The following is a 72,089-nucleotide window of genomic DNA, read 5'->3' as shown; positions in this document are numbered from 1 at the left end:
GTACCTTTTCTTCACAGATTGGCTGAAGTTTGCAGGAACATTAGTGCAGTGTGTGGGGAACAGGGCAGCCATCAGAAATTTTTAGGCCTGGGCCCCCCGGGCCTGACCCCCTTACATCAGAGTTTACCCTCTTCATTAGGGTCCCCAAAGTTCCCCCCCTTACATCAGGGTCCCCACAGTTCCCCCTCCTTTCATCAGTGTCCCCAGAGTCATTCCCTACTTACATCAGGGTCCCAAGAGTCCCCTCTCTATAAATCAGGGTCCCCAGAGTTCTTCCCTTACATCAGGGTCCACAGAGTTTGCCCAAACATCAGAGATCACATTTTCATTAGGCTCCCCAAAGTCCCCTCTTACATTAGGATCACAAAGTCTCCCCTTACATTAGGGTTCACATAACCCAACTTACATCTGGATCCCCCAGAGCCCCTCTCCTATAATCATGGTCCCCAGAATCCCCCCTCCTTAAATCAGGGACCCCAGAGTTCCACCTTACACCAGAGTCCCCCTTTCATTAGGATCCCCAAAGTCAACCCCTGACATCAGGGTCCCCAGAGCCCCTCTTACATCAGGATTCCCAGAGCACCCTTACATCAGGGACCCTAAAGTGACCTTACATCAGGGTCCCTAAAGCAACCTTACATCAGGGTCCATAAAGCCCCCTTTATATCAGAGTCCCCTTTTCATTAGGATCCCTAAAGTCAACCCATGACATCAGGGTCCCCAGAGCCCCCCTTACATCAGGATTCCCAGAGCACCCTTACATCAGGGACCCTAAAGTGACCTTACATCAGGGTCTCCAAAACCCTTTACATCATGGTCCCTAATGTCCATTCCCTTTCATTAGGGTACCAAAGTTAGAAGGGAAGATCAGAGTGGGGTGAAGGAGAGTGGAGAGGTTTATGAGAACAGTTGGGGCAGTGGAAGGGGAGGAGGGAGTATTGTGAAGACCCCAGCTTACATCAGGATCAGTTCCTTCTCATTGCAGCAGTCGGCTACAGGACAGGTGTAAGATGGAAGGCTGGGCACTGGGACCGGATAAGTTTAGTGGAGGAACTTCCTTCTCCTCTGAATGCTGGAGCATGGGGGAGGGGCAAGTATATGATTGGTGGCTAGGACATAGCCGGTCCTAGCAACCAAACCCTAGCGCTGAGAACAGCAGGTGGCAGCAGCGGTGGATGCTGTCAGCCGCCGTACATTCAAGGACAGCAACAACTGGCCGTGGCTTTGCCCTAGGTAGCAGTGCACCCTAGACGGCTGCCTAGTTTGCCTAGTGGTAGTGCTGGCCCTGCCAACGCATGCCAAATTACATAAGTGTGAATCAAGACTAAGCCCCTGTTTACATTCACAAGTAATTGTAAAATTAATTTTCATTTAATTAAAATAACAAACGTGCTATACTTACCTGATCTGTGCAGAAGTATTGCACTAGGTGGCTCAAACTTTCTTTTCTGGGGTCCTCCGCCGGGACACACACAGCACGGCTCGGCCCCACCCCATGCTCGCTCTTACTAGATTTGATTGCCAACAGCAGGAGCCAATGGCTCCAATTGCTCTCAGCCAAGCCCGTAAATCCAGGAAGAGAGGGTAAAGCGCGGCTGGTGGCAGGGACAGCGCTGGATCGAGAGTGGTGTCAGGTAAGTGTTTGGGGGGGTGAGCACAAATAGTGGAAGGTTTTTTACCTTAATGCATGGAACTAATTAAAGTAATTGTAAAGTCAGGAGGTTTTTTATCTTAATGCATTCTATGCATTAAGATAAAAAGCCTTCTGTGTGCCTCAGCCCCCCTAATACTTACCTGAGGTCCATCTAGATCCAGCGATGTTGCAGGAGTGTCTCGGCTGCCCTTGACTCCCCTCCTCATTGGCTGAGAGAGCAGCACGGTGCCATTGTCTTCCGCTGCTGTCAATCAAAGTCAGTCATCCAATGAGGATAGAAAGGGGGAGGGGCCAGGCTGCAGCTCCGTGTCTGAATGGACACAGGTAGCTGTGGCTCAGGTGCCCCTATAGCAAGCTGCTTGCTGTGGGGGCACTCAACAGGAGGGAGGGACCTGAAAAGAGGAGGATCTGGGCTGCTCTGTGCAAAACCATTACACATAGGAGGTAAGTATAACATGTTTATTATTTTTAACTAAAGAAAATGAGACTTTAGTATCACTTTAAGGTAAAAAACCTTCTGCCTTTAGAACCACATTAAAAGAGAAGTATGGGAACCGGGGTTACTGCAGATTCATACTTACCTAGGTGGATGCAGCCTCGGTCCGATGCTGCATCTGTCCCCTGGCTCCTCTTCACTGAGAATTGAGCGATTGAACATTGCCAATGGCTCGGTTCTCTCAGCTCCCCGAATGGAGAGCTGCTGCCTGTCAATCAGCAGCTCTCCTGCTCTGCTCCTCCACACTCACTGGAGCGCTGAGCTGTGAAGGGGCGGGGAGCAGCCGTCTCAGCGGCTCACTGGGAGGCTGAGACGGCTATCAGTCCAGGCACCTGGCGGATCCAGACTCCCAGAGTTGGGATGACGCAGTGCCTGGACGCATTCCAGTGACGTCAGCAGAGAGCGGACTTCAGACCTCTCTCTGTTGAAAACGGGTCACAGGAGTGCAAAGCAAATTGCACTCCTGTGACTCATAGGAGAAGCACAGCCTAACAAACTTCCACTGGACTTCTTCTTTAAGTATGAAAATGTAGGAGATTTTGAAGTGGGTATTGTACACTTTTTTTGGGGCGTGTTCAGGTGTTTTTATGCTGGAGCGTTGTTGTTTTAGGCAATGGAAAGCTAGTTACTATAAAGGGGAAAAGCAAGAAATTTGACAAAAAACATGTGTTACATGTATTGTCAGACATTTTTAAGGGGCTCCTATTGAAGTCTATAGGGGCCAAAACACGATAATCTGTCCCAAGGAAGCTCATACTTTTTTGAGCTTGGAGTGACAAGCTTCAAGCGACATAATGCTCAGATGTAAATATAATGGAAATATCGTGGGGAGCACTGAAGCGCTTTAGGAAACACACTTAGTTGTACTATCCTATCCAAGGTATTATGTTTAAAGTAGTCCGTTCATTCAAATCCAGGGGGATAAGTCCTATAACATCATCACTTTTGATACCAGTAACAGGAAACCCGGATTTTCCACTGGGGTTGACTGACCCCAAAGTTCTTAGTGATAGGTAAGTTTCAATTGCGGGATTTTCAAGACTCAAGTGGTTGGAAATCCATAAGGGGTATACAATCTATGCTTACACCATCTTTACCGACACATACCTCCCAACATTTTTGAGATGGGAATGAGGGACACCTACTAAATGTATAAAGGCATAGGACACGCCCCCTGCCACACCCCTTTAAAGGAGAATTAACCAAAAAAAAGGTTAATTAAATCCACAAAGGCTTTTTTTACCACTACTATTCCTTTATATTGGCTTTTAAAATTTACAAATGCAGCAATTTAGAAATTGGATGAAAAGTTTAGCGCTGGGAAAAACTTTTTGAAAGAAAAAAAAGTGCATTTTATATAGATCTATATAGATCAGACCAACATGAGGGACAAATGAGGAGGAAAGAGGGACAGAGGGACATTGCTCCAAATCAGGGACAGTCCCTCGAAATCAGGGACAGTTGGGAGCTATGTCGACATGGCAGGCAATACAACTACGGCACTATCTTTATTTCACTACATCAGGGTTCAGAAATTTTATATTCGTCCATTAGTGCTCTGCTCCCTGAGCCCACCCTTTTTTGAAGCCAATTAGAGCCTCAGGCTCTAATCATATGCACTGCATGTAGAATAGGGGCTGGACACATGGATTAGGGGGGCCCCTGCGCCTCTAATGGAGAGGCCACCACTGGTGTAACTCATACTTTAAATGAGGATAGTGATTTTGTCAAAACTGATTTCTCAGATTTATCAGATTATAAATTTCACCTTCAAATTTAATTGGAGCATAAAATCTCAATTTCACTAAATAAGCTGTTTAGGAACAATTTGAGTAAGGAGTAAAGGGTTTTCAGGAAGTATGTATATTTAAGGTAGTTTAGTTTATTTCATTTGTTTTTTTTATGTTTTATCATTTTGTCATTATTTGTGTGATTTTTTTTTTACTTTACCTTTTTTTCACTGTCCAATTTTTTTCATTCTTTGGGAAAAAAATGGTAAAATAATGGAGCCTAGCTAAGAAAATGTCCATGATAGTTTAAAAGAACCATTTAAACCACATTGGGGTGGAAAGCTCTACTGACTTCCAACATCCATCATTTTTTTTCCTTGCATTTGATTTGGGTATTCTTTGCAAAGTGAGGCTTCATCTCATTTACTAAGCTCTGGAGCAACTGCACTTTCAAGGTAAGCAGTCTATTTGCTTTTACTAAATCCAACCCATTGCACCCTTTTTGTTGCCATCTTTAACCCATTTGTTTTTTTACATTTTTCCAAAATGGCTGTCAAAGTCACATGACCAACTCTCCGCCAGTAAAGCTGCATTAAAGTGATATTAAAGTCTTATTTTTTTTTGTTTAAAGAGAAGAAACAGGTCATACTTACCTGCTCTGTGCAGTGGTTTTGCCGAGTGCCTCCACAGCAAGGAGCCATTCAGACACAGGGCCACGGCTTGGCCCCGCCCCCTCTCTCTCTTCTTATTGGCTCACTGACTTTCATTGACAGCAGCGGGAGCCAATCAGGAGAAAGTGTCAGGGCACAGACGAGTCTCTCATCGCTGGATCGAGATGGGGCTCGGGTAAATATTAGGGGGGCTGAGGGGGGCTGCTGCACACAGAAGGTTTTTATCTTAATGCATAGAATGCATTAAGATAAAAAAAAACATTTGCTTTTACATCCACTTTAAGCAGAGAGAACTCCATTGGATACTGCAGACATACCCAGGAATGGATTTTATGAAAAGATAGGAGGTGGTATGCAGTAGTACTAAGGTTTATAACAGAGAGGGGTGATATAAATGAGCCCCTAATGTACATCAGCACAGTCACAAACATTTATTTATTGTGGAGGCCCACCCAAACAATTTACTGAATTTTAATTCAGTCTTTAGATCTTTGCACTACAGAGTGGTTGGTGAATCAAAAGGAAACTGTACTATCAGATTGTAACGTGTGGCAGTTTTAGCAATCAAAGGATGGATATGGTTATTGAAGAGGATCCACCTGTAAATAAACTAGCAATTCCTTACAAGAAACCTTTTCATCACTGAAAACAAATAAATTAAAAGAGATGTATGGTTTTTTTTTTTTCTAGGACTCATCTGTCCCCCGACGCCTCTAACACTGAGAATCGAGCAATCAAACACTGTCGATCGCTTGGTTCTCACAGCTCCGTGGATCACTGGGCTGAGGAGGAGGCAGGAGTGGCAGGCTCTCAGCAGCTGAGCCGGGTGCCGATCCAGGCATGTGGGCGGATCCTGACTCCATTGTCGCGATCTTGCCCGAGCCTTGACCGGCTCTGCGACGTCAGCAGACAGTAGAATTCAATCCGCTGTCTGCTGACAACGGGTCACAGGAGTGCAGAATGAACTGCATTCCTGTCATCCACAGGAGACGTACAGCCAAACGAGTTTTGGCTGTACTTCTCCTTTAAATCTTTTAAACTAGTGTTTTGAAATGGAAATACTGTAGCTTGATTGATCTGCAGATACTAAATGACCTGTGCAAATGAGAATAAAAAACTGGAAACATGACCCGTTGAAGATACTTGAAGCTATCGCGCATCACTAACTTACTAACAGACATATCTGTTAGACACACCACTTCCTCAAACTCAACTTATCCAAAACCGAGCTTATAATATTTCTTCCCCCATGGGCTTCTTCCCCTGACTTCTCTGTCAAGAGCAATGGCAAAACCATCCACCCGTCCCCACATACCAGGGTGCTAGGTGTTATCCTGGACTCTGAACTCCCCTTTTGGCCCCACACCCAAACCCTTTCCAAAGCTTGCCGCCTTAACCTCCACAACATCTCCAAACTACGTCCCTTCCTAACCAATGAAACCACAAAGCTCCTGATTCACTCCCTGGTTATCTCTCGCCTTGACTACTGCAACTCCCTCCTCATTGGGTTACCTTTAAATAGACTATCCCCCCCTTCAGTCCATCATGAATGTTGCTGCCAGACTCATCCACCTTACAAACCGCTCAGTGTCTGCTACCCCTCTCTGCCAATCCCTCTATTGGCTGCCACTCGCCCAACGAATTAAATTCAAAATGCTAACAATAAGTTACAAAGCCATCCACAACGCTTCCCCCAGCTACATCACTAGCCTAGTCTCAAAATACCAACCTAATCGCCCTCTTCGTTTCTCCCAAGACCTCCTGCTCTCTAGCTTCCTCATCACCTCCTCCCATATGCTCCTCCAGGACTTCTCCCAAAGCCTCGCCCATCCTCTGGAATTCGCTACCCCAATCTGTCAGACTGTCTCCACATTTATCCACTTTTAGGCGATCCCTGAAAACCTTCCTCTTCAGAAAAGCCTATCCTGCCTCCATCTAACAACTGCACTATTTTCTCAATAAGCTCATCCCCCGCAGGTATTACCCTTTTGTATAACTGATTCCCCCCTGTATTGAATTGTATTGTAATTGTACTGTCTGCCCTAATGTTGTAAAGCACTGCATAAACTGTCGGCGCTATATAAATCCTGTATAATAATAATAATAACACGGTATTTAACGTGCAAGGGCATATGTGGAATGCACTAGAAGAGCTTGGTGCCTTGGTTACTTTTCCCGTTTAGTAAAGAAGCTGTGTCTTCTGTTATCTAAAGGCACTCAGTAGATGTTAAGGTCTATTGATCTCCAGGCAGTTCTAGAAATAGTTCTGGTAATGAGCATTGGTTAGCAGAATGAGCACTGTGGCTCTGAAATAAGTTGGGTGTGGTAAAGTTGTGGTTAAAAACTGGGAACGAGAGGAAGATGTTGATGTGACGTCTACAGAAGAAGTGAATGAAAGAAATCTTAACAGGCAAGAATGGGCAATTTTTGAAAATTGAGTATCTGTTATTTGAGGAGCAATCTGAGCTTATTCAGTAACACGATTCAAAGAGCTATGCACACTATAGAACACCAAAGGAACAAGAGTTCGCCATCAGTTTAGAACAAGCCTAACTATGAAATATTAATGTGGATGGGTTGCTCATTGTTCATACTCTTTACCTTGTATAAGCCTAACGGGTGTCCATGGGGTGTCCTTGGGTCTAGACTGCCTCTTTGCCTAAATAGTGGAGTTCAGTGTAGAGGAGCAAGGGTGGTCAACTTAACTGGAATAGGGGCCTCAAATGCGACCTCTAATGTGACCCAAGTAGCACACATAACGTTCATTGTTTGTAATGCTGTAGAAAAAGGTCAGGGACCGGAGACATAGATGGTCAGTGACTGGGGAGATGCTACGGAAGTCTGTCAGAGACACGGGACGCTGTACAAGAGAGTGCAAAAGATTACTGCCGTTGCCACAGTCTGAGCCCACTAATGCCTCTTAAAAAATGAGTGGTGCCACATTTGATATTGCTCTCACAAAATCCAGTACAAAGCTCAGAGAAAAATATATACAAAATGAGAAAAAAAATGAACACAGAAAAATTAAGCAAGTGTGAAAGAAAAAAAAATAGCTAGTAGACCCCGGTTTAATGAATATGTTCCTTACTGTTCTTGTGTAAAAGCGGAGCTAGGAAAATTATGACTGCTGGCTGCTGAGGTTTGAGGACCACATGTGAAGACCCACATAGGGCTGCAGGTTGGGTGCTAGGGCTGTAGAAGATTCCTATGGAAAGAAAGTTATGCCTCTCTTTATTACCCATTTTTCCTACACCTTATCCATGCCATCTTAAAAAAAAGGGGGGGGGGATTGTGGAATTTGGGACTTTAAATGAAGCCATGGCCAGGTATGGTCATGTGTCTCCATCCCTACCATTGTGAGGAAAAGGAGCAAAAATCCAGCAGAAAAATCAGCAAAGACGCAACAGAAAGTGTGGGACTTTATATGAAGCTCATGGTAACACAATGAATAGAGTGGTGGATAGTAAAATATTTAATAATACATAGATACATGTTTACATACATGGTATTTCATATACAAGAAATGCACACTTCCATGGTGCCAATTTCTAAGATGGTAATATCTGGTAGTAACATATTTACAAATATTAATCATATGATAAGATTAAGGAGTCCAACAATCTTCATGATTGGGTATACATAATTGAAAAATAGCATCTGCATGGTGTATGGTCTTTCTGATCCCTGTCACAATAAAAATTGTATACATGGGCACACATCTTAGAGGGTGTGTAATTGAGGTACACGACATCTGGTAGCTCGACGCGTTTCGCGGCTTTAAACCGCTCTTCAGGAGCAGACTTGCTGCATCTTTGTGCTTTTTCTGCTGCATTTTTGCTCCTTTTCCTTATCCATGCCATCTTGTCGTAGTGCCATCTGACTGCAACAGCAAGTACCACCAGCTCTACCTTCATGCTACAGAATGTCTACAGAGAAGAATATCTGTGTTTGGATTCTTTTAAGAGGGATAATAATGATTTTCAGTGAAAATAAATATATTCCTGTTATATCTGGTGAGGCTCCGCTTGAAAGCCAACAGTTTCCTTGTTCATAGTGAACCCTTCTTTCATAGTATTCACAGTGATATATTCATATACAATTTACCTTCCTATCTATTTACTAATGCTAGGACCATAAGGATTAAAAATAGTCAATGTTGATTGAGGGAATTTAGTTCTACTTTAAGTAATAGAGTGAAACTGCAATCAGAGAGGCACACAGAGAAGGTTTTGAAGACTAAAAGAAGTTAAAGCAGACCCAGAAATAAAAATGTAAAATGGCTGACAGATTTGCTCCCAAATAAATAATTGGAAACGCTGAGTTAATTAATTTTCAGCTGCATCATAAAGCCCTCAGACATGGATAATTAGCACTGTGTGAATAGATTATCTCAATGGGGGAGATCTGAACATCTGGATATTATGAGTAAGCTAGGGCTGAAATATTCAAGACTAAGGATAAAATATAGGGACTGGTATTGACCCACCATTGGTTTACATGTGGAAAGTATGAGGTCATCTGAAAACATTTCCACCTTCTGCTAGAACACTGGAGATGTCTGGACCAACAGATATGGGCAAGCCTTTGGTAGCTGTTGTCGAAAAAACAAAGATTTATACAATAAACTATATCTGGGAAGTAAAACAGCTATATTTATTATATTAAAAAAAGCTGAAGGTATTTTTACAAAAAGCCAACATAATTACCAGATTCTATCCTGATATTAGTTTCCCATAACCCTCCACATTTAGAATTTGCGCATCCTGAGCTAATCAGAGTTTTATTGCTTTGCACAGTGTTGTGAGTCAGCAGTATGAGCATGTTTACAGAAGGAGACAGCAGTAACATCACCTAATCTGTCTGTTACTACTTCTTTATAAGTCCAATCAGCAGGCCGGGGTTGGTTGGTGACCCAGCAATGCTGCCTTACCACTTAAGGACTGAGCCTCTTTCTGAGATTTGTTTTTTACAAGGTAAAAACATTTTTTTTTGCTAGAAAATTACTTAGAACCCCCAAACATTATACTTTTTTTTTTTTAACACCCTAGAGAATAAAATAGCGGTCGTTGCATTACTTTCTGTCACACCGTGCGCAGCAGTCTTACAAGCGCACTTTTTTGGGAAAAAATACACTTTTTTGAATTAAAAAATAAGACAACAGTAAAGTTAGCCCACTTTTTTTTTATATTGTGAAAGATAATGTTACGCCGAGTAAATTGATACCCAACATGTCACGCTTCAAAATTGCCCCTGCTCGTGGAATGGCGACAAACTTTTACCCTTAAAAATCTCTATAGGTGACATTTAAAAAATTCTACAGGTTGCATGTTTTGAGATACAGAGGAGGTCTAGAGTGAGAATTATTGCTCTCGCTCTACCGATCGCGGCGATACCTCACATGTGTGGTTTGACCACCGTTTTCATATGCGGGCGCTACTCACGTATGCGTTCGCTTCTGCACGCGAGCTCGGGGTTTTTTTTTCTTATTTATTTTACCTTTTATTTTTTATTTTTACACTGTTCTTTTAAAAAAAAAATTGTGTCACTTTTATTCCTATTACAAGGAATGTAAACATCCCTTGTAATAGAAAAAAAGCATGACGGGACCTCTTAAATATGAGATCTGGGGTCAAAAAGACCTCAGATCTCATATTTACACTAAAATGCAATAAAAATAAATAACAAAAATTGTCATTTAAAAAAAATACAAAATAAATAAATAAAAATGGCCCTTTAAGAGCTATGGGCGGAAGTGGCGTTTTGACGTCGCTTCCGCCCTGCAATGATATGGAGACGGGTGGAGGCCATCTTCACCTCGCTCGTCTCCATGTCACACAAGGGACAACATCCAATTGCCTCTGCCGCTGCCGAAGGCTCCGGTAAGTGGCGGAGGGCACCGAAGCGTGGCGGGGGGGCCACTCCCGCCGCCGATAAAAGTGATCTCGCGGCCACCTGGTAGACCCTAGATCACGCAAACTACTATCGTTTACCAAGCTTCAGAGAAAACATGACTTACCCCGCCAGGTGTTTTATGGCTATTTGCAAATACAGCACTATGCTCAGTCTTTTGCCCCCAATCTCCAATTCTCAGCGCCATCCCCCTTTGAGAGCATTATAATGGAGGGATCTGCACGCAGAGGCCTGAACTCTGACATTTACCAGATGCTCAATGCCTACTCCATTTCGAACCAGGGCAAGCATGCCTACATGCTTCGCTGTTAAAAAGCACTTGGAGAAAATATTCCGGAGGCAACGTGGTGGACAATCTGGTCTCAGGCAGCTAAAAGTTACTTCTGCATGCTCTACAAGGAGAACACATATAAAATTCTCTACTTCTGGTACCTGACGCCAGATAGCCTCCACGCTATCTATCCCTCCTGCTCAGATAGGTGCTGGCGCTGTCAGGGTAACAAAGTCACCCTTTACCACATTTACTGGAACGTCCCCAAGATTGTGCCTTTCTGGACAGAGACTCAGCCCCTGCTGTCTCGCCTTCTGGGGGTACAAGTTCCCATGTCCCCAAAACTATTCCTCCTAGGTGTTTCAACCCTACAATTTTCCAAATCGTCCAAAACATTCTAACAGCCGCAAGATGCTTGGTGGACCTTCACTGGAAATGGCCCTCCTCACCCTCCCAGGTAGACCTGTATGCTAGAATTAAAGATGTAGATGTGAACAAGCGGTAGGCAGAAGCATAGTCACAAAACAGGCCAGGGTCAGTTCACGTGGAAGCAGTCCAAACGGTAGGCAGAGGCATAGTCACAAAACAGGCCAGGGTCAGTTCATGTGGAAGGCAGTGGCATGGTTATTTGGGGAAGCATGGAAAATGGTCAGCACAGATGATGAAAATGGGGAAAAAAATGACAGCCAGGCTTCAAGACAGACTGGACATGCACGACAAGGTCTGGGCGGAATGGCATCGACGGGAAGATCCGCCTTGAGCCGATGGTTGAGCCCCCCACCCCTGACTTTCACCTCCTCCCTCTTGTCCTATCTCCCTAACCCTCTCCTCCCCCTCTCTGTACTTCTTCTCCCCCTTCTCCTCTTTCTATCTTTCTCCGTCTAGTAATGGCCTATGGCAGATGCTACTTACTGGTTGACAGCACACGTAATGTGTCTGCTGCATAGACCTACAACATAATATACTGTTTATTGCCCTTATACATGCACTGGCTCTTTTACTCCTCCAGTGCTACGTGTACACTACTGTGTTTGACTCATGTTAATTTATTTGTTGCTATGATAAAAAATTTTATTTGAAAAAAAAAAAGTGATCTCGCAGGGAATCCACCGCAGAGATCACTTTTATCTTGAAGCGGACTGCCCACTGAAGAAGAGGATACCGGGATTATGGCAGCTAGCTGCTGCCATAACAACGATACTCCTCCTCAAAGTACCGACGTATAACGATGGGTGGTCCGGAAGTGGTTAAACTGGGGTCGGCAAGCCGTTGATAGCATTCTACCCTTCGTCTGTCTACGTGACCACAAACACGGCCTTGCTTTGCTGGTCCTCCTCTTCACTGCAGACTGGAGATCGGGAGGTGCACCAGTACTGGATGGAGGGTGGAAGCAGGAGCTGCCTTAGTTCTCCTTTTGAGTTAACCAGCAGGTGATTGGTTGCTAGGATGCTGGGCAGAACTAGCAACCAATTAATAGCTTGTTAATGTGAAAAGTTAACTCCTGCAGTTCCCGCTTCCGCCCTTCATCCAGTAGGTGCTGACTTCCACTCTCTACTCTGCAGTACACCTGTGTAAGGTAGGAGGCCCAAGACACTGCTATAGAGGGAAGGGGGGGTACTGAAGGGCAGAGGACATTACAGTGGTGGGTGTGATGTGATGAGGACAGAGGACACTGTGACACTGCTATGGTGGGGGAGGTCAGAGGGGCAGAGGACACTACATTGGGAGGTGATGTTAAGGAAGCAGGAATACACTGTTATGGGGGGGGGGGCAAAGGACACTATAGTGTGGAGGGTGACGTGAAGGGGGGCAGAGGACACTACTATTGGGGCAGAGAATACTGCTATGGGGAGGCAGAGGACACTACTGTATGGGGGGGCAGAGGGGCAGAAGACACTACTGTATGGGGGGACACTGCTGTATGGGGGGGCAGAGGGGCAGAGGACACTACTGTATGGGGGGGCAGAGGGGCAGAGGACACTACTGTATGGGGGGGGCAGAGGGGCAGAGGACACTACTGTATGGGGGCAGAGGGGCAGAGGACACTACTGTATGGGGGGGCAGAGGGGCAGAAGACACTACTGTATGGGGGGGCAGAGGGGCAGAGGACACTGCTGTATGGGGGGGTCAGAGGGGCAGAGGACACTACTGTATGGGGGGCAAGGGGCAGAGGACACTACTGTATGGGGGGGTCAGAGGGGCAGAGGACACTACTGTATGGGGGGCAAGGGGCAGAGGACACTACTGTATGGGGGGGCAGAGGGGCAGAGGACACTACTGTATGGGGGGGGCAGAGGGGCAGAGGACACTACTGTATGGGGGCAGAGGGGCAGAGGACACTACTGTATGGGGGGGCAGAGGGGCAGAAGACACTACTGTATGGGGGGGCAGAGGGGCAGAGGACACTGCTGTATGGGGGGGTCAGAGGGGCAGAGGACACTACTGTATGGGGGGCAAGGGGCAGAGGACACTACTGTATGGGGAGGGGGCAGAGGGGCAGAGGACACTACTGTATGGGGGGCAGAGGGGGAGAGGATACCACTGTGGGAAGGAAGGGGGCAAATTACACTACTAGTTGGAGGGGGGTACAGAGAGGCAGAGTGCACTACTGTGGGTGGGAGGGGTATTTGTGAAGGGGAGCAGAGGACATTTCTGGGGAGGGTGATGTGAAGTGATATGACATTATTGTGACACACTATGTGTTGGGGGCTTGATTTCTTTTTTTTTTTAAGGGCAACCCCCCCCCCCCCCGGGGATCTTTGATTTCGTCCATGTTGCCCAGGTAGATCTCAACCTCCAAAAGGTTTCCTACCATTGGCTTAAAGTATCATTGCCATTTTGCTCAAAAGACTTTGTTTATTATACCTTAAAGCATAAGTAAATTACCAGCGAAAAACAAAAAATGGGTCCCCCAGGAGGCTTTCGCCATAATGTGTAAGTATGGACAGCATACACTTACCAGCCACTTTATTAGGTACACCTTGCTAGCACCGGGTTGGACCCCCTTTTGCCTTCAGAACTGCCCTAATTCTTCGTGGAATAGATTCAACAAGATGTTGGAAACATTCCTCAGAGATTTTGGTCCATATTGACATGATAGCATCACGCAGTTGCTGCAGATTTGTCGGCTGCACATCCATGATGCGAATCACCCATCCCACCGCATCCCAAAGGTGCTCTATTGGATGAGATCTGGTGACTGTGGAGGCCATTGGAGTACAGTGACCTCATTGTCATGTTCAAGAAACCAGTGGTGAGATGATTTGAGCTTTGTGACATGGTGCATTATCCTGCTGGAAGGCGCCATCAGAAGATGAGTACATTGTAGTCATAAAGGGATGGACATGGTCAGCAACAATACTCAGGTAGACCGTGGGGTTTAAATGATGCTCAATTAGTACTAAGGGGCCCAAAGTGTGCCAAAAAAATATCCCCCCACACCATTACACCACCACCAGCCTGAAGCATTGATACAAGGCAGGATAGGTCCATGATTTCATGTTGTTTATGCCAAATTCTAACCCTACCATCTGAATGTCGCAGCTGAAATCCAGACTCATCAGACTAGGCAACGTTTTTCCAATCTTCTGTTGTCCAATTTTGGTGAGCCTGTGTGAATTGTAGCCTCAGTTTCCCGTTCTTAGCTGACAGGAGTGGCACCCAGTGTGGTCTTTTGCTGCTGTAGCCCATCTGCTTCAAGGTTCGATGTTTTGTGCATTCAGAGATGGTATTCTGCATAACTTGATTGTAACGAGTGGTTATTTCAGTTCAGAACCTGTCTGCCCATTCTCCTCTGACCTCTGACATCAACGAGGCATTTTCATCCACACAACTCCCGCTCACTGGATATTTTCTCTTTTTCAGACCATTCTCTGTAAGCCCTAGAGATGCTTGTGTGCGAAAATCCCAGTAGATCAGCAGTTTTTGAAATACTCACAATAGCCCGTCTGCCATCAACAATCATGCCACGTTCAAAGTCACTTAAATGCCCTTTCTTCCCCATTCTGATGCTCAGTATGAACTTCAGCAATTCGTCCACACCACGTCTAGATACCTGAATGCATTGAGTTGCTGCCATGTAATTGGCTGATTAGCAATTTGTGTTACCAAGCAATTGAACAGGTGTACCTAATAAAGTGTCTGGTTAGTGTATGTGCACATTATGGCACAGTTGCCCAACAAGCACCATTCAAAAAATAAATTTTGCTACTTAAAATCACAAATAGTATTAAACTATGAAAGCTGCATCTTGAGCATAATAAGATTTACTTAGTTTGCACTTGCAGTTGGGGGTAGAAAAAAAACAACAACACTCGACTGAGCTGTGTTTTTAGTGCCCTTCTCCCCCTCAATGCCCCCCCAAGTGACAAAGGCAGTTTTATGGAGGTATACACATGCCGCAGCTGCCTTGCATTGAATTGCATCATGGCAATATCTATATCTACACTTCATGGATTAAAGGAAACCTGCACTGACCTGCTTATGAAAATACTTCGAGCCACAGGCCAAGAACTAGCATGGAACCAGTGGAGTAAGCATACCTCCCAACTTTTTGAGATGGGAATGAGGGACACCTATCAGCAAAAGTATGCAGGCATAGGACACACCCCCTGCCACGCCCCCTTAAAGGAGAAGTGTACAAAAAAACAAGATTGGTTAAACCCACAAGTGCTTTTTTTTTTACCACTACTATTCCTTTATATTGGCTTTTGGAATTTACAAAACCAGCAATTTAGAAATCAGATGAAAGGTTTAGCGCTGGAAACACTTTTTGATGGATAAAAAGTACATTTTATATACAACTTTATAGATCAGACCAAAATGAGGGACAAATGAGGAGGAATCAGGGACAGAGGGACATTGCTCCAAATCAGGGACAGTCCCTCGAAATCAGGGACAGTTGGGAGCTATGGAGTAAGTGGAAATTCCTAATCCACATACCTGTTTCTGGTCAATACTTTAGAAAGCACTGAAGTCATAGGATCAAAATGACAGCCAATCAACTAGCATATTTATAAGAGAGATCGGCAATGGCAGCCTACATACAGGATGGGGTTTCTTTAAAATGGAGACTGTGGGGTTGATTTACTAAAACTGGAGAGAGCAAAATCCGGTGCAGCTCTGCATAGAAACCAATCAGCTTCCAGTTTTCTCTGTCAAGATGGCTTCTGTTAGAACATTCCTCCCAACATTTTGAAATGGGAATGAGGGACACCTACTAGCAAATGTATGTAGGCATAAGACACACCACCTGCCACACCCTCTTTAAGGAGAATTAACCAAAAAAAAAAGGTTAAACAAATCCACAAGTGCTTTTTTTTACCACTACTATTCCTTTATATTGGCTTTTATATTTTACAAATGCAGCAATTTATAATTTGGATGAAAGGTTTAGCACTGGGAAACACTTTTTGAAAGATAAAAAGTGCATTTTATATGCAACTATATGGATCAGACCAAATTAGGGACAAATGAGGGGGAAAGAGGGACAGAGGGGACATTGCTCCAAATCAGGGACAGTCCCTCGAAATCAGGGACAGTTGGGAGCTATGTGTTAGAAGCTTATTGACTACCGTGCACACCTGCACCAGATTTTGCCCTCTCTAGTTTTAGTAAATCAACCCCAGTGTTTTTCACCTAGTTCTCAAAGACCACTGCATAAAAAGAAGGGATGGAATGAAAGCTGCAACATGCTGCAGCTTTGAAAACAGGAAAAATAACAAAATTTGTATGTGATAAATGGCCCAATAATGTTTCCTTTCTGCTTTCATAAAAAAAAAAAAAAAAAACAATAAAGGGATGTAATGAATTATAAAATGTGGCTACAGCATTTTGCTTGCAAGAAACTATGCAGGACTAGCCATGGTAGTCAAGGGTTAAGTTTCACAGAGCAGGTGGGTGTCTGTATACATTGCCTAAAGCCTCACTGCTGCTCCTGTTTAATAAGATTCCCACATGGCAAGCGGAACGCATTAGCCAGGAGTGTATGGGTTAAACTTGCTCCTGGGAGAATTCCTTCGTGATGTGAATTCCTCCTGTGCTTCTGCTCTCCTCCTTCAATAATGACATGACGTCAACAGGTCTGCTTAACCATTTCCACCCTGACCCCACCGTATGGCTCATTAGCCAACCTGGACCAAAGACATCTTCAGCAATAGTTAACCAGTTTTCCAACTGAACGTGGATCTGCACATGAAACTGATTGCTTCTGAACACCATACTGAATGATAAAATGGCCCTGTTGAGGTGGATCCCTTTGGATCCAACATTACTTCTCCCCAAATTTTAAAAACTGCCTCTAGGACCTTTAAACTCTATTGAAAGTTGTCCGAGATGGACCAGAGGACTAAGAAGAAGAATACAAGTAAAGTAAAAAAAATAGGGAGATAAGGGGTTGGTATGGGTAGAGGTTTGTGGGGGTCTACAGTCTGGTCCCTTGACGGTAGACTTCCCTGCAAACCCCTACCATCACCGTCCGAATTTTCCTAACTTCTCTACTCTTCTACTACCCAATGAGACATTGGTGTTCTACCTCTCACTGTGTTATGCCATAGCTCGTTAAACTAATTTATTACACCTAACTATGCTATGAATTCCTTGTATTTATCTTTGGTAAAACCTCCATAAACATTATTGAACAGAAACTGATTGGTTTTGTTTCAGTAAAACGCCCCAACGGGAGTTGGTTTCTGAAACCCGAAGCATGTGGAGGAGGCAGTAGGGTTGTTGTCCTTATCTACCAACGTTCTTTCATTTAAAATAATACCTTTGATTTCTTCTTGCAGGAAAAATGTCCCATTTCCTTCATGTTTTTTACATTAGTTTAAATATAATCCCAGTGTGACTGATTGTTGGAAACTAAGCCAAGAATGGAAATGTTGTCTATAATAGCCTCCAAGTTTGGTTTAAAAAGGGGAACTGTGACAGCTTCAGGTTTGCTCTGATTTCCTTAGTTCTATCACGTATGGGATGATTTATGGAAGAGGGATTTTCTACAGCAGCCAAAGATATCTTACAATCCATCTACTGCACCGAAGACTATAGAATGAGAGCAAAAACCTGATTGGCTGTTTGGATCCACCCTTTTACATTTCCTCGCTCTCGTCTTCCTAAATAACCAATTCATCCCCATAACAACACTCACATCTGATATGCATATATCTCTTTAATATCCATGGGTGGCACAATGGCTAGCACTCATGCCTTGAAGTACTGGGGCCTCAATTGAAATCTTGACCTGGACACAATTTGCATGGCGTTTTTGAGCTCTCCCTGTGTTTTTGTGGGTTCTCTCTCATGTTCCAAAAACAAGCTGGTAGGTTATTGGCTTGTGTTTAAATTGACCCCAGTATATGTATACAAATTGGCTTTGTATACATACATCACATTCTACATGCTAGTCCCAAGTTGAGCATTTGGGGAGGTTTGAGGAAAGACTAGATGACTAAGGCTGGCCATACATCAAATTTCGAAAATAATTTTCTTTCAAAAATCTTATCTAAGAATTTTTGTTCGAATTTGGTTCGAATTTTGCACCATTAGTGGGCCGCAGCAATCGCCCAATTTTTTGTGTGGCCCTTTGAATTTGAATGATCGGGCATGTTGGAAATTTTTTTCGAAAAACAAACGATTTTCTAATCAATGATTGGAGAATTGTGTGAGAAAACTGATCAAAAAAGAAATGCACATGAGTGCAGGAAAGGACAATTCCAGGAAAGAAAAGAAGAGTCCTGGCCACGAAAATTCTTTTCTTTAGCAAGATGAGGTAAAATTTAAGGCTTGGTTAGTCCAATTTCTAAATCAATGGTGGCACCATCAAGTCACAAAATGCATGAAATTTCAGATTTTTGAAAGAAAATTTGTTCAGCATTTGACCCATGTATGGCCTACATCAGGATGACGTTAAGTTCGGACTGAACCAAGAAAGAAGCTGTCAGTGCCAGGGCAATCAGGGGCAGCTGATGCATTCCCCTTGCCACAAGCATCCGTGTACATTCAGCTGCAGGGTGGTGGATGCCTTGGCAGCACCTGGTTGGCCCGGCACTGACACCTTTCTTCTGGGTTCGGGTAAAAATGGGTGCGGCCCCAACCGAAGCTGAACCTAAGCTCATCTCTAACAGTGACCTACCTCATAAGAAATTTGGCAAAAAAATTAATTGGAAAAGACATAGTGTCCAGAGAGCTTACCTATAGAATTGTCAGATACTACTGAACAGATGCAAATAATATCCTGCTAACCAAAGACTTGAAACTATAGTTGAGCAATAAATATCCTTTAACAAATAAAATGGTATCACTTATTTAATTGTGCTCCTTTAAGTCGCATTAACAGCCATCATCTCCACTAAAAAAAAAAACTGATGACATGGCTCTATAATATCAGAGTTGTTACATTGTGCATGAATTCCCCGCAGCATTTGAACATAAAAAGATTGAACGGAGGTTTAACAAAGGCTCGAGGCTTGCCTGTATTGGTGGGTTTTCCTTTGCGAGCTCTATATCAATAGATGCACTCGTGGCTTATTTCCATGTCTTGATGCATTCCTTTACCATGAGCTTTTGTAGATCTCTTTCCAGCCTGGTAACTGTAATGAAAAGTTGCCAGGTCACAATGTTTAATATCTTTGTTTGGTTATCCTTTTCCTCTTTAATGTTAATAAAGAAGAAGATTCTACAACATAAGCGCAATTCCAATATTCTTTAAAAATATAACAAGGATGCTAGTGATTCCTTAATTTTTACAATATTAAAAAACAGATAAAACTAAAGGCGCAAAAACAAATAAAATGCAATAGTAGGGTTCATAAAAATAATAATATATATTGTTGTTTTCATAAGGGGTTTTTGTTACACTTCAAGATCCAAATTCTCACCATTTTTCTGGAACAGCAAAGGGTACAAAATGTACAGTTTAATAGACTTTATGGGAATGGAAGAAAAATAACATTGTTATACTGTTTATTTTCAACTGTTTTTTTTTCTCTTTATCACTTAGAAGCCTTATTAATATTGTTAAAATTATTTTTTATTATTTCTAACAAAAATGGACACAGGAAATTAATCATTTTTATTATTATTAATAATAATAATAATAATAATAATAGGTATTATTATTATTTTATTGTTACTATTGACATTTATTTTTTAAATCTACTGAATGTTATACTTAATTAAATTTAAAAAGATATTTAATTAGATAGTAAATATAAACCCTTAGATACTAAAGATACACCAAAGAAATGTAATATATACCACTATGGTTTTGTTACTCTTATGTCGCGTACACACGAGCGGACTTTCCGGCATAGAGTCCGCCGGACAATCCGATCGTGTGTAGGCTTCGGCTGACTTTTTTTCCCCAAAAGTCCGCCGGACCTAGATTTGAAACATGTTTTAAATCTTTGCGTCGGACTCAGTTCCTGACGGAAAGTCCGCTCGTCTGTATGCTGGTCTGACGGACCAGATGCGACGCAAGGGCAGGGTATTGAATCTCGCGCTCGCTGCAATAGGAAAAACACATTTTCCTATTGCGGCGAGCGCGGGGCATACCAGGCCCTTAGGTCTGGTATGGATTTCAAAGGGAACCCGCTACGCCGAAAAAACGGAGTGGGGTCCCCCCTAAAATTCATACCAGACCCCGATCCGAGCACGCAGCTCGGCCGGTCAGGAAAGGGGGTGGGGACGAGCGAGCGCCCCCCCCCCCCCCTGAACCGTACTAGGCCGCATGCCCTCAACATGGGGGGGTGGGTGCTTTGGGGGAGGGGGGTGCCCTGCGGGGCCCCCCCAAAGCACCCTGTCCCCATGTTGATGAGGACAAGGGCCTCTTCCCGACAACCCTGGCCGTTGGTTGTCGGGGTCTGCGGGCAGGGGGCTTATCGGAATCCGGGAGCCCCCTATAATAAGAGGGCCCCCAGATCCCGGCCCCCCACCCTATGTGAATGAGTATGGGGTACATGGTACCCCTACCCATTAACCTAGGGAAAAAGTGTCAATAATAAAACACACTACACAGGTAGCACCCACCCCCCATGTTGAGGGCATGCGGCCTGGTACGGTTCAGGGGGGGGGGGGGGCGCTCGCTTGTCCCCACCCCCTTTCCTGACTGGCCGGGCTGCGTGCTCGTATCGGGGTCTGGTATGGATTTTAGGGGGGACCCCACACCGTTTTTTCAGCGTAGGGGGTTCCCTTTATAATCCATACCAGACTTAAGGGCCTGGTATGCCCCGCGACGGGGCTCGCAAGGTGTCAATCTCGCCGATAAAAGCGGCGAGATTGGCTTCCTTTTCTAGTCCCATCGTACCCGAGTCACGTTCAATATGAACGGACTTGTCCGTGTGTGGGTAAGTCCGTTCATTCTGAAAGTCCGCCGTAACTCCGGCGAAAGCCTGCCGGAAAGTCCGGTCGTGTGTAGGCAAGTCCGTCCGTTCAGGTAGTCCGCCGGAATATCCAGCGGAAAGACCGTCGGACCAAGTCTGCTGGAAAGTCCGCTCGTGTGTGCGAGGCAATACTCAGTGAAATAAATAGTTTTTACTTAATTGGTCTCTGTCCAATGTAGTATGTGTCAGTCCTTTCTTCAATAAAGAGCCGTTTGCACAACTGTTGTGCATCATATACAGCAAAACAAATATCTGAGAGTATTTTCAGTTTCAGTTTACTCAATAAGCACACTGCAAGTACAGAAAATACTTTTGAACCTGCCAGAAATTCAGTGAATTCCTAACTTCCTGTAGTGAGTCAACAACGCCTCTTCTGCACTGAAATCTCAAATAGTGCAGCCCTGTCCAGTTCTCCTCTGCTGGCCTACAGAACACCTAATTTTTTATTCTAAACATATATTGGATATAAAATCCAATGCATTTTGAGGGGCTGTTAGGAGAATACCTGTAAAGTGTGGAGACCAAAGGCCGAAAATGACACGCTAAGCCCCATACTCAGTCCTTAAGAGGTAGAATCTTTTGAACCGCTAGACAGATGATCAGTGTCGGAGTCACAAGCCAGGGTCAATGCAGGGCTAGAGTTTTGAAGTCAAGGGCCAAAAGTCAGGGTCAATGCAGGAGAAGGGTTTCATAGTTGGGGGTCACAACCCAGGGTCGATGCAGGAGAAGGGTTTCATAGTTGGGGGTCACAACCCAGGGTCGATGCAGGAGAAGGGTTTCATAGTTGGGGGTCACAAGCCAGGGTCGATCCAGGAGAAGGGTTTTGTAGTCGGGGGTCACAAGCCAGGGTCAATCCAGGAGAAGGGTTTTGTAGTCGGGGGTCACAAGCCAGGGTCAATCCAGGAGAAGGGTTTTGTAGTAGGGGGTCACAAGCCAGGGTCAATGCAGGAGAAGGATTTCATAGTCAGGGGTCACAAGCCAGGGTCGATGCAGGAGAAGGAATTCATAGTCAGGGGTCACAAGCCAGGGTCGATGCAGGAGAAGGGTTTCATAGTCAGGGCTCACAAGCCAGGGTTGATGCAGAAGAAGGGTTTCACAGTTGGGGGTCACAAGCCAAGGTCGATCCCAAGTAGCAATAGTGGTAACAAAAATAGAAAGAAATCCTGCAAGCCACCACTGTCTAGATGCTTACAGTGGTTTAAATAACTCAAAGACTAATGGTATTAAACCTGTCACATGTATCGTGAAAGATGAGTAAATTATCTAAAAGCTGCTAGCGTTGAACATGTCACTTATATCGTGCAAAGATAAATACATTAATTGAATACGCTGCGCTAAAAATGATATAGATTGTAGTGCATACTAAAACTATGTAAAATTAATCAAATTAATACAACTAATAAATGGATATGATATACACACAAAACCAATTTTAAGTGCCTCGTGCATAACTGTGTTTAAAACCATAACATACACAAATAACATGTAGAAAAAGTGCTCCTGTGCAATAAATAGTGTCCAAATATGTCGTAAATGACCGTGCTGAAAATAAACAACACTCCAGGGGATTTGTGATTCAGATCATAAGGCAAAGTGCTCATGTGCATATAAATCGCATCCAAATCGCATCCAACTGCGTCTCTAGTAACGTGATAAAAGTTCATGTAATATATATATATAGTGTCCAAATATGTCGTAAATGACCATGCTGAAAATAAACAACACTGCAGGGGATATGTGATTCAGATCATAAGACAAAGTGCTCATGTGCATATAAATCGTATCCAAATCGCATCCAACTGCGTCTCTAGTAACGTGATAAAAGTTTGTGTAATTCAGGAACAATAAAAAGTGTGATCCAAGACGTGCTGGGGTGTCTTCACTCTGGTGCCCCCCTTAGGTAGTAAACGCTCACCTTGGGGCGTGCGACTTTGCAATTAAGCTAAGTCAAAGAACACATGTGAACCACCTCTGGGCTCTATAGAATGTCAGGCTCCTGGGTTCCTCAGCATAGTTATCCGGGATATGTGAAAGGAAAAACCCGATAGTGCAATGACGTTTTAAACAATTTATTTCATTAAAGCAAAGAACCCCATCTGGGGTACTCACATATATCAGGTGCGTCAGTGCACCATTCTATGATGAACATGTAGCAGATTATACCAGGGTGGAATCGGGATGATACGAGCGTCCTCCTTAGCTTACAAGATGTCTTGTCGTGCCGTTCTGACCCCTCCCCAACTAGTAGAAGGGAACAAGAAGACCTGGACAGCCGCACACCGGAATGGATAAATCCATCTTTTTATTCAAAATACAGGATCATGGGGTACACAAAACACGACTGAGAGGTGGTACTAGAATAGCTGACGCGTTTTGCACTTACACCAAGTGCTTACTCATAGCTGAAGCTATGAGTAAGCACTTGGTGTAAGTGCGAAACGCGTCAGGTATTCTAGTACCACCCCACAGTCGTGTTTTGTGTACCCCATGATCCTGTATTTTGAATAAAAAGACGGATTTATTCATTCCGGTGTGCGGCTGTCCAGGTCTTCTTGTTCTCTTCTACTTGCATCAGCATTTAGCCAGCACCTGGGGCTCTCCCCCCTACTGGAGATAATGAGACACAAGCACTCTGGTTTAAGCCCCTCTTTGAGCGGAGGATCCCACACCCTCCCCAACTAGTTTCGATACAGATATTTTGTATCAGCTTAAGGGGGAAATATCGAAGGCAGTGGACAGAATAATGTGTGGAGCACAATATTCTGGCAAACAGGAAGTGAAGAGGCATGGCTTGAATCAGGAAGTTCATAGGAGGAGCAAAAAGTTCAAGGTTCAAACAAGGTTCAAGACTGGATAATCCAAGGAATTGTTCAGGGAAATGTCCAGCATTCCAGGTAGCTCAACAAGCAGAGACATCGCCCGACACAGCAGAGGTCCCCTTTGCCCCCTTTGTCAGGGTTTATAGAAATGTGAGGACTTAGGCGGCGATTGTAATCTGAAAATATGTCCTTATAATTGTCAACTTTGACAAAGAAACGTTCAGCAGATGCTTAGAAGCAACACACTTAGAAGCACATATTTTCAGATTACATATCTTTGCATTGTGACCCCACATCTCTATAAGCCCTAATGAAGGTAGTGATGCCTGGCCCCCGGAACACATTGGCTTTTGTATCTACTTTATATTTGGCAATGTGAACCCATCTCAACTTTGTAAATTTGAAGGTGGGTGGTCGAGGGTGGTAAAAATGCAGATCAACCGCCTAATTTTTACTGTCCCTCTGCTGTCAGTGTGAACTAAGCCCAAGGAGACTTATGTATGGGATCTTACATTCACAACCAAAGATAAACTCTACACAAAATCATTGTTCAATTTGAATCCAATTTTTACTTTTAGTACAAGTTATTACCAGATGACAGCAGGCGGAATAGCAGTATGAATATAACATTCAGTTCTTCTTCTCCATACGTTTCTACTGTACAGAGAATACATGTGTTTCCAATGTTCTCTCGTCAACTCCATGAATGCACATTTTTATAACATGCATAAATACATAAAACTGTCGCCTATTTTTTTTTGTTAAGGTTCCCATGGAGCATTAAACGCAGGATGATGACACAGGAGCAAGTTAATGGAAACCAGTGTGTTTAAAGCAAATCTATAACTTTTTGGATAAGTCATTATAAATAGCAACAATTATCATTTTAAAAGTTTATTTTAAAAATAACATAGGTTTCTGTTAGTCTAAGATGATGTCATCAGTCTGCTGCAGGTGGGACAAATAATTTCCTCAGTCTCCTCTATCTAAGTACTATTCGACTGTTCATTGTAACCAGTACCAGCTAATGAAGTTTTAGGATGGGGGGGCGCCAGACCCGCCCTTCCTTTTTTAACCCTTCCCAGTTCTCATAAGCCCCACCCCTTATAGTATCCACCCGCTCCGCCCCCTGTATTCCACTTGCTTCCACCCATAGTGTCAGGAGTATACAGCTCAGCATCACAGGACAGAGTATATGACTCAGCCTTACAGATCAGGGTGTACAGATAAAGGTATACAGATCAGGGTATACAGATCAGGGTATACATATCAGGGTGTGCAGATAAAAGGTATACAGATCAGGGTGTACAGATAAAGGTATACAGAGCAGGGTATACAGAGCAGAGTATACAGATCAGGGTATACAGATCAGGGTGTGCAGATAAAAGGTATACAGATCAGGGTATACAGAGCAGGGTATACAGATCAGGGTATATAGAGCAGGGTATACAGAGCAGAGTATACAGATCAGCATATACAGAGCAGGGTATACAGATCAGAGTGTACAGATAAAGGTATACAGATCAGGGTATACAGATCAGGGTATACAAAGCAGGGTATACAGAGCAGGGTGTACATATCAGGGTATACAGATCAGGGTTTTCAGATCAGGGTATACAGATAAAGGTATACAGATCAGAGTGTACAGAAAAAGGTATACAGATCAGTGTATAAAGATAAAGGTATACAGATAAGGGCATACAGATCAGGGTGTACAGATAAAGGTATACAGATCAGGATATACAGATCAGTGTATACAGATCAGGGTATACAGATAAAGGTATACAGATCAGAGTATACAGATCAGGGTATATAGAACAGGGTGTACAGATAAAGGTATACAGATCAGGGTATACTACAGATCGGGGAATACAGATCAGGGTACAGCAACCCTCCCCCCGCTGCTCTGCACACACCCCCTTCTCAGCTCGGACAGCCCCCCCGCTCGTGGCTCTGATATTCTCCCTCCGTTTGCGGCTCTGGTATTCACCCTCACTTGCAGATCTGACAGCACTCCCCCCGCAGGTGGTCCGGCACTTACCGCCAGTCCTGAGTCCACCAGAGCAGCCGTGGCGACGAGGATGTCCATCCTCGTCTGACGACCTGCCTACCTGATTGGCAGGGAAGATCATTAGTGTGAAAATCGCGAAAATTAATTTGCTATCGTCACACAATTGGATGGGATCAGGGCGCACTCTCTGTGCCCTGAGCCCACCCTATTTTGAAGCCTACTAGAGCCTCTGGCTCTAATCAGTTGCTTTAAAAAAAAAGTACCACCCGCCCCCCGCCATAGGAATCCATGCATCCTAAAAGGGGCAGGGCGCATGGATGGGAGGGTGGCGCCCGTGCGCAGGCCGCCCCTGATAGTAACACCTTTCAGTGGGGCTTATTATGGGAGATTGCTTTTACTGACGAACATTGTGGGTTGGGTTAAAAAAGTGGCACTTCTCTAGAGGTTATAGAAGACAGGTAGACTTGCCCCCCTGATATAGGATTGGTCTCCTAATATTGTACTTTAGCAACACTCATGGGCATTTTGTGACCCCCTGTACATCATTAGATGCTTAGGGAGACATATAAGAACTCTTCTGTAAGAAAAGTATATGGTTGTGCTCATGATGTAGCAGACAACCTGAAAGGGAAGGAAGGAAGGAAGGAAGGAAGGAAGGAAGGAAGGAAGGAAGGAAGGAAGGAAGGAAGGCTATAGACACTTTTCCAGCCTCTGTGCAGGCAGGCTTAGAAAGAAAGAGAGAAATAAAGAAAGAAAGAAAGAAAGAAAGAAAGAAAGAAAGAAAGAAAGAAAGAAAGAAAGAAAGAAAGAAAGAAAGAAAGAAAGAAAGAAAGAGAGAAAGAAAGAAAAACCTAACTATAAAATCATAGAGAATAGCAATAAATATGTATAAGATAGATAGATAGATAGATAGATAGATAGATAGATAGATAGATAGATAGATAGATAGATAGATAGATAGATAGATAAGATAGAGAAAAGAAAAAAGAAAAAAAGGGAGAGGGAGAAAGGAAGATTACATTATAGAATTAAGGAGAATAGAGATAAAAATGTATAAGATAGATAGAGAAAGAAAGAAAGAAAGAAAGAAAGAAAGAAAGAAAGAAAGAGAAAGAAAGAAAGAAAGAAAGAAAGAAAGAAAGAAAGAAAGAAAGAAAGAAAGAAAGAAAGAAAGAAAGAAAGAAAGAAAGAAAGAAAGAAAGAAAGAAAGAAAGAAAGAAAAAAGAGAGAGAGAGAGAGAATGAAAGAAAGTCAGGAAAGATAGATGCAATTCTAGAATTAAGGAGAATATATATATATATATAAATATATATATATATATATATATATATATATTAGATAGATAGATAGGTAGATAGGTAGATAGATAGATAGATAGATAGATAGATAGATAGATAGATAGATAGATAGATAGATAGATAGATAGATAGATAGATAGATAGATAGATAGATAGATAGATAGATAGATAGATAGATAGATAAGAAAGAATGGAAAAAAGAAAAAAAGATAGAAAGAAAGAAAGATAAAGCAATAGATAGATGGATAGACAGGCAGCTATAGACATTTCCCCAGCCTCTGTGCAGGCCGGCTTCTAGTGGTGAGGTGGCAATGTCTGTTTTCTGCTTCTACATATAGAAAAAAAATGCATTCTTTTCTTTGCTGTCATGCTTAAAAATTGAAGACACAACTCTGCCCTGGACGGCTTCCAGCCATGAAAAAATCCCAGGGAGGGCCAGGGAAATGATCATGCAACGTGTCTGTGTGGATGTGTGGGGCTGGACGGAGCGGTATTTGGATTGGATTTCTGGGCTGTACTGTGCTTCTAATTACACTTTATACTATCACACAATAGTCATAAAAGAACACCATCCCCCCAATACAACGTGTCAGAGAGAGGGGGAGAAATATCTCTCATCTGTCTGCCTGTCTAGAGAGAATGTCCTGTCATCTATCTATCTATCTATCAATCTATCTATCTATCTATCTATCTATCTATCTATCTATCTATCTATCTATCTATCTATCTATCTATCTATCTATCTATCTATCTATCTATCTATCTATCTATCTATCTATCTATCTATCTATCTATCTATCTAATTCTATAATTTAATCTTTTCTTTCTTTCTTTCTTTCTTTCTTTCTTTCTTTCTTTCTTTCTTTCTTTCTTTCTTTCTTTCTTTCTTTCTTTCTTTCTTTCTTTCTTTCTTTCTTTCTTTCTTTCTTTCTTATCACCATAGCGCACCTATAGGGTTGTCTGCCATGATTCCATCACATAAGAATAACCACAAGCTTTACCTAAAGTAGGGTTTCTAAATCTATATCCAGGGTAGGGACAAGGGGTGGGCAGGAGGGATGGCTGCCCTTGAGTGCTGTGGGAATTTGGGAGATTTTGCTAGAAGGGAGGATTTTGAGGGAGGGGGGGACTTGTACTAGGAGGGTGGACTTGTGTTATGAATGGGGAGTGGAGGGGGTAGATATGTGCTAGTAGGGTTGATTAGGGGATTTGTGCTAGTAGGGGAAATTTTTTTTTTGGGGGGGAGATTTGTGCAGGGAGAGGGGGATTTGGAAGGGGGGGTTCATGCTTGAAGGGAAAGGTAGAAGATATGTGCTAGGAGGAGGGATTTGGGGAGGGAAAGTAATTAGATTAGTGCTTGAATGTGGAGGGGGGGCGCCATTTGGCATCTTCGCCCTGGGCACGAGATGACCTTGCCCCAACAATGTCCATACCTATATCTCTATCTATATAGCTTTCCTACTATCAATCTGTGTGTTGCGGTGGTGAGAACTCTGACCTCGGTTTACCTCCTGCACTGCTGAGGTGGCAGCTTACTTTTGTAATAGCAATGTATGATTTACATGAACATTATCATGTCTGTATAAGGTTCTTTAAAGATGAACTAAGCTGCATCTGAGCACCACAACCCAAAAACATTATTTAATTATATATATTATAATAATATTCAAAACAAAACAACGTTCCAGTTTACTGTCCTTCGGGCTTTAGGAGGGCCGGACTGTGGCCATTGGAAGTGGAAAAGGTGCCGACGTCTATGGGAAAAAACAATGCCCCATCTTTAGTGTCAGTAGTAGTGCAGTGTAGTGTAGTGTCAGTGTTATTGGACGCCATTGTTGGTGTCATTGGGAGAAATGTTGCCTCATCATTGGTATCTTTGGTATCTTTGGGAAAAATTGTGTCCCATTGTTGGTGTCATTGGGAGAAATTGTGCCCAATTGATGGTGTCAGTGGGGGAATTTGTGCCCCTTCATTCTTGTCAGTGGGGGAAATTATGCCCCATCATTAGTATCAGTAGATGAAATAGTGCCTCAAGGGCCAGATAAAAGCAAGCAAAGTGCCACATCTTGCCTCCGGGCCGCAGTTTGGAGACCACTGTTGTAGACTAATGAGAGACACTTGAGAGGAAATATATTAGATTAACTTTGTATAGAACATCTATTATTCTAAACAAGTAAAATTGACCAATATATTGAAAAATATTCAATTTTGGTAACAGTATGTTGTTACTACATGTAATGACAGTATTCTGTGTATGTATTCACTTTTTTATTTCACATACCTTTTTACATATTTTCCCACATTTACATGCAGACCAAGCTGTCCAGGAAAAGAGTCAACAGATTACATTTTCCACAGTGTGACAATGCTGTGCAATTTCACTGCAGTATAAACAATGTTGTCACCTTACCCTGGATAAAAAAACAGATCTACTGTCAGGATGAACAGGTAGTAATAACGTTACAGGGGTGACTAAAAGATACACTTTAAAATATTCCATCCCAAACCATAGGAATAAATCGTTACCCATCTGTTATAAACCCCATCCCTTTAAAGGCTGAATGGGAACACTGCTCCTAGAACAAAAATTATGGACATCTTGGGAACAAGGTACTTTTTTTGACTGTTTTAGGCCTCAAAAGTTTCATGAACCAAAGCCAGCATATTTGCGTTGGCCTTAATTATGTCACCAAAGGCTGGCATTAAACATTTGGTAAAGACTGGAAGCCTACATTATATAGAGCAATGAAGTCACATTTAGGATTCATAATACCTATTTTATCTTGCATCAACATTTGGTTGAGATGACCTTAGTGAGGTCTGCATCAATTCTATATATTTTTACTGATCCAAGCAGAACCATGTCTCTGTTAAGGTGGGAATAAACTCCCTTTGTTGATTTTTTGTCTATAATAAAGTTTACCTACAAGTACAGTATATATCCCCTAAACTTGCACCGTTTAGGAGATATTTACTTTAGAAGCACCTGGTGATGTCACCATACCATCCATTCCGAATTCCGTGCCATGGCCATGACTCCCACGCACATTGCCGGGAGTGACCAGGTGAAAATGGAATCACCTACAGCAGTGACAGTGGTGCATACTAGCATATTATGACTTAAACTGCCCACGGACCATTTTTTTTTTTTTTGCTGCAGTTTACTACCGCTTTAAGGCAGAATGTTTGAGTGACCCAAGCTTTTCATTGTTTAGATCAGTGTTTCCCAGCTGGGGTTCCATGGAACCCTAGAGTTCCTCTAGAGGTTGCTACGGGCTCCTTGAGCAATGAGCAACTTCTGCTTCTCAGATAAGTTTCCACTGACACCAATGATCTTTTTAGCTATCTGTAAGGGGGTAATTCTTCCCGAAGACCACAAATATAAGAAGCATTCTTCTCAATGACTATCACACTAATGTATTATGAGTTGTAGCTATAGTAATTTTTAGCAGGAGTTCCCTGAGAGCAGAAACTTATTTCAAGGGTTCCTCTGTGTTGAAATGATTGAGAAAGGCTGGTTTAGATGTTTATTTAGCGAAAATGCCATGGTAATGTGAGCCCTAGTATCCCAATAAAGCTTCGCTTTCACCTAATTTTTGTAGATGTAAACCTCACTTTAAAACTGGTGTCATTCATCAAAGTATGAGATGAAGGAAGTGCCACCTCTACTCTAGACTCCTAGTGCCACGTTGGTGACCAGGTCTTCTATTGTCCATTTACCCTCTAGACATGTGATAGCACCACACACAATTTCTATGGAAGAGAGTCAAACAAAGGCCTCATTTTTTATTAACGTGTCCTAATAAAGAACCGTGTCAGGTTGCCACAATGAAAGAAAATGATTGGTAGTTGTGGGCAACAAAAGTGGTTCTTTTGAGTACCCACAAATACCTAGGATGGACATAGGATTGTGGGAGGTCAAAAGAACCACTGTGACTTACCTACACCACTGTATGGGATAAAAAGAAGACAATTCAGTTGTTTGATATGGGAAACTATCCCTCCTTGAGACCTTCCATTAATAAATAGGGCCCATTATAAGAGCCAGTCTATTCAATCTTCAATGTTAAAAATAAACACTGTTTCTTATGTCAAAGAGCTTAATAGGCTATGACATTGCAAAACATCCTTATTGTCCTGGAATAAAGACTGTGTCATACAGCAACATACATTACAGCCAATGGGATTTTCATTTCCATCTTCAACTGCCATTTTGAATTTGATAGCCAACACAGACAGGTCGTTTTGGGGCCTTTTTTACAGGCCGAGTACTTAAAAACACACAGAAGTGTCAAGAGTAAAAACATTTATGGATGCCTACAGTAAATTATCTTCTCTCTTTCATGTTGTCAGTGCATTAGGGTAAAATGAAAGGTAGTGTCTAATTGGATGCTAAGGACCATTTGAAATGTTCTACCTCTGTACATGATAATGTTCTACAAGAGTGGAAGACAGTGGATATCATTAGGCAAACTGGAACACAGAATCAAGGTTGAGTTTTTTTTTAATAAGATCTGATCCCCAGGGGACAAGGTACATGTAGTATTTAATCTGTTCTTTCTATGTGCTGTTTAAGGCTAACTGAGGGGGGAACCCTCCTCCCTCCATTGCTATCTGACAACGCAGCTAACAAGGAGCCAGCTGCTTTGACAGATGGCGCTTTTCTCCTTCTCCAAGCAGTCTGTTTTAAAATATTATCATTGTGCCCCATTAGAAAAGCATGGGACGCGGCTATCTGCCGACCCAGTGTCTAAAAGTATGTGAATGACCTCAGCCAGCACAACTCCGCCAGCCACGCTGTGACGCATTTTGTCCCACCTTTGTCTGTGATTAGTCTCTATAACTAGGCCTCAGTGGGCGAGGAGAAATGCATTAGTGCCATGGCCTGCGGAGTGGCGTTAGCTGAAGCCATTCACATACTTTTAGACATCAGGACGGTAGAGCGGCTTCCCATGCTTTTCAAATATGGTACTTCTGGATTGGTGGACTTAGATTCCCTCTCCCTTTCTCTGATATCCGGCGGGGCAGCACTGAATACTTTGGCTATAAGCTTTCTAAGGTCACATTGTGCCCTATTAGACTTATTTTCTATGACAGAATTTGGCTATGAAGTATACTCACTCACAGCAACCAATTCAATCTCACTTTACTAGAGTTATGATAATGAAAAGATAACTTTGATTGGCTGAGGTTGGTTACTTTAATTTACACAGGCAGATAAGCTTGTTGGAGCCATTAGGGTTGATATACTAAAGCTATCCATACATGCTTCAATTTCTCTAGTATATCCCTAAACAACATGGATCCAACCAACATACAACCAACATACAACCAATCCAATGTGCCCTCCTGTTGCTTAAAGCGGATCTTCACTGCATCTGAGCACCACAAACCAAAAACACTATTTAATTAATTTTTAATAGTCAAAGCAAACTCCCCTATCTCTCGATGTCTCCATGCTTTATTTTGTTGAGAAACCCCTTTGAAAAACACCCCTTAGCATTTCTAGCCGTGGCCATCTTGAGTAAGGGCAAATGATTCATGGAGCATTTACTTCCTGGAATCCATCTGCCCTTAGCTCGAGAGTGTGCTTAGCTGAGAAAACCCCTTCCCCTGTGCTCCCCTCCTGAGACTCCCGGGATGTATGACATCATTTGCCTAGGCAAGAAATCAGTAAGTAACAAGAAAAAAGGATATACTTTCCTGTCTATTTACTAATGCTAGCAGCATGAAGATTACAAATAATAAATGTTGAAGTTACACTTTAATTTGCAGTAGATTGATGAGTCTAAAAAAATCACCAACACCTAATTACTATTGAATGACAGGTGCATATTGATCGCACACAGTAGACCTGCTCAACAAAGCATGAGGCCCAACGAGAATATGGAATGTAAGGAATTAAATCCTAATAAGTGAAGACCTGACAGCCTGAAGGGAGTGTATGTAAGGCCCGGTGAGGGATGCCTGCTTCTTCTCATGGCCTTAGGCTACTGCCTTTGTGGTTTTTAACTTAACATAATGCATTGCATACATTTTATAACATAATAGAGCTACATTTTGATATTTTTTTCTATCCATATCGCAAGTCGTCTTGGCTTATTGTTACCTGTTACGAACCGTGAAAACACACATCAAAATGATCAGTAGACTGGATATACTGTATAGATAGCTGAAATTGCATGCAAATCTTGACTTTTTTTTATAAAAGTCAAGCTTGGCCCCACCCTCTTCCATCTTCCATGCCTCTGTAAAGGTGTATTTGGGTAAAGGTTTTTAAAAGGAAATATGGAAATTTGGAGGCAAGTTCAACTTCTTATATCTTCAGATCTTCTGATTATTTTGAAATGTTGCTATCGCGAAAGGTCACATCTGTTAATACAGTTCTTCATTGACTTTTTTTTACAAAAGTCAAGCTTGGCTCCACCCTCTTCCCTCTTCCATGCCTCTGTAGAGGTATAGTATTTTAAGGTGAAGGGCTTTAAAAGGAAATATGGATATTTGGAGGCAAATTCGACTTCTTATGTCTTCAGATCTTCTGATTATTTTGAAATGTTGCTATCGCTAAAGGTCACCTCTGCTTTTACCTCTGCTTCATTGACTTTTTACGAAAGTCAAGCTTGGCCCCACCCTCTTCCCTCTCCCATGCCTTTGTAAAGGTATTTTAAGGTGAAGAGCTTTAAAAGGAAATATGGAAATTTGGAGGCAAATTCAAGTTCTTATGTCATCAGATCTTCTGATTATTTTGAATGAATGCTATCGCTAAAAGTTATCTCTGCTTATACAGTTCTTCATTGACTTTTTTTACAAAAGTCAAGGTTGGCCCCACCTTCTTCCCTCTTCCATGCCTCTGTAAAGGTATTTTAGGGTAAAGGGCTTTAAAAGGAAATATGGAAATTTGAAGGAAAATTCTACTTCTTACAGAATGTCTCCAGATCTGCTGATTATTTTGAAATGTTGCTATCGCTAAAGGTCACTTCTGTTTATACAGTTGTTTGTGTATTTTTTCGAAAGTCAAGCTTGGCCCCAACCTTTTTCCTCTCCCATGTCTCTGTACTGGTATTTTAAGGTGAAGGGCTTTAAAAAGAAATGTAGAAACTTGGAGACAAATTTGACTGCTTATACCTTCAGATTTTCTGATTACTTTGAAACGTTGCTGAAGGTCACCCCTGCTTATGCAGTTCTTCATCATCAATTTTATTTGCCCAGGTTTGTAGCGGGCTTGTATCAAAGGGTAATGGCACTAAAAACTGATATTTCACTTTCAGGTGGGTGTTGGTGGACTTTGGTGATCACCTTATTAAGTTACTGAGGGACCTCTATGGAGAAATATCCACCTTTCATCATCTCAGACGTCACTCTTCTGCTACTGGATTATCTTTCATGTGATTGCAATGAATAAAATAATATCTGGAGGTGATGGAAACCTCACTATGAACATGGCAGAAGGGTCAGGTTAGGGTAGAGCAATGGTCTCCAAACTGTGGCCTGGGGGCCAGGTGTGGACATTTGCTTGCCCTTATCTGGCCCTTGGGGCATTATTTCTCCCTCTGACTCCAACAATGGGGCACTATTCCTCCTGCTGACAGCAACGATGGGGCACTATTCCTCCCACTGTCACCAATGATGGGGCACTATTCCTCCCTCTAATACCAAAGATAGGGCATAGTTTACTCACACTGACAACGAGACATTTTCTACTCCCACTGGCCACTATTCAGCCCCCCCAAAATCTAAACAACAGTAAACTGGCTCTTAGGTTAGAAAGTTTGGAGACCCCTGGCATAGGGTTTTGCGTTGTGCCTTTGGGATTTAAAGTGGATCGAATATCAGATATATTTTTCATGTTAAGTACATGCATGTACAAATATAACACTTGTACATAACAGATCAACCTGCTACAGACTATCACTTTGTCACTTGCCACAGCTTGATCACTCGGGAAGAGGAGACTGGGGAAACACTTCCATGTGCATGCAGCAGACATCATCTTAGGCTAGGCAGAGATCTTTAAGAGCATGTATGGAATTGCCGATCATCTTCTATTAGTTCCCATCTGATGGTGCCTGCATAGTTTTGGGGCCAACACCACTTGGAATAGCCAGGGATATGCCAATGATCCTTTTTTGCTTTTTGTACCAGTGGCATACTGACCACTACTGTAAGGGGGGCTTTCTTACCAATGACCATCAAAGTAAGGGGCATTTCTCAATGACCCCAATTAATTGATTTAATTAGGGGTTCCCTGAAACCTGGACACCTTTAATTGTTCCTCTAGAGTAGAGAGGTTGAGAAAGACCGTCTTCCATATGTAGGGTCTTGCAATCCATATGTAGGGTCCATCCACTGGCATTTCAAACTATCCAACCACCACAAACATTAGTTGGCAGTCCAATTTTATCTACTCAATTTTTTATTTTATATTATAAAAAAATTAACACTTGGAGTAAGTATAAATTCCAGATGAGGGGCTGGACCAAGAAGAAACGAGTTCTGACCAATAAAGCCCCTAATACATATAAGGGACCAGCATGTACATCAACCTGGTAGCATCCATATAAGTGAGATCATTTTAAGTGGACTTACCTTTACCAATTATTTAATAAAAAATAATAAATACAATTAAATAGATAACAAAATAAACCATTTTTTGTATAACATGAAGTGCATAGCAATCAAATGTAAAGTCATTTTTTTATGATTAATGCATATCCAACAAAGCTATAGTTGCAAGAGGAAGAGTAAAAAAATATATATATTTTTTTATAAGGTTTTCCCTTTTTTTTAAGCGGAATTACAAAAATAGGCACAACCAGAAAACCTCCATTAATTCTATATCATTGTCCTGACTTAAAGACTGCTCATTCACCAGCCTGTGTACTCTTAACCCTCTTGCTAAGTATATATTGCTATGTCTAATTGCTGCCTGTAGAAATAAAATGACATATTTCATATATCACTGCAGTGCTTCCAACGTGGCTTTTCTTAAACAGAAACAAATGTGGGTTTTAGCCAAAAACTGAGTTAAAGGCAAAGACCAGATTTCTGCACAATGTAAAAAAAAAAAAAAAAAAAAAAAGAGCATATTTGTCTTTTAATTTATTTTAACTAGAATTCTTTGGAAAAAATAAAGTTATAGTAATTAAGACACCAAAATATTATACTATTCAAATGTACTTCTATTACATCTAATTCATAATTAGAACTTCACCCTAAAAAAAAAAAAAAAAAAAAAAAGTACAAACTTTATAATAAGTTTTTAGTAGTTTGCAATCTACAGTAAAAAAAGTTTTAATTTTTGCAGTTTGGGATGTTTTGAATCTATAGTTTGTTTAAGCATCAAATGTATTTACAGAGATGCAAAAATAAATTTTAAATTAAAAAAAAAAATCTGCATTTATTTTTGCCATAATATGGATATGATTTTGTGGATGGATATTTTAATGTATGTAATAACTATTAAGTCATGTAAATTACTTTTTATTTTATTTTTTATTTTTTGCTAAACTATCATAAGCCATCTAAAAAAAAAAGTAGGTACTTTTAAGACATTTGGAAAAGTTTTGTGCATTACTATACAAATGTCCCGTGTTTCAAAAACCAAATTGTTATTCAAATACGAATGTTAAGTTTTATTACAATCAAAAATGTATGCAGCTTTTTTTGGTCTTTGTGCATAGGGTTGCAGAGGCTCCTATTCTTTGAAGGGAGGGGCTGGCTTTGTTTGAAGTTTTTTTTTTTTTTCCTCTCTCTCTCTTATGAGTCTGTGTATGAGTTTTGGTATTGGTTAAAGGGCTGGACCAGCTGTTGTTCCAACCTTAAAAAAAAAAAAAAAAAAGTATTGAGAGAGCAAGGATCTTTGGACCCCACCTCTCTGGAGTGGTGGGTAGATATAAAAGGGGGTCTAGTCCAGCTGAGACACAGTAGGAAGTTTCTGCTGGGGTCTGCATTGGAACTATACCACTAAAACCTACCCCTGTATGACTAGGACCTAAGAAGAACATAACCAGGGCCACAGAGAGTCTACATGTCTAGAAATTAGACATGTTCAGCTTTGTGGATACACGATTACTGCTGGTAATAGCAGCAACAATCCTAGTAGCAAAATGTCAAGGAGAAGATGACCGTAAGTACACTTTTTTTTGAGTTCCCATTGTCTTTCAGGTGTGATCAGCCATTGGTCAGCTGGGCAGATCATTTGCATACAAGTGCCAGCTGCATCTTACTTGGGTATTGCTGCCCAGCATCACTCAACTTTTTTTTTTTATGGCAGTAGGCATCTTTGAGCTGTCTGGTTATTGAAGTTCTGCAAGTGTCAAGCATGCAAAGCCATGCTATGACTTGTAGTCCCACAATGCCTGGATAGCCAAAACTTGTCTATTTCTTTTTAAGATTGATGTATTTATGTTATGTATATAAGTACCTTAAATAATAATTTATGTTGAAGCTGTATCCTGCTGCATGAGAAACATGCTTTGAGCATTCTTGCTGTCAGCATTGAGGGTCTCGAATAAGTCACATGTTTATAATTTAATGGGAAAAATGTGTTAACCTGTCTTCATAGGAACAGAAATAGTTTAATTGGGTTACAATGTGCTTAGCAGAGGGTTTGCAGGGGTAAGGGGGTGTAGCAAAAAAAAAAAAAAAGCAGAGGGGAGGAATTCTTGTAATCGCCTTTTCCTTTGTATGATTTAACGCAGGGTGTTTATATTAAAAACATATTATCTCATGGTTACATTCAGTGCTTCAGGAAAAAAGGGGGGTGTGCAGAATAGAGCAATGCATGTGGTTTTCATTACATTCTGTTAAAGTCATCAGGTGGTGGTTGGGGGGGAACTGGATCATAAAACATGCTAAGGAGTGATTCACCATGGGATGTTTAACAGATTCCAGTTTTAAAAAGTCTAGACATAACTTCAGAACTTAGGATGCTAATTTTACATATTGGTCCACACTGGTATCACACTGCTGCCACCTGGTGGCCGCAGGGGATACTTCATGGACCATGTGCAAAGCAATTGTTCTGGCGGCTGGTCAAAACAATAGTACTTGCTTATCGATCTGTCCTGACCTCCCTATTTTTTTAATTCTACAATTGAGTTCACTTTTAAATTTTTAAATATTGCAACCAAAAAAAAAAAAAAATTAAAACTTTTCCTGTACTTCTAGGATGTATGCTACCAACAATAAATAACAGTTGGCAGTATATATAATTCAAATTCTGTTTTATTGCAATCTCAGTTGCAATATATTTAATATATTGTCCGCAATAAATCATATTTCCATCTTGTGGAAGAATAGAATATCGGGTTGCATATTTGCCTTGGGTGTGGTACCTTTTTATTTTATTTTTGCAACAATGCACTTAATATATATATATATATATATATATATATATATATATATATATATATATATATATATATATATATATATATATATATATATATATTTATTTATGTATATATTACATGTCTGCATCATGCAAGATCTTTAGCATTTGAAATATTATAGCACAGCAATGGCCGGAATGTTATAAGCGTTGAGTTTTTTTTTTTTGTTTTTTTTTTAAGGCCAGGTTCTTTATTGTTGCTTGGGGCACTCTATACATCTCTGTCATTTATATGCTTTGGAAACAATCCTTTCTGTCCTTTTTAACATTCCTTTTGTACCTGAGCGTGTCTCATCCTGCACATCTCCAGCTGCACAAGCCACAATTCTTCCTCCTCCTCCTTTTGTAGGATTACGGCACAAGCCTCTACTCCCACCCCAAACCTTTTCACCTTCTCAAATTCTCTCTCTCCTCCCTCTCCAGGGCTACATTATTCCTCCCTCTTTTGTCCCTCTCGGATCAGCAAGCAATAATGATGTACTTGGGCTTGGAAAAGACCCTAGGCTGGAAAAACTTAGTTGCTTCCAAAATATTTCGTTTCTCCTTCCTCCTCCCACTCGCAGAACTTTGGCAGTCTCCACTCTTGTCAGGGAGCCTAGTTGATGGGAACCAGATGATACATTTTTTTTAACCCCCCTCCTCTTTTTCTTACTGTTAAACCAGATGTTGCTCAAAAACATAAAAAAACACAGCTGTATCTTCTAAGGTGTTAACCCTTTTGCCCTTGGCCTCAAAGGGATCCCATGAAGTCAAACGTGTTTCCTAATAATCTAGTAGTAAAGGGAAGTTTTAACAGTTGTCAACCTGTGCACTGCATATAATTTAAGCTGCACCTCAGGGTAGTTGCTTATATTGGACATAGTTGTAGGGTGCAGGGGTATAGGGGCCTAGTCATTTAATTATGACCCTTTTCTCCCACAGTCGGATATTCAGGGTGCGTCGTTGATGGTAGAACGTATAACGACAAAGATGTATGGAAACCCGAAGCCTGTCAGATCTGTGTATGCGATGAGGGAACTATCCTTTGTGATGAGGTGATCTGTGAAGACATTGGTGACTGCCCCAACCCTGAGATCCCAATGGGAGAGTGCTGCCCTGTGTGCGGTGAGGGTAAGTTCTAAAAAGCCTACCAGTGGTTCTTAATCATGCATAAAGGGGGTGTGGCCTTATTTAGTATTTATATGTTTGTTTCATTGGTTTTTTTTAAAGGTGTGCTTTATTAATCAACACATTTGCCCATTTGTTTATAGGTCAGTACCAGACAGGCTCTGTTGTTGAGGGTCCTAAGGGAGAAACTGGTCCAAGAGGCGAAAGGGTAGGTATCAGTGATCGGGCCTACATATACCTCAACCTTGCTTAGTTTGTGGTCATCCTGGAATCCGTGGTATAAGCACGTGATCAGGTCTAAGGTGGCTTAAACTGCCTATTAAAAATAACTTGTCATTTGTAGAATCACATTGAACTTTTATCTTAGTAGGATTATTGGTGTTTTACAGAGCAAGCACACCTCAGCGATTTGCTTTCTCAAGGTTTAGACTCAGAATATTTTTGACTTTTTAGAGTTAATAGTAAATTTTACATACATAATCATAGTTCTACTCACTGATAATATATTATCTTTTAACTTATTAATGAACATGTTCTTTAATCTAACAGGGACCACCTGGCGCACCTGGCAGAGATGGCATTCCTGGACAACCTGGTATCCCTGGACCCCCAGGCCCACCTGGACCAGCTGGCCTTGGCGGAGTAAGTAGCCCACCTGTCTAGCTTGTAAATGTTTATGTCACCCATTGCAGGTCACCTATATACATTTCTAACCGGTGCGCCTTCTTTTTCCCTTACAGAACTTTGCTCCTCAGATGTCTTACGGTTATGATGAGAAATCCGCTGGTATCTCCATGCCCGGCCCTATGGTAAGAGAATCTACTTTTGGTTATACACTGCTGAAATTACAACTTAAACCATTTCTAAAACAGTGTACTTTTAATGGTCAGACTTTTAATAGTGCATCTTAGTACGCTCTAAACACTAGTAAATATATGGGTATGATTAAATTAACAAGCAGAAAACTATGGTTCAATATCTGCAATGGTTACTGATTAGTTCAAACTCCTAGGCTGTAGAGGGCTTTGAGTTGAGTTTAGGAATTTGGTTCCCCCTAGTGATACAAATCAAATTAGCATTTGAGTAAAATGTGAAAATGAGCTAATATGGCTTGTCTTGAGAAAGTACAAGATGCCCAAAATCGAACTGACATTTACTTATATCTTTTATTAGGGTCCAATGGGTCCCCGTGGTCCTCCTGGCCCTTCTGGCTCACCTGTAAGTACCTTTAATTTTTGTTTTAAAATGACACTTTTTACATTACACCATACATGCAAGAAAGACTTGACATGTCTCTTTTTTCCCTTTTTAAGGGACCTCAAGGCTTCCAAGGACCCCCTGGTGAACCTGGTGAACCTGGTGCTGCTGTAAGTATTTTTGATCCTTTCTACCTGGGCATTGTTCTTAAATTTTTGTTTGCATATCTTGTCCACCTGCACGGCCTCCACATTGGCCCACACTGTTGAGAGACAAAAAAAGGAAAGGCTAGGCCTGAGACTTTTTGCTCAAGGTTAGCTATGCCATTCTATTATTGGTAGAGCCCAACATTTTGATAGGCCTGAAAGCCCCTTTACTGTGGCATTGCATTGGCTTCATCTTATAATGCATTTCAACCTTTTTGTGAAATAAAATGTTCTCTCTTGTTCTGAAGGCTTACCACCACAGTTCTTTAGAACTTTTTTCAGAATTATTCTAGGACTGAAACCTTCCCTGATTATGTTCTGACATTACCAACAATAGCCAAGCCACCTCTATGACATAAACCTATACACAAGCACAATGGTGGGGTGAGGATTCCAAGAGACCAAAATCAACCCCTTAAAAAACTAAATTATTTTGCAGTCCGGAAACAAATCAAAGCCAATCGCATTGTTTTTTTTCTGGAAACACTAAATTCCAGACTTGTATTTCAAATTGTATACTGTATTTTGAATTTCTAGAACATCCTCAGTCTTAATACATGACAGTGTAAGTAGAAGTCATGCAACACAACCAAAATTCTGCCCTTGCCCCCATAAATGATCTCATTGTGTTCAGATACTTACAGACAGACCTTTTCATATTTTAAAGTAAATATTAATGCCCAAGCAAACACTTATATAGGATTGAATAAACTCATATATGATCAAAGCCATTATGTACTTTGACCTAATAAGTTCTTAGTGGACAGTGGTGTTGCTCAATCTGCAATGCATGTCTACAACACCAGAGCATTATGAGAAATAATGGAGTAAGATAGCCATAAGGGTTCAGCAAATTACATTCTCTTGTTCTTTGTAGTATATCTTACTGACTATTAATAGCTGGTCAGTAATTCATAATATGGTAGGGTGCAGTGATCTGACTAGTCATATAGGTTCTTAGTATAGTTGTTCCTCTACTGATGATGGAGTAGGCCTTGTGGCGGCAGGTCTTCACTTGCAAGAACAGAGTAACACAGAAAGTTGAGGCCTAGGTATACAAAGTGCATCCTACAGTGTATAACAAATCATATATCTATATAGATATATCAATATACATCTATATAGATATATAGATATATATACCGTATATAATTGTGATCACTTCAACAATGATCCATCCTTTCACACTGTATAATTTGTAATGCTTGCCAGCAGATTTTTTTCTAAAATACTCCAACTATTGGCTAAACCTTAAGGGTGCTCCCCATAGAGGCCTGCCAAGCAGCATCATGTGTACTGAAATCATACAGTACCATGTGATGTAGACTAATATCATTTTATCTTTTTGGATAACTACATTGTCCACCTCCATTCCACTCTTTAGTTATGTAGAATCACATATTTCTAAGAGAATATGTATTTAAATACTTAGTTCTATAGTAAAATAATTTGAACTAGTTATAATGAGAATGGTCTACTCCTACAGATTTTTTAATTAATGCCTTTGTTTTGTTTCTAGGGTGCTATGGGACCTCGTGGACCCCCAGGACCTCCAGGAAAGAATGGTGAAGATGTAAGTATCTTGCCCATAGATACATGTACATATTAGGGGAAGGCGAATTAATTATTAATTAATTATTTTAGCATAAATCAAACTATGTAGCAGAATTCCACTAATACATGTCTCTAGTACATTAGTGAAGTGCTGTGCTCTCTTCTCAGTTTAGATAACCTGAAATACTCCATGCTGGGAATCTCAAAAAGTAGAGTGTTATAGGTCACCTTCCTCTGGCCTAGACAGTTGCGTTTCCATCCCAGGCCTCAACAATTCAGTAGTCCTCATATAGTCAGACTATGTGTTTCTCAGTTCCAGACCTGCTTATTCAACACACATTCCAAGAAATAATTCACCACTCAACTAGAGTATTACCTTAACTAGCAACATTCTTAATGCTTTTTATTTATTTTTTTCCAAAAGGGTGAAGCTGGCAAACCCGGACGTCCCGGTGAGCGTGGTCCCCCAGGCCCACAGGTAAGAGGCTTTCACATCATTTTATAAAATACATTTTTGTCATGTGTAGTGGGTTTTAGATGAATCATAAGATATCACATGGATTAAAGTGTTATTTAATCCATGTGACTAGGAAGCAAAATCATATATGTTGGTCTTAAATGCCATTACATTCAGACATTCATTATATATTGTTTATACTATTATTAATACCAATAATAGTAATAATTATAGTACACATTTTAAAACTTTCTTGTGATTAAATATATCAATTTAGAACTTAGACACTGTTGGTCTTGCACAATTGTGATCACTTCAACAATGATCCATCCTTTCAGGATAAAATGTTCTTCAGAATCTGATGGTCTGATTCTTTTTCATTTATAGGGTGCTCGTGGTCTCCCAGGAACTGCTGGTCTTCCAGGCATGAAGGGACACAGAGTGAGTCCTCCATCTTGACACCATCTTCAGAAATATTCAGTCATGCAGTAGCACTGGCAAGATCTTATTCAATGTTTTCCTTCTACTCTTTACCTAGGGTTTCAACGGTCTTGATGGAGCTAAGGGTGACACTGGTCCTGCTGGTCCTAAGGTAGGTTTTACCTACAGGTGAAACACGGACTATGGCTCACTGACAATATTTTGGAGGTGCTGATCTCTATTTCTCTTGACCTCCTTTAGGGTGAGCCTGGCAACCCCGGTGAGAATGGCGCTCCTGGACAAGTGGTAAGTAACAGTTTCACATTGATGGAATCCATTTAAATTTGCCAAAATCTGTTATTAGAACCCTGTACTGATGAAATAGATAAGGTGGCCGTACCAGATTAATGGAAAATAGTCTTAAAGAATAGCACTGTATAATGTACTTGATGATGCTCCTCTTAAAAGGCAGGCAGGAATGTAGTATACTTTATGATATAGACTGTTTTATAGGTGCCATCACCAAGTAAGAGATAAAAGAAAAAGAAGTAATATCTACCCATAAAACACAAATAGTAGATCAGAATAATTTTTCAAACTATATTGTTAAAAATGCTGATCAACTTTAAGGCCTAGCTACTGTAAATTTGGCATATAGTTTTACTGTACTAATCTTGCTAGAGGTATAATGCCATTCTGGGCCTTACAACGGTCATCAAATCAGCTTTATTTCTCAGCAGCACTTATAACTAAAAATATGCTTAGACTACAATGTATAATAAGCTGTCTTTGACTACTCCTTATATATTTTGAAAATAATTTTTCCACTTAGTATGCCATGAAAATGATAACCCATGCTATCTGTATTTGGGAAGAAAATATTATTTCCAATTAAGATGATTGAAAGGCATGGCATTGGCTACACAAGGCCTGCAATTGTGAGCCTTATAAAGTCCTAAAGCTATGGTGCAGTATCCATCACTCCTTTGGGATTAACCATACCAATGTAATATCATACCTTCCTACTACAAATCATTTCCTTTTCTGTATAGAAATAACACGTTTGGAAATGTTTTATTGTGTTCTTGACTTTTAGTAATGATCTCTGTTATTTTTCTTTAGGGTCCACGTGGTCTGCCTGGTGAGAGAGGTCGTCCCGGCCCATCTGGTCCTGCTGTAAGTATACTGGACACTTTTACTTCAGCAATTCGAGGCCTATGTGGTGTATATGAACAAAGTACTGATTAGACTGTTCTTATTTTTCCCTCTTAGGGTGCTCGTGGTAATGATGGTACTCCTGGTGCTGCTGGTCCCCCTGTAAGTAGCATATTTGGCTTAATAATTGAACTGCATGATGAGCGATATCAGTATTTTAGTATCATTTTTTTTTAATTCAAATTAAAGAAGCAAGTTAGCACCTGTTCTTCTGTAATATCAGATTAGATTCAGTGCTGGAATTTACTGTTACTGGTATGAGTGCTGGCATTAGTTGGGTGAAAAGCAAGGCTTCTTGTGTTACATGATTTGATGATTGTTTCTCTTTTGGTTTTAGGGTCCCACTGGCCCAACTGGACCACCTGGCTTCCCTGGCGGTGTTGGCCCTAAGGTAATATTTTATATTATGTTGCTTTTGGCATACAATTTTCTGAACATACATAAACACAATTGCAGGTGGAATACCACAGTTTAGTGTCCCTCACTTTGTCTTACTTGAAAGAATCCCATGTCATCCAACATAGGGCAGCTTTTTCCACTTACTTCAATATTCCTTTCTAGACTCCTTTAAGAAAATTTATGGTAGCATGACACCAACTTCAAACATTAGATATTATGATTCGTGACCCTTTACATGACCTTCAATAACCCATGTTTTTTTTTGGCAAACAGGGTGATGCTGGTCCCCAAGGATCCCGTGGTCCTGATGGTCCCCAAGGTGCTCGTGGTGAACCTGGTGCTCCTGGTCAAGCTGGCCCTGCTGGTTCTGCTGTAAGTAGATTTGGCATATTTCTCTAGATTTTTACTGTTGCATCATTTGGGAACCTTCATTGACTGATATCTTCTCTTGCATTTCAGGGAAACCCTGGTACTGATGGTCAACCTGGTGCCAAGGGTGCCACTGTAAGTATAAAAATTATATAACAATAAATATCACCCAGCAGGCCACTGCACTTCCTGTCCTATTCTTTTCTTAAATCCTAAATTCTGTTATTTCTGTTATCTTGCTCCAGTTTAGCCTTCCTCTATCCTACTATATATTTTCATGATCCTGGTTTACTTCTAAATATCTCAAGCACAAATTGTCCTCATCAGGCTAACACCCAATGTGTTCTTATCTCATATAGGGTGCTCCTGGTATTGCTGGCGCTCCTGGTTTCCCTGGTGCTCGTGGTGCTCCCGGACCTCAGGGACCCGGTGGTTCTCCTGGTCCTAAAGGTAACAATGTAAGTATACCACATCAACATCTATTAGTTGTCCTTTTGAACATTTTGTAGTAATGGATAATAAGTTCAGCAGTAATACAAACAGTGATAGCAACCCTGAGTTCTTGCCATTGGGAGACAAAATATGTTTTACATGTTTACACATTATTATCTGACCAATGATTGTGCTTGAATAATGGCAGCTTCGTTATTATACTTAGTTCCTCTAGAGCTGATTTTACCTCTATATAATAATCAGTTAGATATTCAAGTGGTTAGGAAACATTCTGTTACTGATGTAATACTTTATGTTTACTCTTCTCTAGGGTGAACCTGGTGCTCAAGGAAACAAGGGTGAGCCTGGTGCCAAGGGAGAGTCTGTAAGTATCTACCACATCCTCCTAAGTTGACTGAACTGCAACCATCTTGGTTTGGATTTATTGGTTAACCTTTCTACTTCTTTTTAGGGCCCAGCTGGTTCCCAAGGACCCCCTGGCCCTCCTGGTGAAGAAGGAAAGAGAGGATCCCGTGGTGAGCCCGGACCTTCTGGACCTCCCGGACCTGCTGGCGAACGTGTTAGTATAAAAATTTGCCAAACTCACAATTTTGACTGTGCCAATGCCCATTAGCGAAAGGCAATAAGAAACACATAGAAGGCCAAAAGCCATCTAAGTGGATGTGTCACAGGACTTATGGTCTGATTTAAATGTAATAGATATCAAACATGAGTCACTGGATAAAATAAGCTCTTCATAGACTCTGTGACCTATATCTAATCTCAGTGTTGGTTGCTCTATGTAAAAACTATAATTACTGGGGGACCTAACTGAAACATGTGCACAGAAAATTATGGAAACATGCTATATTCTCATACCAACCAACTGTGACGATGACTATGTCATTTTCACATTCTAAACTTTGCCAGGCAAGCAGACAGTGGCTGTTGGGTATTCCTTATTTTGCACCACATTTTATAAAGGCTTCCAATATTGTATTCTATAACCCCCCCCCCCTTTTCCATGTTGTATAGATCAGCCCTACTAAGGAGGTGGTTATATAATGGGTAGTACTAGTGATGTCAACAGAAGATAGGTTGGCTGGTCATGCCCACAAAATGTCTGCCCCCAGTGCTAAGTGGCTTTTACAAAGGCCGTACACTTCCTTGTACTACTGAACTATAGAGCAGGCCTTAAATTATCAAAATGTTCAAACTTAACTAAACATTTTCAGCATATTATTATCAACAAAACCATAGTACGGACACAGTTAATGATAAAGTAAAACACAATGAAGTGTTAAAGGTACAATTTTTGGGTGGGTACAACTAACTAGATTCATATTTTGAAAAATACACTCCATTTTATAACACTACTAATGGATTCATTCATAATGGTTTAATATTATCAAATATATAAATGTTAAATTAATACTATCATTAAAACATGAGTCCTTGCCAGGACCTTATATGGTTTCATAAGGCCTTGAAGATGTTATTGGTTTTTACATAGAACATTCAGGGCATACAATATATGGATGCAAGCCTTCAGTTATTACTACTATAGCTAAAGCCAAAGTATACAGTATTGTAAATTTATTTGACCACTATTATTACACAATTTTAGGCTCGCTTTGACCTTGACTCAGAATGTCTTCTTTTCTTGACAGGGTTCCCCTGGAAGCCGTGGTTTCCCTGGTGCTGATGGTGCTGGTGGTCCCAAGGTGAGTCACCTATGCAATCGACAACTTGAGCTGACAGGATATAGTTTTGGACATTTGATGGCACAGGAAAATTCCTGACCTCAATTTATCACTAATATCATACTATATGGTTATATCCCTTTACCTTACTTCCTGGTAAAGTTTCATGGCCTCATTCACTGAAGGCAGAACATGTCTCGTTATTGGTTTTAATCACTCTAAACATTCTTTATTTTGCTGTAATACAGGGTCCTCCTGGTGAACGTGGTCCCGTCGGCTCTGCTGGTCCCAAGGGATCTCCTGGTGAATCTGGCCGCCCTGGTGAGCCCGGTCTTCCTGGTGCTAAGGTGAGACGCCACTCTAGAGTGACATGGAAACTTCGATCATTGTCATTCAATAGATCTTTTACTTCCCATTTACTCAAATCATAGACAAAACAAACAAGCAGTATTAAGTAGAAAAAAAATTACTTAGGTACCTGTATCTGTATCTTGTTTTTTGATCACCTGTTTTACAGAAAAATTTTCCATTTTCATGCACACACTTCCTTAACTAACTTGTAAATCAGATATATACCAACAAAACTTGATCATTTGTATGTTTACCACTAATTTTATTTAGAATGGAGAGCTCTCTGAACGGGCTAAGCCTGTAGATGACTCACCCAAGATTAATTGATTTCATTTTTAATTTTATAACCAAAAGGGCCAAAAGGTAAAAACAACTCATGATACATCTCAGACTTCAAACTACATTTGTTGAAAGCCTAAAAAAGAGGATACCGCTTACCACATGCCCCACATTCAGAGGATAATATAAAATTTACTCAGTTAAAAAACAGGCTAAAGAAAATAGTTTCAGAATGTTTCTATATTTTATAGACTTTGGTTTTGCTACAGAACACAGTGTAATCTTGGCTTCTATTCCTCTTCTATTCTAGGGTCTGACTGGTAGCCCTGGTAGCCCTGGCCCTGATGGCAAGACTGGCCCTGCTGTAAGTTGGTGTCTTTTCCTTTCAGGACTGTGCATTTCTTCCTTTCCTACATTTGATAGATTTGATTTTCTAATCTGTGGTCTTTTTGGCATAGGGTGCCCCTGGTCAAGATGGTCGCCCTGGACCTCCCGGCCCACCTGGTGCCAGAGGCCAATCTGGAGTTATGGGTTTCCCTGGTCCTAAGGGAGCAGCTGTAAGTATTCACTTCATGTGAAGACCCCATAATGTAACATTTGCCATCTTTTCTCCTAAAGTCCAAATCTTTACTATTTTCCAGCAATGAGTATATGCTCACTACATAGTATAATTTAACATCTCTTTCTTATTTCACAGGGTGAGCCTGGTAAGCCTGGTGAGAGAGGAGTTGCTGGTCCCCCTGGCGCTGTTGTAAGTATTAAGAAAATTATTTTATTTTAGCTCACTAAAATTAGATGCACTCTACAGTATCCAGGCCTGACCTATAATTTGTAGGGTAACTAATTTAAATGGGAAGCAAAAAAGGAAGTGTGAATTTCAGAAAATCTTTTATTTGCATCACTGTATTATACATGTGATATATGTGCAAGTGGAGTCTTTAAAAAAGTTTAAGGATCGATTTATAAAGCAGTGAATGTGACTTACATATATTCTCTGGTGGAGAATCAATCAGTGTGATTTAATACACACGGACCTGGAAAATTCACCTGCAGATAATGCTTGCTAAATGTCAAACCCTCTGCTTCATAAATATATACGTTAAACCCAAAGCACTAGAATTTTTACTATATGGTGCTAGATACCAACAATCATTAGTGTTATTAGGTATTTAGAATGGAATCTTAAAAAGTTGTGGTGTCTTTGGTTAATTCTTGGTTCCCTTGAACAAAGAGTGACTTCTTTAAAAGAATACTCATTCACGTGGGAGAGCAGTTTCAGTTGAATTGTAGGTCTATTCTTATTCTTAAGCCTTTTGTTATTTAGCTGAGTATTATATAATCAACCTCGATTTTCTGCTCTAGGGTGCACCTGGCAAAGATGGTGAAGCTGGTGCTCAAGGTCCCCCTGGCCCTGCTGTAAGTAGAATTTTCTTTTCTTTTACACTGATTCATTATTGATATTGGTTTTCCCACAGCTATATTGAATTTGTATTTTGCCCTGCAGGGACCTGCTGGAGAGAGAGGTGAACAAGGTCCTGCTGGTCCTCCTGGATTCCAAGTGAGTACTTTATCACAAAAGAATTGGGTCCCTATATTCCAAGGCCTTTAGAATATTGTCCACCTAACATAGTTCCTCACATTGACCCTATGGTCTGCACTTGACCTTACTAGGCAATATCCTCAGTAAAATTTTCCCTCCCTGTGATCACCTCTTTACACCTACAAATGTCATATTCATACACTGTGGCTATGCTCTAATGCATTATGTTGTACACATCTGATACTTACCTTTACTTTAATATAAAGTCACCTATATATATAAACACTGATACATTGTCTTTGAGAGACACATATCGTGTAATGACAATTACTTTCACTTAGCATCTTCTTACTGCTAATTACAAGTCCTAACTGTGAATTAATATAACTCTTTCATTAAATTTTTAGGGTCTTCCCGGATCTCCTGGTGCCCCTGGTGAGAGTGGCAAACCCGGTGAACAGGTGAGTCTACTGAATTTACCTTGCTGAACCGCCAAACTATATTTCAGGATAGGAAATAAATCTGTGTACTGCCGCTAATATATAGGGTGTTGTGTGAATGGGAACTTTACAACCTAGTAAGTGACAATTAAGTTCCCGTTATTGGTGTTGAAACTAATTTCTTGATTTCAATTGCTTGCCTGCAACATAATGATAAAAGCTAAAACCTAAATGAATACAGTGGAAAACAGCTACATTTTCCATTATTATCAATTTGTATGCATAAGATCTTTTAGTTCTAAAGCTAGCATACATCAGCATACCACAGCAGCCATGCACAAGTTAAAGCCTCATAATATAGAGATTACAAGTTGCATTTTCATCCCTGTTCTATACAAGCTATAGTTGATTACATTATATTAAACTGAGTGTCTCTCTTCTTAGGGTGCTCCTGGAGATGTCGGACCCTCTGGCCCTGCTGGCTCAAGAGTAAGTATTCCATCCTTCTACATACTACTTACTTGATAGGTCCTAAATGAAATTTATTGGGGTTCCTAACTACATGACAATCCTAAGACCCCAGAAGCATGGACCCTTTATGGAGTCCTGACCCACAGATTGCGACTACTTGACATAAATCACTGGAAAATAACCTGCTAGATCTTGAATTAGCTGTATACAAGCTCTGACAACTTTAAAAACCACACACTGCAAAGCTGTTTCATTTTTTCCAAAAGAAACCCAGTTGTTATGCCCACATGCTTTAGTAGCAATAGAGCTTTTTGAATAGATTTTTCTCTCTTATTATTATACTTTCCAACTATATTGAAAAATAAAAAAATAAGGGCCTAACCCACAAGCTGAGGACAACAGGGACAATCAAGGGGTGCTACATGTGGCCTTGGTATCTACCAGTTGGTCTCCTAGATTATTCAGAAGTACTTAGTCCTGTTGTAATGTATATTAATGTTATATGTCAGGGATCTTCAAACTACGGCCCTCCAACAACTGGAAGGCCGTAGTTTGAAGACCCCTGTTATATGTGTTCAGGCCTAAATTTGGGAAAAGTCCATAATAACAAATGATTCATATGGCAAACTTTATCAGAGGCTACCACTTGCTTCATTATTTTATTATACTTTTTGTAAACCTTCAATGATAGAACAACAAACCACACCAATCTGTGGCAGTAGAGATTGCCAGCTTTCTGTATGATATACAGATTTTCTTTATGCTTATAATATTTTTTCCTCATTAAAGGAACCCCTGTTTATCTATAATATTATCGTTTATGGGGTGGGATAAGGAAGAGTGCACTAGTGAGCACTTACAATTACTAATGGAGTATAGTTATATATATATATATATATATATATATATATATATATATTGCTACTTTCATATGGTTTCATTTCTCATTGCTTCTTTTTTTGTGCAACTTGTTTCAATATACTTGTTTATTGAACAGCACTTTTCTTATCTATTATAGGGTGAAAGAGGATTCCCCGGTGAACGTGGTGCTATTGGACCCCCTGGCCCTCAGGGACCTCGTGGTGCCAACGGTGCTCCTGGTAACGATGGTGCTAAGGTGAGTTGGTCTTTTCTTGTCAATGGGCTTTGTTTTGTGTCATATTCAAAAAAAATTTGCTATGGCTCACGACTTCCAGTTGGATTTAGACTTTAAAATCCCAATTCTCAGTTGAAATCTTAAAGCTAGGTGGGTCACATTGCTCTTAGCGAAGAAACTTTTCCTGATAACGGTAATTGTTGTTGGGTAAAATAGGCTGTTGTAAGGTTCTATGAAGACCATTTATCTCTACAAAGATGAGAGTAGTAACTCCTTTTCAAAAAAAAATTTTTTTTTTTGGAGGCTCATGGAGACTTAGTCTGATCTTATGTATGTAAAAAATGTCCAATCAGAACATCAATAATCAATAATCATGAAATGTATACTATAGCTCAAGAGAATTATTTTCAGTTATGCATGATGATTTATCTCAAACATGACAATGACATAGCAATAGAGTGGGCAGCCCAAGTACATAAGTGCAATAATATACATCCTTAGTTTGAAGTTAAGCAATGCTTTTTCTTTTTTCTCAAATCAGGGTGAAGCTGGTGCTCCAGGTGCCCCCGGTGGTCAAGGACCTTCTGGTCTTCAGGGAATGCCCGGTGAACGCGGTGCTGGTGGCCTGCCTGGTGCTAAGGGTGACAGAGTAAGTGCCAGATACTTTAGCTGCAATTATAGTTAGCCATTTTATATGATGCTCACTGATCCTAATTATTCATTTCCTTTCTTTATTCAAACTGATATTGGTCTCTTCTTCTAGCTTAATTTTAAAGGTGTCCCTGTACCTCTGGATCCAATTTTCTTTTCTTTTGTGCTTGTTTTTTTTCTTTGACCTTAATCTCATCCCACTGACTTTGAATATTTTATTTCTTCTATACCAGCTAATGATTATACATTGTGCTATATGACCTAGCTTGCTGTTCAAACTATCAACACTATCCTCTATTGCCTTTTAGGGTGACCAAGGACCTAAGGGTGCTGATGGTGCTCCTGGCAAAGATGGCGTAAGAGGTTTGACTGGTCCTATTGGTCCTCCTGGTCCTGGTGGTGCTCCTGGTGACAAGGTAAGTTGAACGGCCAAAGTCTCAACTTTTTGAAATCTTAATATCACTGACTAGGTGCTAGGACACATAGGGTAGATTGTACACCTCTCAGAATCCATGATGTCAGGGAACCTGAGCATAACTGCTCCTCCTAATAACTCATCATCTGTATGCTGACATTATATTCTACTCAAAATAAAGCACCACTTTTTTGACAAGGTAAGAATAGGATCAATAAATACAGGTTTTAGCACTAGACCTGAGGTTTTAATGTATACCTTTGAGCAGGTGTCCCAACAAACTGGTCTTTGAGCCACCATGTCTACATATATACATATCTTACAACCTGCATTTAAAACCAAATTTTATAATAGAGATTTAAACCAGTTTTTAAAAAAATCTAGCACACTATCATCATCATATAGTCTTCAGTTAGTCATGCAATTTAATGCGGAGAACTAGGTTTTCACTATACTTTAAATATAGAAAATATTGTTTGTATACAGTGAAAATATCACTATTATATCACCATTATGGTAGCAAGATCATTATTAAACCCATCTTGGGAATGCCAATTTGTACCCTACATAGGACAATAGATACAAAATAGATTAGCAAAAAAAAAAACATTAGAGTACTGTCTATTTATGTTCTTCTAATATTTTAATATTTCTGTTCCAAAGCCATTTTTTTAAGGCCCTGGTAGAAGAGAAGTACAATAGTTATTTCATATATTGGCCCAACACTGCCTATTGGCCAACCTTATAACAATTGCTTACAACACTATGTAAAAAGTAGATTTAGTATTGAGGCTTGCCTACCATAGTCAACCCCTGAACAATCTTTTATCAATGCTTTTCTTTCCAGGGTGAAGCTGGTCCTGCTGGTCCTGCTGGTCCCACTGGTTCCCGTGGTGCTCCCGTAAGTATATCTTCAGTTGACCTGCTTTCTTTGCTCATCACAAAATGGCTGCATCTAATGGTCACTTTACTGTTCTTATAGGGTGAGCGTGGTGAGCCCGGTCCTTCTGGCCCTGCTGGATTTGCTGGTCCTCCTGTGAGTATTTTGCTTTAATGTTGCTCATTTAAACACCTCATAGATCCATCTATTAAAATGCATACTCCACTGTCATTATTGCCAGACAATTTTTTCACCCAGACCTATTGAGCTGTGATGCAAATGCAAAAGGCCCAACTGAAAAGTCTGCTCAAAATATTGATTCTGACCAGACTAATGCATTATTATAGAGAATTTCTATTTCAAAGGTAAAGCCCATAAGGCTCTTTTCATCCACCTACAGCACCTGGATCTTTACTGTAAATGCAGTTGCAGACTCACTTGTAGGTCCACCTGCTGGTGAAACCTGGAATTGCAGTGGAATTATACTGGTAAAATAGTTACAAGAAAATTACCATTCGTACTATCCAGTAGTTACATGAACATGTGCAAACTTTGCACTAACTACACTACTGGAAATATGTTATTGTTCTCACTTGCAAGAATATTTGGATAATATTCCCTGCAGATCCTGTGCTTCTGATATACTAGTCCCCTTAATTTCACCCACTTTTTCACTCTAATACTGTTAAATACTTAGCATTATCCATGACCGTTAAAATGATTTTTTGCACTTTACAGCTTACCTATAATTTGATGACGTTAAGTACACACACACAAAAATAATAATGATAATAATAATTTAATATAGTATTACAATTTACATACATACATGCATGTATGCATAGAGTTACCCAGATTTACTGACTTCCATTTTCTCTCCATGTAGGGTGCTGATGGTCAACCTGGTGCCAAGGGAGAACAAGGTGATGCTGGTCCCAAAGGTGATGCTGGTCCTCCTGGTGCTGCTGGTCCCACTGGTGCTCCCGGCCCTGCTGTAAGTCTCTTCATAAACCATTCAAACTTAACCTCCTCATGACCATTATCATCCAGAAATGCCAATGTACTTATCTTTACTTTTTCAGGGTGCTGTTGGTGCTACTGGTCCCAAAGGTGCTCGTGGTCCTGCTGGCCCTCCTGTAAGTATAAGTAGTTCATAATCTCCCTATCACTATATCTCATAATGGGTGATAAGTCATTGGGTACCTTTACAAAGATGGGTTAGACTGTTGCATTTTGTAAGTTGCCCCATGGATCAGGTCACAGTTGATCCCTCCAACAAAGGCCACTTCACCCGTTTTTGTGCCCCAGCTTAGAAAATTGGGCATAATACAACATGTATTTCTCATTTTATGACCCTACCACTTTTTAAACATGAACAGATGGTACTTCAGACCTTCATAAGTCATTATTGAATATAAATTTTATTTGTACATTGTACCCATAACCCCCTGGCTTACATGGGACTAGCTGATTTGAAGACTTTCACTATATTAAAGGACATACATAATATATATGTTATAGCAGCAGATGAGTCCAAACTTATTCCAGCTGACTACATTGAATACAAAAAAATGTAACCAAATTTATTTTCCATCCTTAGGGTTCTACTGGTTTCCCTGGTGCTGCTGGACGTGTTGGACCCCCTGGCCCCTCTGTAAGTATATATATATACTTATGTATTTTTAATTAATGTTTGTAAGAACAAACAATTTGCCATGGATGGGGAGAAGAAAGGTGGTGAAAGCACTGCTGCAAGGTAGTTCTATGCGGTTTATTTTGCCACTTATGCCACTTGCAGTTAGCAGGCTTTGCAATGTGTGAGCAAGACCTACTTGCCATAGTTGAAGCTTACAAATTTATTATTGAACCGCCATGCTCCCAAACTAGTCTTCTGAGTTGTGTTTACATGCTCTTATTTGAGAAGCCCATTATTCTTTTATGACTAACTAGGATATGTGTAGCTGACTATGTCCAATGCCACTTTGGTGCCTTTACACTCAGTCTTTAAATTCTCTTTAGGGCAATGCTGGACCTCCTGGACCTTCTGGCCCAGCTGGAAAGGAAGGACAGAAAGGACCCCGTGGTGAGACTGGCCCTGCTGGACGTCCTGGTGAACCTGGTGCTGCTGGACCTCCCGGACCCTCTGGCGAGAAAGGATCTCCTGGTAGCGATGGCCCTGCTGTAAGTTCCACTTTAATTCTAATCTAGCCATATTTTTTCTGAAAACTATGCAAGACCCCTTTAGTAATCATTAACTAACTTTACTTATTGATTATTACTTAATAGATAAGTAAGGCCAAAGGATCCTTCATAATCTGGTAATTCCAATAAAACTACAGCAAATCATTACTCTTCTTGATATATCTATTCTGTAGGGTGCTCCTGGTATTCCTGGACCTCAAGGTATTGCTGGAACCCGTGGTACAGTTGGTCTTCCTGGACAGAGAGGAGAAAGAGGCTTCCCAGGTCTTCCAGGCCCCACTGTGAGTACAACCTTGGAATTTATACACAAACCTTTGAAAGTTTTTCAGTAGGCCACATAGTGAAACTTCTACAAGATACACTGTTCCCCATACAGTCTGCTAAAAATAATTCATACACAACACATTTTACAGTGGCACATTTACAACAACCATTGGTAAACGCAGTCAAATGGGCACTTACCAATTCCTAACCAAAATGCTATTTCATGTAATATAAAACTACATGGACAGATAATCACTTTACCAGACTCTGTATTTCAAGTGTATTATCTTTACAGTCACTATCATACATTTCTACCTATAAATATTTACTTTGTATAATATGATTTAGCAACATGGCAATTTGGCAGTTATAGTATTTTATTTAAATGTATTTTGACTTTGTCCTTACAACAATTTAGGGTGAACCCGGCAAACAAGGTTCTTCTGGCCCAAGCGGTGAACGTGGTCCTCCCGGTCCTTCTGGCCCACCAGGCTTAGCTGGACCTCCCGGTGAACCAGGTCGTGAGGTAAGTGTTTTTGGATAACAATTTAGGCATTGTAAGACCATAAAATGCTTAAACTAACTGTAAGGTTATACAATGACACAATGTGCACCTTCAAAAATATACATTAGGTAAACATGTTAAAGCTTAACATTTTCTAAGACCTCATAATGGTGAATCCTGCTCCTCAACATTTTACAGCTGAGTAGGTTTCCCCATGCTAGGATCATCCCTTTACACCATATATTTATTTTACTGGTCATAACCTGCCTTGGAATACTATGGCAGTATGTAAATTAGCTTATTTGAAATGCCTGTATGTTAACTGGGGAAAATGTGTGGTTGATGGTTATGTAGAGAAGACCTTCCTATTTTTCTATGCTACCTATAGGCCCAAGCCCTGCTGTACCTAATGATTATACTGGCACTGGCTCTCTGTAAACTGTGTTGCAAGTCATCATGAGGCTGCAGATACAAGCACAGTCACATCCTTATCAAGGCTGCTAAGACATAGACATTAGCTGAAAAGTAGTTAAAAGTATCTATAGCGTATATTTATGAACTTAAAGAGCTGTCCATATTAAAACCTTATGCTGGACTTTCAGCAAGACGAGAATTTTTTTCCCTTGACTACTATTGCTGGGTAGCAAGGAGTAACTGTAGCTCGAGCAGTCTATGCAAATGCTTTTGGCCAAAAAACATTTAGATAAAACTTATGTATATCTAGTTCAGGAACCTCTACGTGTTTTTTTAACAAGAAAATCTGTGGTTTCTTTGAAAACAAAATATTATTCTGTATAACTAAAGGAATTGCATCTGTGGTGAAAAAGAAAGAGTCAGAGGGTCACTTAATTGTTTAGTTATAGGGACCCATCATTACACATAATTAAATACAATGGTTTTATAAAGGGATTCCTAAGCATATAATGGCATCACATCGCTTCTTTTTTGTATAGGCTCCTTCTAAAAAACACCAAGGTTGGTTTAAAGGCACTAATGTTTCTCTTATGGTTTGTCTTTAGGGATCTCCCGGTTCTGAAGGTTCTCCAGGTCGTGATGGTTCTGCTGGTCCTAAGGTAAACTGTTTTATCTAAGTCACCTCCCTTGTCTTAGACTTAGGTTCGCTGTGGTTTAATTTAAGACAATTCTTCAACTGAACCCCATTATTATCAATATCTTAGGGTGATCGTGGTGAGAGTGGTCCTGCTGGTCCCCCTGGTGCTCCTGGTGCCCCTGGTGCTCCCGGTCCAGCTGGCCCTGCTGGAAAGAACGGTGACCGTGGTGAGACTGTGAGTATACCATATTATTCGTTTAAGACTCTGCTGGCAAAAAGTTAGCCTATGGTTGAAACATATTTGTTGGGCAAGGTTTTGTAATTCTTGATCTTGAGAACCCTACATTTTAATTCAGTACTGCCAATCACATGGCAACAACTATTGACATTACCAAACCATTTACTTACATTTTGAAAACTCGATGTTTGAAAACTCTTGCATTTGATGCATCAGCTTACACAATAAAACTGACCTCAAGTCCCACTGTTTTCAGGTGGCAGTCTAAAATGCATCCAGATATGTCACAGTTGGTAGTTGTATATCAAGACACTTGGTATTGTGACACGGATGATTTCAAAACCATGATAAGGACATCAAATTCAATTTCTTCGTTTACCAATTCCATTCATTTATAAAACATTGACACTCCTCTATTTATATTTTCTCTGCTTCTAAAGGAGCCTACAATCTAATGTCACTACCACAGTAAGCAGCCCACTATTTGCTAGTTTGTGGGGAAACCAATTAACCTTCCAGTATATTTTTGGACTGTGTGAGGAAAATAGAGCACAGAAAACTCACAAAACCCACAGAAAACATACAAGTTGCATACAAACTCAAGTAACAAGGCTAACCAACCACAGTTATGCCCAGACATTGGTATATTCTGTTGAAGTTTCAGTTTGCAATGGAGACTAGATAGGAATAACTTTAACTTGTCTCTATCTCTTTCTTAGGGTCCTGCTGGTCCTGCTGGCCCCGCTGGTCCTGCTGGTGCTCGTGGCCCATCTGTAAGTAGTCCTTTCATCTGAAGAACCTGTATTTTCAACAAAATTCTTGATACTTTTTTCTTACCCTAAACATATATATAAACAAATATATTTTTTGTATAGGGACCTGCTGGTGCTCGTGGTGACAAGGGTGAAGCTGGAGAGCAAGGAGAAAGAGGCATGAAGGGACATAGAGGATTCAACGGTCTTCCCGGACCACCTGGTGCCCCTGTAAGTAATGTGTGACACAATGTCTACCTACTTTACCTCTGTTCAGAAATTGTTAGTTTCACTACTCTTCAGAAGCCATACAGTTTTCTTTGCATTTTCTTCTCCCCGATACATTGTTTCCAAGTACTAATAACCTGTGTGTATTTTAGGGCCACGCTGGTGAACAAGGTCCATCTGGTGCTTCCGGTCCCGCTGGTCCAAGAGTAAGTGTTTACTTATTTTCTCTATACATACAGAGAAAAATAACTGTTTTTTAAAATGTTGTTATTTTGAGGCCTTCGATGGGCATCAGTGCCTTATTATGTAATGTGTTTACAATAGGGTCCTCCCGGATCTTCTGGCAGTCCTGGTAAAGATGGTTCTAATGGTCTCCCTGGTCCCATCGGCCCACCTGGTCCTCGTGGTCGTACTGGTGATGTTGGCCCTGCTGTGAGTATACTTATTTACTTAATATTTCTTAATCTATATGAATCTTTTAAATAATTTTGACCAGTCTATGGAGTTTCTTTTCTTTAGAAGTTGCTCCATTATGGTCTTTATTCATTTCTAATGATTCAGCATTTGCTGTTTGTCTCAGATTTGATGACTATTCCTATGATACCTTCTAGGGTCCTCCTGGACCTGCTGGTCCCCCAGGTCCTCCTGGCCCCCCAGGTGGCGGATTTGATTTCAGCTTCATGCCCCAGCCTCCTCAGGAGAAATCCCACCACTACCGTGCTGATGATGCCAATGCCATGCGCGATCGCGATATGGAGGTAGACACCACCCTCAAGAGCCTGAGCAAACAGATTGAGAACATCCGCAGTCCCGAGGGTACCAGAAAGAACCCAGCCCGTACTTGCCGCGACCTGAAGATGTGTCACTCTGACTGGAAGAGCGGTAAATAATGGGAATTGACACACACCTGCATAACCCTTTTCATTTGCTTGTCCTCTTTCTTACAGAACTGTCTTCTTTTTTCTAGGTGAATACTGGATTGACCCCAACCAGGGATGCACTCTTGATGCCATCAAGGTCTTCTGCAACATGGAAACTGGAGAAACCTGTGTCTATCCCACTCAGTCCACTATTGATCAGAAGAGCTGGTACATTAGCAATAACCCACGTGAGAAGAAACATGTCTGGTTCGGCGAGACAATGAGCGATGGCTTCCAGGTGAGGAAAATCTGCAATACATTTATTATAGCTTGCTTGGCTTTTCCACAAATTTACTACAAAAATATAGAGGACAGGCAAATATGCTGGAAGTTCATAATTTCTTACATATAAGAGTAAGCACCATGAAATTGTCCATAATCATGTCATCATTTTACTTTGTTCCCAGTTCGATTATGGCAGTGAGGGATCTGACCCAGCTGATGTTAACATCCAACTCACCTTCCTCCGCCTTATGGCCACTGAAGCTTCTCAGAACATCACCTACCACTGCAAGAACAGCGTGGCTTACATGGACCAAGAAACTGGCAACCTAAAGAAGGCCCTGCTCCTGCAAGGTTCCAATGAGATTGAAATCAGAGCCGAGGGTAACAGCCGCTTCACATACAGTGTCATCGAAGATGGTTGCACGGTAGGATACTTGTTTACTTGACTGGGTTTGTGTATTGTTTTGAGAAGAATAGTGGAGGTTTAGACTTTTTGTCTGTTTTTAATTGCTGTCTGTAACTCTATTAGTGAGATTTGCTATCACTTTCTGTCCCTGTGACACCAGAACAAGACATGTGAAAAATGGTAGTCACCTGAAAAGGAGGGCATTTGTATTGCTGTATTTGGCCCCATTAAGGGAGAAATCTCACATATGGAAATATAGAGAGATAAGAGAGAGAAATAAACTAAATGTGAAGAAGATTTTAACCAACCCCTGCTCTATCCAAAACAAAAAAAATTAAGCTTTATTAAAAGAGCCCTCTTGATGATAGGTCTGAAATGCCACCAGATTGCGCCAGGTTAGATAGAAACTTTTTTTTTTTTTAATAAATGAATAAGAAAGTAAGAAAAAGGAAACAAAAAGCAAACTGTTATAAAAAAAAGTAACCAGACTGGCTTGCAGGTCAAAATTTAGTGCCCCTCTTTCTATAGACAGGCTCTCATAGAATCCTCCAGGTGAAATAATTAAATAATATCTAATAAACCAACAATATTTGAATCATTCATTAAAAATGTAGCATGGATACTTAAGTGACATTAGTACATGCCCTAGCCCTCTAAACTGTGGACATACTGAGCCTTGTTTGATTGCTACACTGAAACACCTCCTAATGGTCCATTTTCCTTCCACAGCAACACACAGGACAATGGGGCAAGACAGTCATTGAATACAAGACCCCAAAGACATCAAGACTGCCCATTACAGATGTGGCACCCATGGATATTGGAGCCCCAGACCAGGAATTCGGAGTTGAGATCGGACCAGTCTGCTTCGTGTAAAAACAACAGACAAATACTAGGACAGGATAATTTCTCATGCGGACTTGAAATTGTTGTTCCTCTCATCTCTAAAACTTTTCTTGTTTCGGTAAGCATTACACGAAAAAAACAGATAGACATGCTTTGAAGAACATCTCTCCAAGGACAGACAAACGCCCGTGTTTGTGTTCACGGGATGGAGACTTTTCACCTCTCCTATTACCTGTGCCCCCTGCTTACATGAATTGGCCTTCCTATGACCTTGAAGATGCCCCCATGGAGAAAAAAAAATGGGAATGTCCTAAATAAGACTGCCCCGGATTTGAGATGATGAGAATGCAAGGTCGATGATCCCACAGTTCCCGGAGTCGAAGAGGAGTAAACTAAATAATTTCATGTAATGCACCTTTTTTTTTAAAAAAAAAAAAGTTTGTTTTTTTTGTTTTCATTTGTTCAGGTGGCAAAAAAAATAAATATGAAAAAAAAAAATGAAAATTGAAGGTGTGTGGAGAGTGTTTTGGAATCTTGAAAGGTTTTTGTTTCTCTGGGTGTGAGTGTCTCCTTCCATTTCCTAATTCCATCCATCGTACTTCAGCCCCTTCTCCATGCTATGTTTCATCCTTGTCACACTGAAGGTCTAACAGATCACTGAGACTCCTCCAGTGTTAGAAGGGTGAGCAGTGTAGAGTGTTTGATGTTTTTTTGTTTTTTTCTCTGAGACTACCTCACTGTCATGTCCCATTCCATTGGTGCTAAGGTCTCATTGCTTCTTTGACATTCTTCCCCACAGTAGCTTATTTTTTTTTTTTTGGTGCTATAGATAGAATCTATTTTCCATATTTATCAGCCCAATAGGCTTCCACTTGAGGATTCTAAGGTGCTATTTCAGAACTTCTTTCCCTTTTCCTATCTCTCTAAATCCCCTTTCCCGTGAACACAAGATCATGAGGTACTGTCTGTGTTTGTTTTAATTCCCACCTTGTTATGCTTAGTCCTCTTTGTCCTTTCCATTCCTCCTCCTTAACCTCTTTTTCTTCTTTCTTGTCTCTCTCTTTATTTTCAATCTTTGTCCAATCTCTAACTAGACTGCAATGCCATGGGGTTTAAACTGAAACCAAAGGATCTGTATCTGTTTTGTAATTGTATAATAATTTGAGATGTTTTTAATTATTGTGATTGCTGAAATAAAGCATGTAATATGGTCCAAAATAGTCAATGTGATCGGTGGTCCTTCTCTATCCGACGCTGACCTCCTAGCCCGCTAACCATCATAACACGTAAAGGCCAAAATTAGTGTTATGGCAAAGCATGCAAAACCAATGTGGCATGTCCTACTAATAAAATTAAATTTATATCATACTATGGGTATAAGAAATAGAACCCATATTGATATAATTTTGCATACAGGTGTTTAAATTCTTTGTAAACCTAAAACTTATTTTTCAGTATTTTTGGCATGATGCCCTAAATATATATAATTTTTTGCAAACATTCTTATCTGAAGATTCAGCCACTAGCATCACTTTCTGTATTAGGCTGAAAACACTAAGCCACTTCCTTGCAGTTAGCAGCAGTCTAGTAAGCCAGTTCTTTAGTTGGCTGTTGGGCCAATCAGGTCTGAGCAAGCATGCAATATTTATTTTGCATATAGATGATAAATAGGAATTTGAGAGTTTGAGCAAAAGCAAATATCTGGACCTTGTACCTGAAAAGGTTGGAAAAAAGTTTTGTTGGTAGAAAAAAAGGCCCAACCCAATGACATTTTCACATAGACACACAAAGCTTTGGAAAATCATCTGGGGCAAATGCACAGGAGCTCTAGAAGCCTTGATAAAGTATGGCTGTCTCCATAGGAAAAATACAATGGTGCAAACTTTCCATAGCTGCTTAATATATGCATGTGCCACAAATGAGTGAAATAGATTACGGATTCTTCAAGTAATTTGTTTAATCAATGAATGGACTTTGTGTTTTCTTTCTGATGATAGGCAGTTGGATTGTGCAAATGAATTGTGGCTTAGGTCTTCCTCTTTATACTGTACTAATCATGTTATCAGCTTTCCTTTAAAGCCAGATCAAAAAAAAAAGAAAAAAAAAAAAGGGTGCTTTTTGGACTTCACTGAAGTTCATAGAGTTGACAGGGTAATGGTGATATCAGGAGCAGAAAACAAGAATAATGCACAGAAAAAATAAGTATGGTTAAAGATCACCAGAATTTAAAAAGTGAGGACTTGCTACTATGTTATATAGCAGTGGCCTCCAAACTGTGGTTTGGGAGCCGGATGCAGCCGTTTGTTTGATTTTACCTGGCCATTGGAGCATTATTCCCCTCCACTGTTAGCAACAGTGGGCCATAGTTCTTGCCAATGACACCAACAATGGGGCACTATTCCTCCCATTGACACCAACGATGGGGATTCTTCCACTGACACCAGTGATGGCGCACTGTTCCTCCCACTGATACCAAAGAAGGGGAACTATTACTCCCTCTAAGACCAATCATGGGGCATTGTTTACTCCCTCTGACACCAGGACATTTTCTACTCCCACTGGCCAGTGCGACCCTCACTAAAGTTTGAAGGACAGAAAACTGGACCTTTGTTTACAAAGTTTGGAGACCCCTACTATATAAGGAACATGTAGAAAAATTATCCTGAAAAGTTTTTGTCTTTACCTTTGAATTCCCCTTGAAAAATATCCACTCCCCTCCTGTATCTTAAAACTCATAGCTTCATACCGGCAGTATGATATTGTCTGAGGCAGCAGTCTCCAAACCTCTGCCCCAGGGGGCAGGATGTGGCTCTTTGTTTGTCTTTGCCTAGCCCTTGGGGTACTATCCACTGACACCAACAATGGGGGCACTATTGCATCCACTGACACCAACAATGGGGCACTATTCCAGCCACTGACATCAACAATGGGGCACTATTCCTCCCACTGACACCAATGAAGGGGCACTATTCCTTCCACTGACACCAACAATGGGGCAGAATTCCTTCCACTGACACCAAAAATGGGGCAGAATTCCTTCCATTGACACCAACAATGGGGTAGAATTCCTTCCATTGATACCAACAATGGGGCAAAATTGCTTCCATTGACATCAACGATAGGATACTATTCCTCCCTCTGACACCAACAATAGAGCACTATGCCTCCCACTGACACCAAAGATAGGAAATTGTTCACTCCCACTAGAAGCCAGGATATTTTTTTACTCCCGCTAGCCTAGTCCGGCCCCCCTAAAGTCTGAAGGACAGTAAACTGGCCCCTTGTTTGGAGACCCCTGGTCTAAGGCACTATAGTCTCTGACTATCAGTTCCACAAAATGTGGCCTGAGATTTGGTGATGCCACTGTGTTCCCCACTGTTCTTGCTGGAGAAGAAGCTGTTCCTGAGTACCTGACCTCATTCTGCTTCATTTATTCTGTGGATGTGTGGTTTCTAAATCTCTCCTCCTGCTGTTTTATTATAGCACCACCAGTTATCAGACCACCAGAAAAAAGGTGGCTTTGACATGAGGAAGGAAAGCTCTGCTCCCCTACCAAGATGGCTGCCTCCACACGGAGACACAGTGGGGAACAAGGCCTGATAAGTCTGTAATGGGGAAATGATCAGTTGCAGGGAGCCTGAAAGCAATACTGCTGACTAGTCTTTGCCTTCTGCTGGCCCTTTTTGGGCACAGCTTTCACAATACCGGTGCTTTTCAAGGAGTACTAGAATATCCCAGAATCAAAAATAAAAAGAAACATTTTAAAACAGTGTAAAAAAACATGTGGAATAAAAACTGCATTACATTACCACATACAGTGGAAAGGCAATTTTGAAATGTAAATGTGCACAGGTCCAATGTCGATAAAACTTGAGGTCTTTAACACAGATGTATACTGTATATCAGGGGTCTCCAAACTGCGGCCCTTTGCTTGCCTTTATCCGACCCTTGGGGCACTTTTTTCTCCACTGACACCAACAATGGGGCAATATTCCTGCTACTGACTCCAATGACGGGGGCACTATTTCTCCCATTGACGCCAACGATGGGGCAATATTTCTTCTATTGACGCCATCGATGGATCACTATTCTTCAAACTGATACCGGCGATACGTTACTATTCCTCCCCCTAATACCAAAGATGTATGGTTTCATTCCACTGATGCCAGCATGATTTCTACTCCCACTGGCCACAGTCCGGCCCCCATAAAGTCTGGAGGACAGTAAACTGGCCCTTAGTTTAGAAAGTTTGGAGACCCCTGCTGTATATGGTCAACTTTATGTAAACCTCCCTTGTAATAGGAATCTATTGTGACAGGTCCTCTTTATGGAGAGATGCAGGGTCAATAAGACCCCACATCTTTCCTCCAGGCTAGAAAGCATGAGGTCAAGAAAAAAACTTCACCGATCTCATGCTGACAGCCGCGATCGCGGCTTTATTGTCTTTCGGGAACATCATAACATCGCACCCAAGCCTCTGACGGTCATAGAGATGACTGGTGACCACCTGGTCACCAGAAATCTCTATCGTCGTCATCCGGCCGATTCTTTCTCCGGGCCCCCGATGGCACGGGAGAGCCCGGAGAAGTACCGGATGGCGTCGGGGGGGGGGCGTTCCCTCCCGTCGCCTATAACAATCAAGCGGTGGAACTGTCGCTATGATCATTCTTATCGTGCACAGAATCGCCAGCTGCAAATAATGATATCTGAATGATGCCTGTAGCTGCAGGCATCATTCAGATATCCACACTCAAAGTCAAGGACGTCATATGACGCCCTCAGTATTGAAGTGGTTAAATAATCAGACACTCACCTGTTCCATGGTCCAGCGATGAGGGCGTACAAAGCCCCCCTCCTCTCACGCTCCTCTCCACGGCACTGGCATTCTTACTATGAGCGCCCAGCTGTGGCTTCACAGCCGGGCACGCACTGCGCATGAGCGATCCGCACTGCACGCTGGGAATGGCCGGGCAATCTTCTGGGACCTGTGATATGTCCCAGAAGATTTCAGGGAGGGAGAGGGGGGAGGTGAACTTCCTTCCGGCGCCGCGGTGCCAGGGGAGGAAAGGGGAGCTGGATGCCTCTAAGAAGAGGGTATTCGCCCCCCCCCCCCCCAAAAAAAAAAAAAAATGACATGCCAGATGTGGCATGTCAGGGGGTCACCGTCACTTAAGACGGAAGTTCCATTTTTGGGTGGAACTCTGCTTTAAGGGCAGATTATACCTGACTCTACAGTCTTTCACCACTTCAATACCATGCTATAGTCTAAAGACAGCTAAAGCATGGTCGTCTAGTTCAGGGAGGGTGTCCATGGACATCCTCTCAGAACCCAGCCACCTGGGGTGCGCATCGGGCATGCTCTGTGATCACTGTGTCCTTCAGACACAGCTAATTACAGATCGCGGTAAAGGGCCAGTCACAGCAGCCGTTTACCATGTGATCAGCTGTGACTAATCATAGCTGATCACATGTAAACAGACTTGCCTGTTATCGGCAGTCCTTTACTCACACGCTGTGTCTGTGTGAGGAAAGTAGAGCCAATAACTGGCAAGGCTGTCAGCACATTGTTTACACTGACAATTAGGACATCAGTACCCTGATTATCAGTGCAGTCCCATCAGTGCAACTTATCAGTGCCCATCAGTGCTGCCTATTGGTGTCGCCTACCAGTGCCCATCAGTGCTGCCTATCTGTGCCCATCAGTGCCACCCCATCAGTGCCTATCAGTGCAGCTTATTGGTGCCCATTAGTGGCACCCCATCAGTGCAGCCTCATCAGTGCCCATCAGTACCCATAAGTGCATCCTCATCAGTGCCCATTAGTGCAGCCCCATCAGTGCCGCCCATTAGTGTCGCCTATCAGTTCCCATCAGTGCCGCCTATCTGTGTCCATCACTGCCACCTCATCAGTGCCTATCAGTGCAGCTTATTGGTGCCCATCAGTGCCACCCCATCAGTGCTGCCTCATCAGTGCCCATTAGGGTAGCCTCATCAGTGCCCATCAGTACCCATAAGTGCATCCTCATCAGTGCCCATAAGTGCAGCCTCATCAGCGCACATCAGTAAAGTAAAAAAATTACTTATTGTAATTTCAATTGTAATTCAGAGTGTGACAGCACTGAAAGTTGAAAATTGGCCTGGGCATGAAGGGGGTGAAAGTGCCTGGTATTGAAGTGGTTAAAGAAGTTGTGGGTTTCTCACTGAAGTTAGTTATTTCACACCAACTACTCACAAAAGGGAGAAAACACACCCAATCTAAAATTTATTTCGGAGCTAGTATCCTAGTGATGACAGGACAACAGTCCAAAGTCTTTGCCTTTGCATTCACCACAAATAACAAACCCTCACTAATGGGATTTATTTTTTGTTCTTGAGACTGGGAGGTCTATTGTCCATAGGTATGATCTCCCAATTTCTTGGAACAGAGAAAGTTTTCCTACATACAGAACACTTTCTTAGTAGATTTCCTCAGTACCCTCAGCTACAGGGATGTAGGGCTGCAATGATGTAATTCTGTCTGTTGTTCTCAATGCTCTTTATCACGCATCTAGATGGGATTCCAAAGATATGCCCTAGACAACTTGAAGGGCTTTGTGATACATAATGCTTTACGGAATGCCGTTCAGTTAAGGTTTACATCTACTTTAAAGTGGTTGTAAACCCTGTACTACCACTTTTACCTATAGGTAAGCCTATAATAAGGCTTACCTGTAGGTACAGTGAATATCTCTTAAACTTGCACTGTTTAGGAGATATTCACTGTATCCGCATGTGCCGATGTCATCAGCACATGGGCACTGAAGAAACGGCTCGCTCGTGCTGTTTCCTCAGTAGCTGTGCCGTGACCGGACAGCATGCGTCATTGTGGCTCCAGCCAATCACAGCGCCAGAGCCGGCGCACCCAGAAATAACTCCGGGAGACATTTTGCCGATCACAGCAGTGTACGGGGACTGCTGCAACAGCTTTGATCTAAGGTAAGTATTTCATAATGAGCTAGTATGCGATGCATACTAGCTCATTATGCCTTTGTCTTGCAGGTTTTTTTTTTTCTGAGAGAGTTTACAGCCACTTTAAATGTTTGTTCATTTATGGATAGCAACTGGTAGACTTAATCAACCTTTGGGTTTCTTATACCTCCCAGGATTTCTAGTAGTGATACCTTACCTGTAGAGAATTTAGGACAGCCAATCCTCTACCATGGCATCTCACTTTTTCTTTAAGGACAATGATCACTTGGTGGGTAAAGCCAAGAATTGAGCTGGTGAAATCCCTGGATTCTTCAATTAATATAAAAGCATTGACTGCATTCATTATAACTTGACCGACCATTGGCCCCATTCACACCTGAGTGTTTGTAACTTCCACCTCCAAAATGCTCAACGTTTTCAATTGTGCCTGTTCACACCTAAACATAGTGACGCTTGGGGCTTGTAGCTCAAAAAATACATGTACTTCTTTTGAACTACAAACTTCAAGCTTTAAGTGTTTTTTGTCTCAATAGGACTTGAATGGGAATGCTTGAAAAGCGTGCAAATGTGCAAAAATGCTCTTATCAGACATTTTTATTGCCTAGTAGCTAGCGTTCTTTTGGCGAAAAACAATTTTAAAAAACACCAAAGTCTTAGACGACTGTAAAAATGCTAACAAAAATGCCTGTAAAACGACCAAAGATGCTCAGCTCAAATGTGAATGCAGCCTTAAGGCCCCTATCATACAGCTGTCCGATCATATCTGCCTGTCAGCTTTTTTTAGGCGGATCTGATCTGAGCCTCCAGTTTCTTCTATGGAGCGGCAAATGTCAGCGGACACATAATCGCTGACGCCCGCTGCCATCCGATCCAATCCTGTCCGCCCTTTTCCCCATCTGTCCGGTGGACTGGATGCCATTGGATGGTCCATTTCCATCTGATTGCCCCATAGAAGAGAGTGGGACTGTGTCCGTGTTCGCTCTGCATAGCAGAGGGGACACGGACCTGTTATCCGCCTGCTTAGTGGGGATCAGTGGAGAGATCCCCCGCTGAGCAAGCGGATTCCACATATCAGAGGAGCCTGTGTGAAAGGGGCATTAAGGTTTGGCAATGCTTTCTTAAACACACACCATTCATTCATAGACACATACATGCATGGATTATACTCACACCAATTAAAACCCAACTCCAACTAAATTGTTTTATTTTATTTTGGATAGCTTAGGGCAAGTTTGTACGATCATCGGATTCCTTATAAGGAAGACTTCCTGTAGGGACAGGAAGTGATGGAAAATTTCTCCAGAGCAACAAACAAAACAAAACACATTGTGAAAGAGTTAGAACTTTCTACAATGTTTTATTGTTGTCTGTGCCTTTTTGCTCTGGTGACAATCATACGTCCCAACTCCTGTAACAGGTGTAAAAGAAATAAAAATCTCCCCAGTGATAGATACAAATACCAGGCAGAAATGTTTACTCTTCCCCACTCTATTCAATACTGAAATCTAGTTTTGCTTTGACTTTAACCCAGTGCATTTGCAACTTTCAGAACAATAACTGATTCAATTTCTTTCTGCAATAAAACATTTGATTTTATTTTTCATACATTGAGTACAAAGTAATGTTTAGATCTAAGCAACAAGTAATACAAAAAGTTATTTCATTCCAATCATTTTTAAAAGAGTATGGTTAATCACCACTTATCATCATTATAAAAAAAAACATACTTGTAGAATCTAATAATCTTCTAATAGGAATGCCATATCAGACATCTAGGCTGCCACTTAAGTAAGATCCCGCCGGAGCTATCTTCATCTCGCTCCCCTTTAGGGAATAATAGTATCCTTTCCAAAAAGACCATACTATTCCAGCCGCATACTCCTTGGTGGGGCCATGCAGGTATTTCCCATTAAGATTGGCATTGTGACACTGGGTGTACCAGAAAGCTCCTTGGTAGGCCTTAGCACAGTTACCAACGTATGCATCTCTGTCATAATCATACGTAGAGAATGGTACCCCAGAGAAACCCGAAAAACAGTCTCCTGCAGGTTTATCAGGATCCCCCTCTTCAAACCCATCAACATAGAGTCTGTAGCCATCCTCTTCGGGAGATATTGCAAATGGTGAGAGGGAAAAGTTACTGTACACCACAAATCGATGGTCTCGTTCAAAATCTTCCAAGTCAATCCTTAGACGCTGCGGCTTATTTCGGGCGAGTTGATGAATGTTCTTCAAGCCCAACCAGTGTTCTCCGTTGGCTTGCCCAAAACCAGTCTTATAGTCTGCCCAACCTCTGAAAAAATTTACGCTTCCATCAAACCTCTTCTGAATCACCGTCCAAGGACCCCCTTCACTGGTCATATCACAAAACACTGGCATTGGACTGAACAAGGGGCCAGCGGGATATATCAGATAGATGCCATTTTCCTTATAACCCTGAGCATGTACCTCGGCACAGTCATGAGGGTGGCATGTGTCTGTACAGGTGCCAGCATTTTCCTGGTTCAAGGGGGTAATCCTGAAAGTCTGATGACCCCTCTCCAGAAGAAGAAACAAGCTGAGGACAGAGAAATAATGCCACATCTTCAGCCTGTGATACTTCTAGCCTCTGTGTGTCCAAATGTTTTGTGTTTCCAAGAACTTTATATAATTAACAAACATCTCCTCTGGTTATTTATATTCCCTCAGCGTTTCCATAAATCTCAGCGTGCCGATTACCCAATCACAGTCCTCAACGGGCGTTTCCCTGCATGTCCCAGGTATCTGTTCAATTTCTGTCATATCTCCAAGTATCTGTGTATTGTTTGCTGATAGTTACGATGAAGACCACTGTTTTTTTTTTATTAATTTTTTTTGCTTTATTAAAATAAAAAAAAAGAACTATGGTCAAAAAAGGCACACGGCAGTAGAATATACTACTAAGTACTGCACCCAGTCGGCTTTCGGAAACCACTGTAAACAAAGCTGTAGTCTTGCGGGTCTGCCAGCTGACGTAATACAAGCTTCTAATCTAAAGCCTGCATTTCTAAATAAGTGTTGGGGAAGGCAAGAGGAGCTGTTGCGCTATTTAGCTAACGTTAAAGAGGAACTCCTCCCATCTATTTTCCTCCTTTAGCCTCTATAGGGAGAATTCTGAACAAAAAACATAGTCAAATTTACAGCGATACAATCTTGTAAGGAACCACCTCCAAACACCCAGTCCCACGCCGCCATCTTCTTCTAAAATCATGAGGGAGCCATCTGTCTCTTGTGGGTTATTGCAACTGGCGTCGTGTCATCAGTTGGTCAGAAAAAAATAGAAAAAACTAGAAAGAGACAGCTGGCCTCCATGATGACACGCAGCAGTGCATGCTCAGTAGAAGGCCCTGCAGCCACCTTGGATGCGTGATATTGGTTTCTTCAGGAGGCAACAAATAAAGTGGGTGGGGAAAGCAAAAGTTTGCTTTAAGTATTGGAATTGGATTGAAATGGGTCTTTATTTTCTTTTCTAATTTTAAAATTAAAGTTCAAAAAGCTTACATGTTGTCGTTGCTGCCAGGATTTCGGCAGCCGATGGAGATATATCCATGCCCTCAGCAGGAGAGGTCTGCATGCTGGTAGACATGGTGCCATTGAAGACCTTGTGGGCAAGATGGCCGCCGAGGAAGAGGGGCGGGATTCAGGGAGACTGAAAA

The 72,089-nt window shown here is 41.3% G+C and overlaps 1 protein-coding gene and 1 pseudogene across 1 annotated transcript; one reads left to right on the top strand and one right to left on the bottom strand.

Annotated features, from left to right (window-relative positions):
• The first annotated feature begins 37,074 nt into the window (after positions 1-37,074).
• Positions 37,075-62,667, top strand: COL1A1 (collagen type I alpha 1 chain). The gene is made up of 50 exons (XM_073607777.1): positions 37,075-37,362; positions 39,550-39,738; positions 39,879-39,943; positions 40,285-40,377; positions 40,476-40,544; positions 40,909-40,953; positions 41,049-41,102; positions 42,658-42,711; positions 43,117-43,170; positions 43,537-43,590; positions 43,688-43,741; positions 43,831-43,875; positions 44,692-44,745; positions 44,842-44,886; positions 45,122-45,175; positions 45,457-45,555; positions 45,643-45,687; positions 45,912-46,010; positions 46,316-46,369; positions 46,457-46,564; positions 47,655-47,708; positions 47,936-48,034; positions 48,628-48,681; positions 48,776-48,874; positions 49,015-49,068; positions 49,680-49,733; positions 49,822-49,875; positions 50,265-50,318; positions 50,742-50,786; positions 51,787-51,885; positions 52,406-52,513; positions 52,824-52,931; positions 53,778-53,831; positions 53,913-53,966; positions 54,697-54,804; positions 54,893-54,946; positions 55,411-55,464; positions 55,830-55,991; positions 56,186-56,293; positions 56,695-56,802; positions 57,801-57,854; positions 57,960-58,067; positions 58,790-58,843; positions 58,946-59,053; positions 59,203-59,256; positions 59,375-59,482; positions 59,662-59,932; positions 60,018-60,208; positions 60,378-60,620; positions 61,331-62,667. The coding sequence occupies exons 1-50, from the start codon at positions 37,281-37,283 to the stop codon at positions 61,475-61,477; spliced, it is 4,338 nt and encodes a 1,445-aa protein (XP_073463878.1). The 5' UTR covers positions 37,075-37,280; the 3' UTR covers positions 61,478-62,667.
• A 7,310-nt stretch (positions 62,668-69,977) lies between these two features.
• Positions 69,978-71,342, bottom strand: LOC141113754 (microfibril-associated glycoprotein 4 pseudogene; annotated as a pseudogene).
• Positions 71,343-72,089: the final 747 nt, after the last annotated feature.

Source organism: Aquarana catesbeiana, linkage group LG12, assembly GCF_042186555.1.
Source record: "Aquarana catesbeiana isolate 2022-GZ linkage group LG12, ASM4218655v1, whole genome shotgun sequence".
Classification (NCBI taxonomy): Eukaryota; Metazoa; Chordata; class Amphibia; order Anura; family Ranidae; genus Aquarana; species Aquarana catesbeiana.
This window is presented reverse-complemented; position numbering and strand designations above follow the sequence as displayed.

Excerpts from the sequence above, each read along its gene's own strand:
- COL1A1 (XM_073607777.1), top strand. The coding sequence starts at position 37,281 with ATGTTCAGCTTTGTGGATACACGATTACTGCTGGTAATAGCAGCAACA. Across the intron at positions 39,944-40,284 it reads CTGGTCCAAGAGGCGAAAGG|GGACCACCTGGCGCACCTGG; the intron begins GTAGGTATCAGT and ends TTAATCTAACAG. Across the intron at positions 48,875-49,014 it reads CTGGTCCTAAGGGAGCAGCT|GGTGAGCCTGGTAAGCCTGG; the intron begins GTAAGTATTCAC and ends CTTATTTCACAG.